At 41.5% G+C, this 53,784-nt stretch overlaps 1 protein-coding gene across 1 annotated transcript; it reads right to left on the bottom strand.

Moving 5' to 3' along the window:
* Positions 1–1,069: 1,069 nt before the first annotated feature.
* On the bottom strand, positions 1,070–46,364 carry ASPG (asparaginase). Its single transcript, XM_064714137.1, has 16 exons — positions 46,081–46,364; positions 41,110–41,239; positions 37,727–37,838; positions 34,947–35,072; positions 33,421–33,504; positions 32,312–32,438; positions 26,076–26,188; positions 24,406–24,591; positions 21,389–21,502; positions 17,996–18,115; positions 16,863–16,958; positions 15,813–15,976; positions 9,421–9,507; positions 3,439–3,538; positions 3,070–3,128; positions 1,070–1,495 (listed from the first exon to the last, which is right to left on the bottom strand). Exons 1-15 carry the CDS (start codon positions 46,241–46,243, stop codon positions 3,075–3,077), a joined length of 1,776 nt encoding a protein of 591 aa, XP_064570207.1. The 5' UTR covers positions 46,244–46,364; the 3' UTR covers positions 1,070–1,495; positions 3,070–3,074.
* Positions 46,365–53,784: the final 7,420 nt, after the last annotated feature.

Consider the following 53,784-nt stretch of genomic DNA (forward strand, 5'->3'; position numbering starts at 1 on the left):
TATTGAAGAGGCAAGAGCATAGTTCTGAACACCACAGGAAGAAGACTCTGTGCATGATTTTACTCCTGATTGTAAACATTTTCACAAACAATACTTTGCTACATACATCATCAACTTCATGTATTTACAAATAAGATACCAAAAAATACTACTAATTTGATGTCTGATTTTTTTATGTTAGATCTCATTTATTTAATTCTGTACTCATTTTATTCAATCTAAAGCATGTTCATTGCTATGTAATATCAATTATTTAATAATGAGACAGTTTAGTTGTGATTTTTGTGACCATGGTGAAGATGTGCACTACTCTTCACATTAATCAAGTATTTTAACCATTTTGTTTTTAACTGGAGTGCATGCAGCATTTTCTCAGACTGCATGCACAGCCCCCTTGTTTTGGTGTGATCTGACATGCAGTACACCTTGGGAATCTTTTAATACCAGCAGGCTCAGCAAGTAATCATTTCTCCATGATAAGAATAGCTGTGGGAAGGTTGAGTGGTATAAAAAGGAAAAAGAAAAAACTATCTGCACTTCAAAGATTCCCTTCAGATGCAGCAGATGGAAAATCCACACAGATTACTGCAGAAGCTGTAGGTGAAATTAAAAGTTGCCATCTCCAATATATGCATTTGCCTGAAGTATTCCCTACATTTACATATTCTAGGGCAGACACAGCTGTACACGTACATATCACCTTCTTTATTGAGTCTGCAAGAGTTGGGACTTTAAACTTGGGGTCTGTTAACAGTGAGATCCCATTTACAGTCCAAAGAATGATGTGTCCAGCATGTAGCAATCTTGATTATATTCCGGTCAGGATGTGGGAAAGATGCTATTAGAAACAAAACAATCAATTCACTCAGGCAGTCCCACAAACATGCTTTATGGCATCTGCCTCCTACTCATTTCAAGTGAGGGTTTACAGTGACACATTGGTGAAGATTAGTACACAACTGCAGGCAGATGCCCATGACTGATTCAATTGTTTGCACTGACACTCACAATTGCTGTAATTGCAGCTGGAGTGATAAAAGTCATTGCAAAAATACAGACCAAGTGAAATCAACATTGTTCCTCAGAGATTTTATTAGCTGAAACCCAGAAATGCACAATCCACTGTTTTTCCTTGGTATGAATTCAGCACAGCATTTCCATTTGCTATGCCTGCAATACTGTCCTCAGTGGTTTAATGTCAGAACGTTCAAAAGGCCTCTTTAAAATCAGAACTTGAAGCAGGAACAGCCATGCATTCCAGCCTCACTCACTTAAAATAATTTATTTCCGAAAAGTGATTAAAAAATAAAGGCAGCAAATGATTTTTAGACAATCAGTGTGATCCTAAATAAAGAATCTTTCTAAGCTGCAGCTTTCCTGCATGTCCCAAGCAGCACCACCATTGTTTCTTTCCTCTCTTCCTCCCCTAGTGGCTTATCACCATGAATGCTTCAAGCTGGCATTCCTGATGAGGAGTGACCATCTTCTCCAGCCCCTGGCGAAAGAGGGAATGGATGTTTAGAGCCAGGCAGTATCCAAAGCCTTCCTGAGAACAGATCCCCTGTAGCCTGCCAAGCCAGTTCTCAAGCAGTGCTGGAGACTTCCTTCAGACCGCCTACACTGCTGGGGGTTCAGTCCAAAGGAACTATGAGATGATCCATGGAGGGGGTGAGGATTTAACACATTCACTCCTCACTTACAAAAGAAAAGTGATTTTTGCAAACTTATTTCAATGAAAAGGGAAATCCCTTTGTAGCATAACTCATATTCTAAAGGTATTTTAGCATTGCCATCCTGACTACTGGAAAACTTCCATTTAAATGCTCAAGACTGTGATTGTATCTAGTCCTCCTATATCAGATAAAACCAAAGAAAACCCCAAAACTTTAATGGAAAGCAAAAAGAAATCTGCCTGATTGCGTCCTTCATTAATTTATACCAGTATAGAGAAAATAAAAAATTCCAGTTGCAGTCTCCACTAACATCTCTCAAATGGGACACACAAGTGGTCAGATAACCATTGATGCAGCAAAACCTTTAACTACATTTTGTGCTAATTTTAAAAAATAAAGAAGATAATCTCCTCCCAATATTTAAATTTGGATTAGACTTGCCAATATATTGGAGATATCTAAATCAACAATGTATTGCATCAGAAAGGAGCTCTGAGAAATGAAAGGCAAATGTTTTAAATGTTTCCAGTTACAGCACAGCACTGGAGAAGGTCAAATGCCCCAACAAGTTCCCTTTAGAGGGACTTGCCAGATCTGATGCTCTGAACACGAGGCACACACACACAGGGCCAGAGACACACACTGAGGATGATGGCAGCACAGAAGGGATTCGTGCCAGGCACAGCCAGGAGCTGCCCCTGGCCTGAGGAAGAGGGAGGGAGGCTGTGGCACTGCAGCCCTGGGCACAGCTCTCTGTGACACAGCTGCCTGCAGGCCTCCTGTGGAGTGCAGCTAACTCTGCTCTGTGACAAACCTGGCACCAATTTCCCATGTGGCTATGATGTTGCACCAGGAGATTGTCCAGCTTAGGGTGCTCCATTGAAAGCCAGGAGAGGGCAGGTGGAGGCGCTGCAGGTGGCACAGTGGCCCCTCCTGAATGGCTGTGGTGGCTGTGCAGCTGTCCTGGGAAGGGGACACTCCTGTGCTGGGACACAGCACCCTGGGAGCCAGGCCTGGCCAGTGGGCCTGATAAAAGGCATTTCCTCTCCAAAGCAGACAAGACAGAGGAGCCTTTTATTGCAACAGGCTGATGAAACATCACATTGTTGCTTTCAGTGGTTTTATTTTAGTAGCTTTTACATTCCCAACCAAGTTCAGAACTTCACAGTGGAATGCACAAAAAAGCATTTCCAGGTTCAGGCAGAAGGAATAATAAACATTAGCCCCACTCTACAAAGAAGGATTTAAGTAGTCAGAGTCACATCAGGAAGCAAGAGAGGAACAGCAGATGAACCCAGATGTCCCAGGGTGTACTAGGGCTTAAATATAAGATCCCTCTTCATGCTTGTGCTGATGATACATTTCAGTGCTCCAGCACTTGAGAACAAAATCTTACCTTTCTTACTGCTTTTGTCTAAGGAAGTCAAGAACCTCCTTCTGTCCTGTAGCCTCTGCCTGTAAGTAGAAACATGAATAAATTCTGTCATCCTGTGCACCAGGACATGCAAATACTCACTTGTGGGAATTAAGACTACGTTACCACAAAATCATTAAAATCCAATTTAAATTTTAATTCCTCCAACATAGATGAGAAAATTCTTGCTCCAACTATTTACTACTTCACAATAGCACCAGATTTGAGTTTGTAACAAATTCTAATCCAATTTATAGTCCAACATATAATTTTCCAAAATAAATATTATCCAAGAGCACGTGTTATTGCTCAGCTAGCACACCAAGGGAGCACAGCTGTATGGACACTTACTATTTGTAGGGGATTCCTGCCATCATAACCAGTTTGCTCCAGGTCTGCACCAGCCAGGTGCCAGGCATACAGCCCATCCAAATCACCTTTAGCTGTAAGACTAGAAAAAGAATAATTAATATTGGTTCTAAATCTTTCAGTGAATTTCAGTGAGCTCCTGGGTCCTGTCAATAAGCTCAGCAGGTGAAGGCTGAACCAGGCTCAACATGGTTGCCAGGGTAGAGAGGTAAGGAACAGTATTACAACAGCTTTGAATAGCTGAGCAAGCAACACAGCTTGATGAATCAGTTCCTTAAATTATTAGGGCTGTGCTATAAGTACTTACAACAGGCTAGTTTCACATAGTGGGTGTGACTATGACCAAAGGGGAAAAAAAAGTCACGCAGTTTCATATTTCACAACACAATATTTATCTCATGAAATGAGTTGGGGAGAGGGCAATGGCTAAATCAAGATGCAGCTGAGTGAGAGCACAAGCAGATATGCCAGCAATCCACAGGACTTATTTAAAACCCCTGAGAAAGCCCCTTCATGGGTTTGCATAACTGTGCTTGCTATTAGTAGTTAGACATTAAGTTCATTTATGTGATATTATTTAGACAGTAACATAGCTATATTTGAGTTTCACAAAACAATTAGTAGGATTTAAATGGGCAGCAAACAGAAAAAAGATCTTTTCAAAGATGACCTCTGTCTGCCACATATAACAAGCAATAGAAAGGATCAGAATGAATCCTATACAAAGAAGTTAGTTAAAGTTTTCAGACGAATGCACACCAGGTAATTTCTTTGCACACCTGCTGGTGGTCGCATCCACAATATTTAAAGTTGATTTTTAACTCTCATTTTGGTAAAAGGGCTAAGAGCATATGCAGAATCATACCAGCCTGTACCAAGCCTGAAGACAGGCTGAACTGAGGGGAAGGCTGGGAGGATGACCTTCAGACTTTTCAGGCTACCAGCATCTCTGAGGCTTCAGACCTAAGCTTGCCATGAGCTTGCAGGTTGTTTCAGCAGAACCCTGCTGATAATCATCAGGTGAGGTTGAATCTCATTAAGAGAGGGGAAGCCTCCCCAACATTATTAAGTTCAGAGTTTTCTGCCTTAACCAGAGCTTGCTGTGGGTGACAAGCACTGTGCTGGCAGCAGGGATGGGGATGGGGATGAACTCCTGGGGGTGATGGCCAAGCCAGGCAGGCCTGGTGAGGGATGGAGAAGGCTCAAGATGCAAGGGGCAGTCATGGAAGAAACCATGAAAGTAGGGCTGCAACCTTCACTTCTCTGCTAGGTCGAAATCACTTCTGTTGTTGATTAAATCACTTAAGTACCTGAAAATATGTTTTCAGGGGAGTGGACACCTCTAATTGCAGCAATCCCAGAGGCTGGGCATGAAAAGGAAAAGCAAATGGTCTCTGTGTTCCTCCATGCAAGCCCCAGGTGACCCACAGCTGAGGCCTTTGGGGACAGGGAAGTGGTAGTGGGGTACTAAGAGGTTTAACAGTGCTTCAGTCTGGCATCATGAAGGAAAGGATCAATAAATCATTAATGAAAACTGCCCTCACAAAAGAAAAGGCCTCTCAGAACCAGTAAGGAAACAGAGGAAGGGAAAGGAGGTCCAACAGGAAGCTCAGTGGGAGGTTGGTAAGGAAACTGCAGGAAAGAGGGGTGAGCATTAGTAAAGAAAAAGTGTAAGCATTAGTAAAGCAAAGAAATTGCTTAGCAGCCACTTCTGGAACATGTGAATTATCTTTATTTACAAAGCCTAGTCTCTTGCTGTTAACACTGTAAGGTCACAGGTTGAAGGAAGAAACAAAAAGCCTACCAAGAGAATTTATATGAGCATCACCAACGCTGGACAGGAGAGCACACTGTATTTGCCAAACAGAATCACATCATTCAGCCATGTGAGAAGTGGAAACCACTTTGGTCAAAGACTTTGAGAAATATTACCAACCCACACACCCAGGGCACCTCAGCCACATCTCTGTAAGCAACAAACAAGGACAGCTGTGCTAACTCGAAAATTAACTGCCTGTTAACAGCACCATTCAGAAAGAGAAAATTAACCCTTGCTGCAGAGGGCAAAACTGTGGTCTCCTTTTGTGACATTAGAGCAATCCAAGTACACAGAAGTGTCTTCAATTTTGCAGCAGCCATTTACTGATCAAGTGAGAACTTTATTCTATGGAGACTGTGATCAGAGAACAAAAGGTGATGTAGCTTGTGAGAAAATGTAGATACCAGTCTAAATAGAAGATACCTACTATTTAGTAGATTGATTATCACCATAAGCACCACAAAACATTTTCTCCAAATCCAGATTTCCTTAGTCAAGCCATAGACATCTGGATTTCCTTTATACACAGTAAGTGTTAAAATACATACAGAGGCCTTCTCAATTTACACTACAGGAACCCTGACTCTGTATTTATCTCACAGATATTTATGCCAGCAATCCCAGCTACAAGTGCAACCTCCAAGCAGCAAGTCCATCACTGGTAACTAATGGAATGGAACAAAGATATCTTCAATATACACTTCCCATGATGTTTAAAACCTGCTTTGTTGATAAAGAACTATCTATCACAGTTTACTAAACTCTGATACCTTTAACAGCTGATAATCCCAGGCATCCTGCCTATCACTACTCTTGCATTCAGAAAAATGATTATGTATCCAGTTCACAGTTTCAGCAGGGCTAATGTACCATGATGATGACAGAGCTAAGATCAAGAACAGTGACAGTGCTGTCTGTGCCTACAGTCACACCAAAAGCTGCATTTTAAGGGGTGCTCTGTTCCTGCCAGGGGACCAGGAGCAAAGCTTGTCAGGGCTCAGAGGGTTTATAAGGACAAGGACTAGTGTAGTTGTACATTTGGGAAGTAATAAGTACAGTGAAATACACCTTGGGTTCCTTCCTGTCCCTTCATGTACTGGGATTTCATCCTTCCCTGGGACACAGAGCTGTGCTTTATCAGCAATTCTCCTTTTCCCATGTCTATATCAAGTAATCAGGACAGACTTTCTTTTTTTCAGGTATGTCATCAACCTGACAGAAGAGAAAAATCTTTTTCTTCTTTTTTTTCCTTTTAAGATGAAGATCCAAAGGGAAAAAAAAAAAAAAAAAAGTCCAGCACAAGGCATGGATTGCTGTGTCCTGAACAGATTTGGGAGTGCTGTTCTTAGCTTGTGTCTCCACACCTCTCTCAGCTCAGACTGACTTCTCTGAAAAACAGCAAGCAGTAGAAGCTTGGTCCTTATCCTGCAGAGGGATATTTACCCTTCCTTCCACAGCCTTACCCCCTCTTTCTGTTAAATTGAAGAGGCCTCTTATTCTGAAAGGTGGTGATTTTGAAAGGCTCTATCTTTATATATATCATAATATACATATCATTTTATGAAATCTAAGAATATGAGAAAGCTGGTTTGGCTTTGTGCCCCTGTTTAATTTTGTGAAATACCTCAATTCTACACAAGCTTTTTTCCCTTTAAAAAACAAACACACATCAACTGTTTACCAACTCCAGAAGTCCAGAAGCTTTCAGAATAAGAGTGTCCCAATTTATCTCATCATGGTTTGGTTTTTCAGACAAATGACAATATTACTGCAATATGAGAAGATATTCTGACATTTTTAACAGATTACTAACATTGAGATCTCATTTCCAAACAAAGCCTTGAACCAGATACCAAACATCAACAAAGTGATTCTAAAACCAGATTAACACCTCTCACTTTAAAAAAGACACCAGCAAATGAAACCATGAAAGATTTAATAACTATGTGCATCTCCACTTCCTACACAAGAGTTCCCACTGATACTCTCAACCCTCAGTTTTGGCTGGTACTCCTTTGCTCTCTCAAACATCACCAGTGCCAAAGGAACACGTTTATTTTCATTTTATCTCCATAGCCTTCCAAGTGAACTATTCTATTCTATTCTATTCTATTCTATTCTATTCTATTCTATTCTATTCTATTCTACTCTACTCTACAATCATGAGTCTAAACAGAAGGAGGCTGAGGAGACTATTCATGGTCTTTCATAACAGTCTGTTTGAGCATTGGTAGGAGCAGAGGGAAAACATGCTTACAGTTTAATTCACAGAGAACTGCATGGGGGAAAAGTTAAGTCAGGTAACTGCAGAAACACTGAGCTTATCAGAAAGCAAGCAGCTTTATCCTTCTAAACCCCAAGAACTTGACATATTGCCTTGGTGACAAATTCAGACTTGTAGAAATTGCAGCTTAAGGCACAAGATAGAAGAAACATAGGAAAATAGTTCAAATTAGACAGAAGGGAGATGTTATAAACAGCTGGCTCTGTAAACAGCTTGACCATGTGGCCATGTTCAAGCTGTGCCATGAAGGTGCCAGTGCCTGCAAAGAGGGGCTTAAAACAAGAGAGAGGACAGAAAAGTGAGCCAGAGCATGCTGGAAAAATGAGTGTATCACTAAGGTCACTTGAGGACACTGTGGAAATATCAGAGACAAACACCAACACCTCAGATTTAGTAACAGCTGAGTAGCACAGTGTAAAAAGTCCACTTTGTTAGAAATGAGTATGCCAGACCCTCTAAACATCAGAGCAAATGAAGAGCTGCAGCTCTGCAGGAGCAGGGTATGAGCAGCCACTTCAGCACTGTCTTGAAGCCTGACCACTGCCTGGCTCTGCTGCTGGTACAGGCCATACAGATCCAGGTGCACAGTGATCCCTAAAAAGCTGTAACAAACTGCATGAGAACCCCATTTTGTTATTTTGTGTGAAGAACCCTTTTCCTCTTCTTGGTTTGTATTTTTTTTTTGTTTGTTTTGGACATATTACTGCCAGGTCAGCTAGCCAAACTGGTTCTGCACGTGCCACCAGAAAGAGGCCAGTTTATTTGCAGAGAAATGTCATTCCCTAAACCTTTTTTGGCAGAGGCAAACTGCACAAACCAAGGGTTTAATTCTGTTCTGTCACTTGCAGTGCCCTGTGAAGTGCATATTTTGACTCTATGGTAAGTCTTTTTTACCCAGTCTCCTCTGAGCATGTTATGACAATGGAAACACCCCAGACAGTGATCCTTAATTCCAGAATTACTCAAAGGACAGAGTCCAGTCTCCACACAGAACACACATAAGCTTCACCTTGACCTTGTTTGGTGGACATTATTACAGCACCGACCAGTCCCTGCAAGTCTCATGATTTCCTGCCAAGTCCTGATATAGAGGCCAGTGCTCAGGGGTTTTATGTTTGTTTTACAAAAGAAGAGAGAAGAGGAAATTAAGTAAAAATTACAAGTAATTTTTGGAAATACATGGAACCTTCTCACAATTTTCAGAGTAATTTGTAATTCAGGACCAGTATTTTTTCAGGAAAAAATGAAATCTAACATCTATTTCATTTTATAACACATATCCACATTGCTATATATTGAAAGTAACTGTATGGAAAGCCAGCTCTAAGAGAATTTTATCCTCTTAAAATTAACTATAGTGATGGTGAACAGCAGTTCACAAGTTTTGGGGTTAAACCTATTTGTCTATTTGATTTGGTTATTTTTAAGAACAATACAATGTACTAACTAGAATAGAAGCCATTCCAAAGTAAGTGAAAACTGGACTTTAGGACAATAAAAATGATGATTTGTGCAGCTTTATTTTTAAAGAGAGATATTAGAAAATCACACCTTGAAGAGCTTCTTTTCACCATTCCTCCTCAATAAGAGACTTTGGGGAAAATGGGATATTTGCTTCCAGTTCACTTATCCCCACAATCCTCTCTCCTTTGGAACTCTCTTGAGTTACTGGTGCTTTGAAACAGAGTTGATTCTTCATTTCATCCCTTCCCTTGTTGCCTTATTATTCATCTATCACAGAAAGAACTCCCTCATGTACCAGGAACCAACTGTTTATTGTAAGTGCTCCATTTTTGAGTCTCCTCTGAAAAACCATCCCACTCCACATCCCTTTTAGGGCCACCTCAAAGATCACATTTACCTGCAGAGAATTGTTCCAACATCCTCCAAGTCATGGCTTGACAGGTGTGCTCCTGTTTCTCGTAACAAGTTAATCACTGAGAAGTGCCTTTATGAGAGGAATAGAAAAAAATGAGAAAGTGACTTGACCTTGAAAGTGACATTTTCCCCCTGAATCCAACATTGTCATATACACAAACAGTCCGGGAAAGTTCTCACATTCTCCTTTCCACAATCACAGAATCAATGAATCTTTTCCAAGGTGACAGATGCAGTAGACAGAGCTTCCTTCCCTCTCAAAAACTCATTCACACACACTGAGCTCAAGGAAGTGTTAAGTTCAGCTCTGAAAAGGAAAGGGATGCACACCCTTCTCTTCCAAGAGTTCTTAGTGTCTTAACCTTAGAGCTAGTTTAATTTAACAGTAGAAATATTAGTAACTGAAATACATGCAAATAGGCAGAATATTTATTACATAGCATCATTCCTGTATTTTAAAGAATACAATGCCCATACATATCAGTCCTAAATAAACATTGTGTCTTGCAGATAAGCAATGAATCTTTATGTTAATGGAGAAGCTAATCAGATTTTTAGGGATTCAAAATAATGGCAAGTATTCTTATGACCCTCTGTAAAAAGCACATATTTTCCTAACTTCCTCCCCCCAATACATTTATTATTGATTTCTACCTGGAGATTTTAGGAGGTCTTCCTTGTCCTTTCCTTTGAGAAAAAGGGACAAATGGCATTGCCAGCCAACACCTACATCTTAGTCAGATGCTTAAGAAACTCTGTGGAAAGGCTGCTCTCTAAAGGTACTATTGTGGGTAGAAAATGACAAGTAAAAAATCTGCAAAATACATTTTTCATAACTAACCTAGTGGAAGGTTTAGAACTAGGTTTGAAAAGGAGATGACAGAATGCTTCTGTGTTGAACAACTGATCTAGTTTACAATTTAAAACACAGGTTTTTTTCCTCCAGAAAGAGCATGATGACCCAGTAGATCTGGAATAGTTTCACAGTTCCTATTTTAAGTAAATTGCTATAATATAACACTTCAAAATAAAGAGGTAGGCTTATCATTTAATAGGAAATACATGAGTTTTTCCAACCAATAAACTAAAAGATCATCTGTAGTAATTAAAAATTAAAAATAAGATCACATACACTTTCTGCTTAATCACTTGGTGGTAGCCATGGGCCTTTCCATTTTTGAATTGGACTAAACTACTTATCTAATCCCTCTGCCTGTTTTTAGGAAACTCCATCTTCAATCAGAAGTTACTTTACAGTTATCCATATAAAGCCTATGTAAGCTTATATGTTCTGTATAAGAGCTTTAGCTTCTAAACTAACCAAAGAACTGTGCATGTGCTATAGGAATCATCTCACCTTTCCAAACACAGGTTATTGACCCTAGGAGACTGATTTTATTTTTTTTAAATTATACTTTGTTCCAGTTGACAGCCAAAAAAAAAATAAAATCTTCCTTTGCTTCATAGCAAAGCATTTCTGGGACAGCCCATGCCTCAAGTGTGCTCAGTTATCCAAAATATTTTCTCAGGTGGGTCCCTTACGACACAGCTCGTCATCCACAAGCATCTCCTTGAGCCAGCAAACAATGGCATCCTCTCCTACTCCTCAATCCATGGTAAGGCATGAATTCTACATGGATGAATTTTTTAGTTTTTAGTCTTAATCCAAACAGTAATTAGCTGAAATGAAATTTGACCTGAAATAGATTAAAGTAGAACATGTCTGTTCACTCAGGCTCTCACTGGGTACTGAACAGAACATGGGGAGTGTCTGTTTACTCTCCAAGGACTGCCCTGGAGTGTTCTTCATTTTCACCTTATACAGGAAATCTCAGCATGAAATGAGCATTTTTTAAAACAAAAGCTTTGCTATGGGACAGCACTAAAAGATAAAAGGCTGCAAAGCATGTAATGTGTGGTATCTTCCCTCAATGTTCTCCACCTGTGAGGACTCTAGATACCAGCAAAAAGACATTTTCTCTTTCTGTTGTAACTATTTACTCCTTACTGGTAGGAAGGATCTCTCCAGACAGCCCTTCACACCCCACAGCCATTCCTGCTCTGAGTGGGGCTCTGTAAAAATCTGGTACAGACAGATTTGGGATCATTTACCCCACTCATTTAATTTAAACAGTAAATTTAAACAAGGAAAAATAAAAGTAGTTTGAAATAAATTAAGTTTGTAAGCATTGTAACTGATAGTGTTTACAATAAATGCTTACAATAAAGCATTTCTAAACAGAAGTACAATGTCCTGATGAATCATTCAAAGTCACATTTCTTGGAAAAATGGGAAGAAGTGCTGTGCATTACTGCTTGTTAGAGACAGGGCAAGGGAAGGAAGACTAGGGACAAATAGCAATGCAAAGTTCCAAAGTGTCAGATTTAGAAGTGAGGCTGTGAAGCCCAAGAAAGCAAACAGACCACTGTGACATTCCCACCACTCAGCATGGAAAGTATGTGGGAGGGAAGGCTCTGCAGCGTGTTCCTGCCTGCACCGAGCGCCATCGACATTCTGAGCAAAGCTCAGCCTCTCCTGAGCACCACTTCTGCTCTCCTGCACCCACCACCAGGGCACTGCTCATATCTCAAGAGCCTGGCTGTGAATTTTCTGATACTGTTATGTCTTAGGCACAGGAGAGGTATTTGTCTTTAGAAATTGTTTCTTTCAGTGCTGCTCTCCTGCGGCTTTACAAAAGCCGCACAAGGGTCACAGGTGAGCTGATCTGAAGTTCAGGTGATGTCATGAGCCATGAACTTCTTGGGAACGGATCAAATGCAATTCCTGTTCTAAGGTGACAGCACAAAACCAAGAACAGAACTGCTGGGCAGTCAAAGCTCAAGGTGCAGAGAGATGGCAACCTCCCCATGTCAGCCCTGGCTTGCACAGCTTCATGCTCATTTTAGCCTCACCTGATAATGCTTAGCAAAAAACAAATGCTTAACATTGTCACCTGTGAGCTGTTCCTGACCCTCCCTTTTCTTACTGTGTTCTGTCACCAAACCATGGCTCTTGGTCAGACATAGGCTGTAGAAACAATGTTATTCTGCATATGTTACTTGAGACAGCTTTTTAGTAGTATCAGTTATTCATCCCTCTCTGAAGGAAAAAACAAGAAGGCAAAAGGTGTTTCTACTGTCTCCTACCTGTTAGGTTCCATTGTTCATAACACTGGACATTAAAACTCAAGTGTATGCTACTATTTTTAATATATTTGTAGCAGAATATCTGATTTGGTGCAGTCTTCAACATTCAGCACTATGAGCAAAGTTTGAGTTCCAGGTAAAGACATCCACACCCTAACCAGTTCTTGAGGGCTCTGGATTCACAGGAATCCAGGTTCTGTGCAGTACCTGTCATGCCAGGCCCTCACCTGGCAGACACTTATTAAAAGTGAATTGACTTCAAAAGGGATGAATCATACATGTGAAATTAACACACATGTAAGAGTTTGCAGGACTGGGGCCTTAGGCTGCACACCTTCCACCAACTCTCCTTAAAGAAATGCAGGTGTAATGTAGATCCAAACTTGACTGGCTTCATTCTTTTTCATGCTTGCTCCCCTAGCAACCAGAATGGTTATGGCAGGATCAGCTTAGTTTCACTTATTTGGTTTTCTGCACGGTATCAGTGGGTATTTTGTGCTCAAACACTGCAAGGACAGGCTGCAGTGTGCTTCTTGGAGTCAATGGTAGATAATTTTCTCTCTGCCTTAGATTTCCTGAAGTAATGTAAATGTAACCTTTCAAAATATCAAGTATTTAAATTCATATTTACGTGGGAGGTAATTTTACTACCTCTAATCTGATGTTCTCACAGCACTATATGAGCAACTCCCCATTTTCAACCTTTTACCACTGCTCTACAAGTAAATGGAAGCACTTTTACTACTTAAAATATACACAATTTTTATTCAAGACATTTTCCTGCTGAGAGAGTTTCTGTTATTAAAAAAATATTATTCTATTGTTTTGAAAATTAATTATCCCTTGAGGGTGCTGTAAGAAATTAAAGGAATGCTACTTATTTTGATATGTCAAACAACTGGCCTAGATTAACAGTGGTCTGTTTAGCCTCATGCATAAAGTGAGAGAGACTACAGGCAAATTGCAGCTACAAATTAAAAAGCGGAAATGCAGTAGTTTATTTCTTATTTAGCAAGAAACAAAGAAAGAGTCACTTAAAGTCAAAAAATGTAAGAGACTATCATTGACATAAATCAAGTCACTGGTCTATCAGCTGACAGTGCTATGTTAAGAAGCTTTTAAGAAGAGACATAACTCCTGGTCATTTTTACAAATTAATAAATGGAAGAGAGAAATCAGTCATCATTATACAGGTTTGCATGCTGGTTAAAAGGCAAGCCACTGAGAAATGTTACATAAAAGACTGGAAGAAAGCTATTTTTAAGATAAGTGGATACTGTATTGCAGTTAAATGCCAATTAAACAAATATTAATTCTCAGAAAATGGGATTAAGCTGATGCAATGTTCAGTAAAATTGAGAAAGTTACAATATTAAACAGTTTAAAGCATTGACTACTCATTATCATCAGTTTCCCCCCCTTCCCTCTCTGCCACTTTCTATCAGGATAATCTCTTCACTTTCAGCTTGCAAGTGTTTAATAAATAGAATTTAAATACTTCTGTAGCAGAAATCTTTTTAGTGGGTATCTAATTACACACATATACAGCTGTCTGCTCTTTAGCATTCTCGTTTATATGCTTACCAGTGTGAAATGCAGTGTGAGTACACAGATCATAAATACACATTTATGAGATTAGTTCTAAGTCAACTCTTCCTCTCATTCCAACAGTAGAAACAAAAAGAGAAACTGAAAACGGTTATGGTGCAGTTTCCTTTTACAATTCCCTGCATCAAAATGGGTGTGCAGTTTTAAAGAGCTTAAGAGTCATAGTAGGAGTCTAATATAGGAGTGGCAATTCTGAGGAATCCAAACAACAAGCTCATGTGAAATTCCTCAGGCGGTAGATGGGTGCGGTAAAAGAAGTAGGTGCCTGATTTGCAGGAACATCTAATAGTATCTAATGCTTTAGCATTTTCTCACATTGGACCAGAGCCACCTCTATTCAACTCCAAGGTTATTTGCTTGATTTGCTGTTGGGCTTGTTTTTGCTTTAAGACTGCAGAGCTTATATATTCATGAGGTAAGGCAGCAGGCACAAAGCAGTTTGGGACCATGCAGGAGGAATGGCAATAGCACAGCGCGGCCACGCCGCCCTCCAGCTCACAGCCAGGGAGCTGCTGGGCTTCTGCAGCTGCTCCTGGAAACAGAAGAAGCCTCCAAGTTATTCCTGCAGCCCATGGTAATCCAGGACTGCCAGACCTCCCAGGGAGCTAACTGCAGCTTGACAGACCAGGTGAACCTGTCAACATTAGAAAGCTGTAGGAATATCTGAGGACATTCACCCAGAAAGACCATGAAAATTCAATCCATCTGAGCTCTTTTACAGAAAAAAATGGCTTTTCTCCTCTTTTCTCCTGCCATGATACAGACTGAATATGAGATAAGGAGCTGAAAGTGGATCAAAGACAAGGAGAGATTATGGTGTGCAGCTTCTAACATGCTGGAAGACCAATGGCTCTATGAATCCCCAGGCTATACAAACTAAATCTTAGAAAATTAAATTCTGATTACTGATAACTTTTATATTCTGTGATATGGCCATTCCTTAGGACTGTACAACATGGAAGAGACCAGTAAAGAGCAAGTCCATGACTACCATTCAAGAACTGCTGACATTCATAACAGCAGGAAGAGGAAATCCACAAAGCAGGCAGAGCCATGCAACCATCCCATATAATTATGAGTGGGTGGAAGGGGAAAATCAAAAAACCAGTCATCCAGCAAGAGACTCAGGAAAGCACTGGTGGAAGGAGAAGATTAAAACATGTCAACCTACCGGTATATTTTGTGCCAACTGAAACAGTCTGGTCTTGATGAGAAAGGGCAGGGCAGAAAGAGAACAGACAGCCCATGGTCCTGCACTCTCACTTCTGACAATCAAAAGGAGTGATCAGTTTGGCTCTGTTTTATAAGGAAGCTTCACAATAAAGAGTGGAGCCCTGAAATTACGGACAAAGTCTTGGCAGGAGGACAGCAATAATTACCTTATGCTAAAATTCTGCATGCGTAACAAGTTGTTTGCTTTCATTCCACATTATTTTAAAAAATCTTTTCATTTAGGCTAGTCACATCCTCTGAAATAAGCTGATATGTGTTATTTAAACTGCTGTCATTTACACATGGCTGCTGAGACCACACAAGACCAGAGCACAGGATGGATAGAGTTGAAATCCAAAATGACAGAAGGTTTATAAACCTTACATGGAGCAGCACATGAATTGTTACCTGAACTTGATGGCATTCATCAGAGGGGTAGATCCATATCTGTCTCTGGCATAAACAGTTGCACCAGACATCAACAAATACTCAACTAAGGGCAGGTGCCCTTCAGAGGCTGCAATGTGCAGGGGAGTTCGGCCATCGTAGTCTCCACAGCTCAGGTTTCCACCCTACAAAAGGACAAATCCTTCACATGCCAAAAAGAGAATGGCTGCACATCAAGCTGCTCTAAATGGCACACAGTAGCATGTATACATCACATTTTCATTCTGCCACCAAATTGTTAAGCCTGTCCATTAAGTATCCAAATAAGCCTGTCAAACATAAAGTTTATCTTGCAGCATTGTTTTAGTGCCAATAAAGATATTTATTCCACCTCCTGCATGTTTCCCACTGAAATATATTCTTTATTACAGCACACCATACAGCAGTTTTGTGCCTGTAGACTGCTAATTGTTCTTGTCTTAGTTAATTCCTACTTTCAAGATATATTTATCGTTTCTTGAGGCCCATTACCAAAATCTCAATAGTAGGGTAAACCAAGGCAAAGAGGGGGAAAAAAGAAAAGAGATGACAGGGAAATGCCTGTTTTTTCTTTGGGTATAACCCAAGTCAGAGCTCTAGGGAGAAACAGAAATTCTGAATTAGCACTGCACTATGTTTTGCTTAAATATAATTTTCAAGTTCTTTTTTTATTCCTGACAGATTTACATCCAAAAGGTGGATACTATGAATATGCATAAAGAAAGTTAAGTGAAAAGAAAGCAGCACAAATCATTTTAAAATGTTCCAAAGTTAGCAGATAAGAACTTGCATTTTAATCTACCTGTATTTTCACAGTTCAAAAGAAAATGTAAACAGCTAAAAAGCAGAGAGGGACAAGAACATACCAGTTCTGAAAGGCAAAGACCAAGAAGTCCAGAAACCATTTGTAACTGTCATAGCACCTTGACTCTAAAACTTAGGCTGTCACTTCCCATGAGTATGGCTTCCTATCATCAACTACAGTTTTATTTTAAAATTAATGTTTTGTACACACTGTTCATTCTACATTACCATTTCTGCTATGGCTCTTATTGCATCTATGTCACCCAGTTTAGCTGCAGCACAAGCCAAAGGTGGAATTAATGCATCTCGTACGGCTTCCAACTCCTGCAAAACAAATAAAATTAAACATTTAATATCAGCCTCGCCTCTAATGCGATTGACACCCAAGTCATAAAAACACTGCCCTTGCTTTCATGTAAAGTTCCAAATTAGTCATTTGTATGTTTAGAAATGGTAGCATTTAGTTCTTGGAAGGAAAGAAGTCTTGTGCATTTTGTCAGTCACACATCCATAAGATTTATACTCCTCTCTGGCAACACTACAAGTACCTGATATCTTTATAAACCATTTAAGGTGCACAAACTAATTGCCATCTCTGTACTGCCATAGCTACACATCAGTACAGTAGGAGAAACAGTGCTGGGGGGAGTTGGAAAAGACCATATCTTCAAGACTGGATCAATTTTATTCATGTTATTCCTCAGATATTTGTGTAACCTGTACTTTCAAACCTACACTGACAAGCCTCCTAGGCCCCTAAATATTCTCCCCATTCCTCATGCTTACTAAAGAAGAATTAAAGAATACATTCAGTATTCATTAGTTAATAAAAATCCCATCCTCCCTGAACCCAAGTCAAGAGAAAAGTGAGTATTTGTATAACCAGTACTTTATTATCTAATGTATATTTATATTATATTTTCTAATTGGGCGGGACTACACACCACAAATTACACTTGTGTAATGCTTCCTTAGTATCAGCTTTCTATGACTGCATGTACAATTAAGCTGTTTTACCCATTATTATTTGGATTGCTCCAAACTGTCAATACATTTGACCACAAAAATATAAAGCAATTCTTCATATCATTGATACCCTGAATTAGAGCATCTGTCTGAGGCTTGTTATTGCAACCAGCCAGCCAAGAAAGTAATCCCAAGAGGGGGCTACAAAGGAGGGGGGAAAAACATTAATATGTTTTTAATTAAAAACATTTTAGTTATAGAATTGTCATTGTGTCCTTTCTCCCTAACTCCATATTCCAATTTTCTTTCAGCTTTGCTGTTCATCTTTTATCCAGGCTTATTTAACTCAGTTTACAGCTTTACATTATACCAATTTTAAATATTTAAGTATATACCTCCTTGCTGCTGATACTTAGAGATTTGGCAATCACTTGAATAAACTTGCTATCTCTCAAAGAGATCTTGGCTCCTGTGGGTACAACAGTCATTTCTCCTCTTAGATTCTCACTCAGCATCTGAAAAGCAAGCAATCAAACCCTTTGTTAGCAGAGGAAAAAAATGGTGGTAGCCTAATAAAAAAACCTTATAATCAAGTTAGAAAACTGTTTGGAGGAATTATGGAAACTAATTGAATGCAGACAAAGGATTAAAGAAATAGTTACTGTCCCATGCAGACTGCACGTTTTAAAAGACAAAGGAGGGAGAGAGACAGGCAAACAAAACTTTCTTCCAAAGCAAAGAAAACCAAAATAAGCACATAACAAAACACCCCAAATTTTAGAATATGCGGACAAAAGTTCCCTAGTGGGGTAAGCTGCAGCCTGCTTAAAACACAAAGATAATGAGTAATGAGCAGAGTGAGGCTTAAGACCAGAATATTCTGAAATGCTGCTGCCTCTTGCCAGCATTCACAAACCTCAGGACTCCTACACAGACTGTGTACATAGACCTCAAAACAAAGCCCAGTGCTGCCTGTAGACAGTCATGTATTTCCATGGGTTTCCAAACAGCTCCATTAGCCCTGATTTTGTTACAATTTGGACATAGATCCAGCTTTGAATCAGAAAATCTACAGCAGTAGCACTCATTCAGTATCCAAACAGGCATGTAACAGTTTGCAGGATGGGTGCCTCCAATATAACTGGGAAAAAAACCCAAATCAAAATGTAAAAAGGTCAGCCAATTCATGTGTAGAAAGTACTTGAATAGGGCAATAAAGAAATGAAAATACTCTAAATGACAGACTCTGGGAAACTTGGAGAACACAGATAGAAGCCAGTCATCAAGAAAAATCAACTAGTTTCTTCAATTCTGACCATTTTACACACTGGCATTCATTCAGGAAAGGTTGCTGATGCAGCTATAAAGCACATAGTTATTTCAATTAGAATTTTAAAAAGCAGGATTGTGAAAGTTTGCAAGAAACAGATGTGATGTTGGCAGGAGGAATGCCCCAGGTTTACTTATGTCTAGGCATGCCCTTTATTAAAAAAAAAACCCTCCAAGAGCTGACAACACCACAGCTGTCTGCTGGAAGAGTCCCATATACATGTAACTCAGAGGATACCAATGCTTTGGCACACTTTTAGAATTTGACAGGTTGAGATCATTGCTTTACACAGGTAACCTTAGCAATTGGCACCTGTGCTAAATGCACCCAGTGCAAAACCCTGTGTGCTTATTCAGTCCTACCAGCTCTTCAGACATTTGTATGTGTCTGGGGGCACATTCCTTGCTCTTCATGTTGAAAAAGAATCCCAAAATAACCACGCCAGCTTCAGGAGAGCTTCTGTCTCTTGGGAGACTATTGTTTGGTGATATGTTTAGCTGAAGATATTGCCACAGACAACATATTTCCAGGCTTTCTTCTTCTCCTGGTCTCTATAACTCATTCCTGCCCAGGCAATGTAGCGTGCTGTTCCCTTAGTTGTGCCAGCACAATTGTTTGTGGGTCTGTACTATGATTCAAATGAGGAAACCAATCCTGCATACTCAAAGAAATTGCAAAAGTTATTTTGTTTTTCATCCCATATAAAGGAGGTCCAGCACACCACCACACAAAAACTGTGTAGCACAACCCCAAGGGCAGCACATGAAAATGCAGAATTATCTTGTGACCTGGTACCTAAAACACCTTATCATCAAATCCTCACCTGAGTTAGTCAGCTATCTCACCTCAGCAAACTGGATCTCGAATTAAGTTTTAACTCACACACCCAGACAAGACTGGGAAGGTTTCTCCTGTCCCAGGTCAAATAATCTGCTGTGCAAGATTAAAGTGAGCATTAAAAGAAACCAAGTTAGTGTGTGTGTTCCAGGGTCAGTGAGTTACCAAAGGGGTCTCAGTGAAGAGTTGGGGTTTCTGAAGTGCAAATGTGGGTACACAGTTTGTGGTAACTGGGAGTGGGGCTGGGCCCAGCCTCACCCCCAGTGGGTACAGCTGTGAAAGCAGGTGAGCAGCACTGACAGCAATGAGCCCTGGAGTGCCCAGGGGCACTGACCAACCACCAAAGGGAGCAGAGGGCACACAGGTGCAGTGCATGAACATGAGGGGGATAAAAGGCTGGGCTAAAGAACAAGAAGAGTGGCTGCTTTAAGCTTTCTGAAATTGTATGGTGATACTCTGTGTGTTATGGCCCTCTCAGCTCCATCACAAATGCACAAACACATCTAACACCCCTGCTCCTCACAGCACTGTGTCACCTGCCAGGCACATCCTTGCACAGAGCATGTTCTGGGCATCCTCACCAAAGACACAGTTCCTCCTTATTTCTCAGCTTAAGCAAACAACTGCAAGCTCAGAGGCTGTAACTGTGTCTAAGCACAGTGAGTGGTACTTTCAGCCACTACACTTAGCTTCACAGGTATCCAAATATGTTTGTCTCAAGTGCTGCTACTGGTTGGAAGATGTGGAGCATGAAATAATGATCAGGTTATTATGGTTTTAATAAAAACAAAGCACCATCATGAAATACACATGTGCCTGCGGTGTTAAGTGTGGAGAGTGACTCATCATGATGTCATCTCCCAAAGTGTCAGGATTAAGATTTCACTACATCCAAGCACAGAAATTCATGCATTCCTGCAGAATGCTGCTCCCTTATCTAATTCATAGCTATATGCTCCTTGTATTAAAGGAACACAATAAACAGCTATTTAACCTGCAGGAAAAAAAGCCTTGATTAAGCAACCAAAGAACAGTAAGAACATTTTTAAAGGGACTCTGATTTTAAAAAGAGTTACAATTGATTCTAGAATAATCCTCTACTTTTTATGTATTATAAAGTGCATCTCCTCTTAGAGAAATAAAATCTAATACTGTTATGAGTAATGCTGTAAAGGAAGAGGCTGTAGGCAATATTTATTTTCAGAATAAGCTTTGTGTGAATGAGTCTGGGATGAAATCTTCACCACACTAAGATCAGTGACAAGATCTTTGCTGACTTCAGTAGGGTTGGGATTTTGTCTCTCATAAGAACTTCCACATAGAGTTTTCAGTACAAAGTGTCCAAGTTAGACTCCTAACACTTAAACATGGCATTTTTATGGCTCAGTTATGATCTTCACCTGACTTATGCAGAAAATTCTCTTCTCTCCCTATCTTCATACATTTGTTTGCTTAATGCTCCCTTCCATAAGATAAAAACCAAAAACATGGGCTGTTCACATTACAGTTCTGGAACCAACTGCTTTTAAATGCAAGAGAAGCTCAAGGCATGAAGCTAAGCAGAAGTTAGCACAGTAGATGTGAAACTTAAAGTCTTTCAAGGTCACACTGAAATATTTACCTGCTTCTTCTCCTCCCAGCTAAGGTTTCCCTTGCTGAGTGTGTATGACAGTTTAGTTAGGGCTGCCTCTGGTGTCATATCACCTCCAGGAATTACTCCAGCATCAGCAAGAATCTGAATAAAAGGGAACAATGATTCTAATTAGCATTCAGAAATACCTGCACATGCAGAAAAGGTGTTTGGAAGATGAGTGGCTACACAGAATGCAGTGTGCAGCCAAGCCTCCACTCTCTTGCTCCTCCTACTGCCACTGTAATTTTTGTACTTTTAGTTATCAAATACCAAGCAAATACTAGAGCAACCTGAATAAAGATGACTTTTACTTTAAATTCCTTTTCCTGCAATAGCACTGAAGAATTCCACCAAATGCTTGCCACGGTCGCTTACCATGCTAAAAGGGAAAGGTTACAGGTCTGTATCAGCTATCTGCAGAGTTGTCAGATTCCCTTTATTGAAAAGCTGCAGTTACTCTGTTTTAACCCAGTGGCATTTTGAACACTGCCAAGTAGGCTGTTCTCACACAGACATATTTACCATTCTTTTATGGGGCATTGCTTTGGATGAATTCCAGCACTACAACGTGCTCACAGCGGGAGTGCTTTCAGATTCTTGCAGGCTGTGCTAGCAGTGTATGATTTAGAAGATACAACTAAAATATGTAATTTACACAGTTCTGACAAGAACAACTGAAAAAGATGACCTTTTAACTTATCTTTCTGGTAGTTAAAAAATAAAATGTCTGAACAAAAGCAAAAATAAGAAGGATCTTTGCTATGATCAGCAAGCCTTGTAAGTGTACAAGACAGCAAAGACAAAGGAGATTTCAGATCTCTTGTCATTAAACTGTACCTGGGCAAATCACAGATCCCCTTCTTTGCCATAATGTGATGCCTCACAGTAAAGCATCATGAACTAGGTTCTTTGCACAGCATTTTCCTTTTAAATACCTTGTATACAAGCTTCAGATTCAAAACATGTTGTGGCTTAACTAATATTTTCAGCAAGATACAGAGCCTTAATTAGCTCATTAACCACCTCTGGGAGACCCAGAGTAACATTTTTTTAAAGTCCCATGGGAAACCATATACAGAGAAGGTGAGAAATACTTTCTGTCCTGCAGAGCTAACCAAAGAACAGTTAGGGCTTTTTCAGTGGGTTTGTGAAAGAGCAGGAGGAAGGGATTTCCCAGCTTCCTTCCTATACCTAAAGCCCCCTCAGTTACAAGTTTCTACTGTGTAGATGGATCAGAGGCCAGACATTCAGTTAATTAAAACAAACACTTCAAGGGAAGCCAGGGACTCAGCTGACCTACCTGACTAGCTCAAATGAGTCAAAACTGGCACAGCCATATGCAGACCTTTGAAATACTTCATTTAAAGAAAAATCAAAGTAAAATTAACATTACAGCGACTTTACAGCATTCACTCATGATACTGAGCAGTTCCTCATGAAAAGGAGAAGGCAGTGAAAGAACAAGTGTGGAGTAATTTTGTAGGACTTGCCTTGGTCAGTGATCTAAAAAGATGCCAAGAAAACAGGGCAGCCTCTAACAACTGATGCTGAAGCAACATAGAACAAACTCCATATAAAAAATGGAAGGCAGAAGGGAACACAGTCTTAAAGTGGTTCAGTAAGATCTGAGCAGAATCTTTAAGCATATCCAGAGTCCAGATCAGAGTGCAAAAAGCCATTTTAGGTGTCTACTTGGAGAATCTTATAACCAAAGCATAGGAAAGAGGTTTCCTTCTTTTTTCCATAAATTTTAGCAGTTCATTTCAAGCAGAAGAGCACATAAAACCTAGGGTTCATTTTCATGAATATAAATTTCAAATATAAATTTGGTGTCTTTTATTGACTTAACTGCTTTTTCCCTTCCAAGTGAGCTGTTCTATATAATCTGCAAATTCCTACAGTATTTGCTACAAAGCACAAGATCTTTGCAAAATTCACTAATTCTCAAAACATCTCCATAAAGTTATGCAAAAGTTTTACCAACATCCAAATCATTGCCCAAATCAGAAAATAGCAAGTTTAGGTACTAATATAAAGAAAGTCTTAGAATATCCATTTGTATTGGATACTCAAAACAGTCCTTGTGCAAATATTATCTAAAGCTGTGTGAAAACCAAAGCTAAAAGAGGCAGGTTTCAGCACCAGCCCAGGGTATTTAGGTTTGCCAGGCAGTCAAAGGAGAGGCTGGCTCTGCCAGACGGGTGGTTGCTCCCAACAAAACCAGGTGTCCAAGGCAGAGGCATGAGTCACCCTCTGCTAGTGCTTCTTGGCTATTTAATATCTGGTCCTTTTCTAAAGGCCAGTTAAACCAGCTTCCCTCACACTAATATATGCAGCACATATTCTTATACAGCTCTTATTAGTCCCAGTGATGTCGTGTTTTGGAACACAACTTGTGGTAGAAACACACTACAAAATTCCCTGAATATTAACAGTATGTACACAAAACCTACTTTAAGCCAGCCCTTGTGGGTTAAACTAAACTGATTTCCATTCTTCAATACAGACAATTCCTTAGATACTGTTCTCCAATCTCACCCTGAATTCAGTTGTACTACCAGTCAAATAAAGAACTGGGATTTGGAATATTGCTTGCATCTACAGGCTTTCTTCATGCTCCTACATTGTAGCTAAGCAACTGTTATCCTATCAAATACTACTCTATTTGATCATCTGACCCCTAAGCTAGCTTTTAGCTCAATAGAATCCCTCTGAGAGAGATACTACAGATCTAATGCAAAGTATCCTGGAGTGCTGCACATGACAGGAGTGAGCAATCACTAATTTGGGATTTGAGCTGCCTGTTTTGACTATTCAGAACAGGAGTAACAGGATATTGTTTATAGATATGTGTTTAAATGCTTCCAGCTTAAGATATTTCAGATGTAGTTATTTTATGAGCAACAACTTTATAGTTAATAAACCTGGTTTTATAGGCTGGGACTAGTGGAAGTTTAAAGGCAGTGTCAGTGGGATGTTTGCTTTGCACAGCAGTGGGGAATGACCTGGCCTGTAGCATAGACTGTTTTCACAGCCCCACGCAAGCACTGTGTGCAGTTCAGGATCACCACTTTGCGTTCAGCCGCTTTCCTCAGCTCCTCCAGCAGATCTTCCCTCTTGTCTGGGGCATTGCCACTGCCATAAGTTTCCAGTACTATGCCCTCAATGGGAGGCTGAAGAAATGCTCTGACCTGGTTAAAAACAAGACAGGGAACAGAGAAAAACAGGTATGTTTAGGTTATCCTTAAAATTTTCACATATGGCACAGCATTTTTAAAAGTGGTCTATTCCTGCTATAGTCTTACACACTCTCATGCCTTACAGTCTTCTTACACCCTTCTGTGCTTCCTTTTGCAAAAACTGAGACTGTAAAAAAAGCTTTTTAAAAATTAGACTTTTCCTCTCTGGCTTCCTTTAAAATTTCTGGAGGGTTAGATTTTAAAAGAAACTGTTTTGTACAGTCATTAGCTGATGTGAAAAAAGATGCTATTGATCAAGTGCTGTACTGTTGCACCACTGTTTGGTGCAACAAAAAGGTACAGTTACACTTATGAAATAAATGTTGAATTATTAACTGAGATTAGAACTCCACACCCCTCCCCAGATTTTTTTTGCTTTAGCAAAGAGTTCAGTTAACCAATGTCTGCCTAAGAGACAGAGCATTCCACCTTTCAGCAAAGAACATTCTAACAAAGCATGAAGTTTTTTTAACCCCAAACCAAATTGATTTAACTCAGAGACACTTATATACCCCAGGCCAGTTGACACTGAAGTAGATATTGTGCCTCACTGTAAGAGAATGCTGTCAGAGAATGCCTAGCAAAGTCCCCTTCCTAGAAAGATGTATTTTCAACAACCTAGATATTTCCTTGCTGATCACATATGCTAAATGCTATACACTGTAAACCCCCATGAGGATAACTATGCAGTTGGTGTTTTATTGCAAATATACCACCCCTCTGTCTTTCCATCTGTTCATATTCACCTAAAAAGAATAGTGATATAATTGGGGAGTGCTGCTTAAACTACTGGATTCAATTTAAGAAGGCAAGAGCCACAAAAGACCTGTCAATTTAATGGAATTAATATTAGACAAAAACTTAAAGACCAATTTACCTAAAATCACAGTCTGCAAAATAATTTCTAAAGGCAAAAAAATTGCACTTCTCATTTTCAGCAGCAAAATCCCACTTTTCATTTTCAGCTCTGTATGAATGCTGAGGGTCATGTGAACCATCAGTGTGAGACAAAATGAACCTTGGAAAAAAAAAAAAAGCTGTAGAAATAATCACACTCCACCCACCATATTGTCTATTCTTTGACAAGATATATATTAATAGGCCTCAATATGCACCAGGATAATATTTTCCTAGTCACTGTAGCTTGCAGCTGTCTAGAAAACCACACTTGACCTATTTATGAGTCCTGATAAGAAATTAATTTTAAGTTCCAGAACCCAAGCAGTTTATAAAAAAGATATTTGAAAACCTTTTATCATTTATGGCATAAGGAAATAGTCTTTGAATGCCCTGATATTTCAAAAAAATGCTTATCAGAAGAAGACAGATTCTTTCCCTTTCCTCCAAACCCCAACCACTGCTCCAAACAATGCAGCTTTCCTACAAGTATTTGAGCATCACTTCAGCCATTCCCAAAGTGAAGTGGGGACACTTACAGCAGCAGCTGTGATTCCTGGGAAGATCCTCAGAAGACCAACATTCCTGTTCATATTGGTGTGAACTCGGAATTTCTTTGTGGTGTTGGCTCTCCAAACCGTTTCCCAGTTTACTGTTAAGAGAAGAGGCCTTTTTAATTTAATATTAAGACATGCTATTAAGTACACTTGTAGTACTTGATTCTCTTAAAACTCTGTTTTTAAAACTGTTCTTAGGCAGGGAATTCATGAAAGACAACACACTTTTTAAAGAGGAAATGAAGGCTCATTTAAGACAGAAGAATTAGCAGCTGGTCTGGCATAGGTGAAATATTTACTTGTCATACACTGACCTGAACTTCACTGTTATGGAGTTGGCCTGATACAAGCCTGGATTCATGTTTGAAAACCAGACCTTGATCTTCTCAGATGTGAGAGATGACAAATGCAGTTACTGTTGCTGCTAATCACCTCCAGAGTTTATTAGGTAGTTATTAATGATTAAATAAAATAGCAAGGATTCAATTAACTCTGATTATACATTTAGAGCCAGAAGCCAGCTGTTTAACTAATAGTTTGTTTGTGTTGCATTATTAGAAGCCAAGTCATGCATTATTGATTTCAAAATTTTACTACTTCAGTGTAGGAGTGCAGCATTGGTAACGCTGACGGCTCCTACAAGGTAGGGGAAGAGCTTCAACAAACAGCAGCCAACAGCTCAGAACATTGTGCCTCCATGAAGACAGATCATGCTGTAAAGCTGCCTGTTTTCCCTTCATGAGCTAAGCTTTTGAGATTTTGGAGAAACTCCCAAACAGCAAGACAGATAAAAGATCTGCGTGCATAATACCGACTTGCTCTCAGCCATGCAGAGAGTTACTCACACCAATTACGGTTGCAATTTCTTGCAATCAGCAGACAGCCACTTCCAAAAAAAAACCAAAAAAACCAAGAATAAATTTAAAAGCCTCAATTGAAGCCTGCTTTATTGCCACACTACCAGAGATACTAAAAACTACACAATCCATTAAGTCAGGACAAAAAATAGCATTCTCCTATAAGACTCTATGAACTTTTCTTCCCTGCCAGCAGCTAGAGTCTCTTCTTTCTAAAAACTGCCATAATCCATTAACCAGGTCACAAGCAGTTGGCCTGGCATTTTTTTTTTTATCCATCCAGTCACACTTCAGCACATGGATTCCTACTGCCCCGGGAGTGGGAGAACAGAAATATAAACCATTTCTGCAGCTTCCTTCTTTCTGATAAGCTGTCCAGCATGATTCTGAAACCACCTGGCTTAGTAGCTATCCAAGTAGCTCTCAAAGGCCTCCAAGAGCTTTCCAGAACCATTTAGAGACCTGCAGGAGGAACCAGAGAAGTGCAGAGCCTGTGCACTTGTTCTGCATGAGGTTCATGGGCCTGGCTAAGCACATTCAACATGAGCACTGTGCTTTAAGAAGCAGCACGGTTTAGCAATAAATCCATTCCTTAAGCCTTCTAAAAATAGGTTAACTCTTTAAAAGCAGCCTCCATTATAAGAAGGGGTGGCAATAAAATTGTACCACAGCTTGCTTTTCTTTCATCCTCCATAAGGTAGGAGTCCCTGCCAAAACTTCACAAATGCATTCTACTACGTTTGGCAACTGTGAGCATCCCTGATGCCTGCAACCAACTTGAAGAATGAGCTGAGGAAACCTGCCTTGGCATGGAGCACTAACACACTGCCAAAAACAGAAGACCAAGGAAAGAGATCAGAGGACAGGTTCAGAAGTCAGACCTACACCAGGCCTATACCTGTACTCTTGGAGTACGCTCTACCAAATAACATCTCCAAGATAAATTTAATGCATGCAGACATAGTATAGTGATGTAATTCCAAATTATATTAAAAAGAAGATAAAGATTGCCCTTCCCCTGAGTTAGCATTCGCTTGGTCATGAACCTCGTCAGCCTACATAACGTGTTTGCTGCTGCAGACTCCACAGATGTCAGTTTTTCATTTGCCAAACAAGTCTAAAAGGCAGAACAAAAGGCAAATGTGATGCAAAAGCCAAAGAAAAACAAATATACATAGAATTAATCTCAGATTTACTCAGAACTGCTGTGAGTGAAGCAGAACACCATGCAGGGGAAAAAAGAAATTAGAACACACCCTTTGCATCCTCTATCCCAAAAGGAACATTATTTATTTCACATAGGTAAGTTCAAGCATCTTCATTGTACTGAATAAACCAGCTGTCTTGCTGTGTCATGTCACACAGCAATCTTTTTTTGTTAAGTCAAAGAGCCCAAGAACATAAGAACAACTAACAGTTCTTAAGTAAGAAACTCATATACAAGCAAGTGAAGTGCAAAAAACTGCATCTCTTGGTGTTCACAACTTTTTTTTATCTTATGGATAAGAGTGATTAATTAGGGATACTCAGTTTTGGCACAGCACAGAAAACTGTAACCTGCTCTGACTTGGGTGGCCTGTGCTTGTGAAGAGTTTAACTGATACAGCACAGTGCATCATGTAGATGTGGATGAAAAAGTGAGGAACAAACACAAGCTAGCTACTGGTGTGGCACAGCAGAAAGAACATTTCTAAAGCAGTGTACATAACATAAAGAAGTAATGGCTATTTACAAACTAAACTCATAATGGCTTGGGATAGGTTGCTCTATTCAGGGAGACTGCATTCAAGATATAAAGGCCTTCTGTTTACTCTTCCAAATCAAACCATCACATAAACAATAGTCTGATATTTCCAATCTCCCTCTCCATACCAAACACTAAAGCCTCTTATCCTGGGGTGACTTTATGATGGTTGTATCATACTGCCAAATTACTGCCAAAAAATTGCATCCTTATCTTATGCAGCTTTATTCACACACAAACACAAAATATGGTGATTGGGTTAGTGCAAGAAAAAAAAACAGCCTGACTTAAAATAAAAGTAACTCTACACAGATCAGAAAGCAGAAAATCCCCCTGCTGTTAACACAGCGCAGGTTTCAACTTATAACAGGAGAGCAGCAACTCAGAGTGACACCTCCCTTAGGAGTGGTGACTGAATTCCAGGTTATGAAATCAAACAAGAAATACAGCTTTTCTTGATTGCAGAGCTGCAGACAAACAGCAGTGCCCTCCTCTCATCTCTCTCTGCAGGGCTATGGGTGAGCCCTGCCATTATATAAACTGCCCCAGAGTTCCCTGTGATTCACAGCAGCAGCAGTGAGGGGTGGGGAGCACAGGCCAACCCATGGCTGCAAACTCCTGCAGGAGGCAAACGAGCACAGACCCAATTTCTTGGCAGTCTGTGATAAAACAGTCAACATACATCTTTGGGAATTAGTATTTCAACTGACTGGTGTCATTGCAACAGCCAAGATGCCTGCTTAGAAGGGAGCAGGGATGGGGACCAGAAGCACTCCAGTGAAGAGAGCTGGGATATGCCTTCACACACAAATGACCTGGGCTTTCTATATAAATAACCAACCAAGATGCACACTGTGCCAGTGCCTAACAGCTTCTCTCTAATGAGATCTGTGGGTAGATGAGCCCAAAAGGGCCTTCTGACTGTGTGCTGCTGTGCCACATCTGCTCACACAATCCCACAGGCTCTGTCCCCTGCACAGGTTGTCTTTCATTGCATGGTCCCACACATGTGCACCACTCCAGAAGTTACATGCATGTGGGATGAAATAATTCCAGCCACAGAAACAAAGCAAATTTCATGTGTGCTTCATTAGAACAATCAAGAATAAAGCAATCAATTACAAAATATACTGAGAATCTTTACAGATCTCAAGAGAAATAGTCTTCCTTGTTTCTCCTGTTTTCAAAATATAGGAGAAATCAGGTAATGTATTTTACCTGATAAGCTTTGAGATTTTAGAAATATTTCTTATCATTTCCATACTGTCCATTTCATACAGAGATTTCTAATTCTGTTGCCAAAGTATTTCCCATCAGCACTGTGTTTCTTACTCAGGAGAGGGCTAGAATTTTTTCATTTCTTACAGGATTTTCTTGTGCTAAGTTGAAAGGCCCAAGGAGGTCGATGCACTTTCTTATCTAGAACTGGGTAACACAACTCCTAGGCATTGCTAACACAGCTAAGGATCTGGCTGAGAACACAGCCAGTTACAGGATTAAAAATCCACTGGGAGCCTCATCTAAAAAGGGAACAGGATAAGAAATGGATATCATAAATGAAGCAGAGAACTGGAAGGGTAAGGGAGGGAAGAGGACTAAGCTTCTCCCTCTCCTCTCTAGCTCTGAAGCAGACTGTTGCCTTTATATGCTTTGGTGAGCCATGAACAGAATGTCTTATTCCTGTGCACCAGCCCATGATCCCACTTTGCTCCCCACTTCCTCACCCTCTCCCCTTCTGCTTCCCTGGAATTTTCATTCCCAGCTTTGTTAGAACCAGGGAGCCTGAGGAAGAGTTTCTGCACATGGCCTGCTCCTCCTGGCATCCTTAGGCTGCTCTCTAGAATGCTGAATCAGCCAGAGTCAGCCCTGTCTACAGGAGGATTAAGATATATTATATAAAGTAATTTGGGAAAAAAAAAAGTTAAAAGATGCTAGATTTGTTTGGTTTGTTTTTAAAAACCCAAGTGGTTCCTTGTCTACATGAAAGCTTCATGCAAGGACTGTACAAGCAAACTCAAGGGAGACAGAGATGTTTCAAACAATTACTTTGGACAAAATAAAGCAGCACCAGTAGATTGCCCTTACTATAAACTATGTTCTTTCAAAATGAAACAATCCTTCAATAGTGACACCGTCATCTTGGATAAATGATGCTACTCTAACTGGGTAATCAACTGAGGCAAATAAAAATAGAGCCTATCACACCATCAGTTTTTAAATCAGAAATCCCCACTGATCCCAATGAGGCATTTACTGAAAAGATAATGGGTCCCAATATGGGCCAAGGGAAGTGCTTAATAACATTCTCATTTTTCTACTCTAGACAAGGAATCACAAAACAATTCATTCAAATCCAAGAGAGGAATAGCCTGCAATTTGCAGCTTGATTTCATTATTGATCAGTCAGTAAACGGAATTTATTCATACCCTGTTTGATGCAGTTCATAAAAACCTAAGAAAGAAGATTCTCCCCGGTTTACTGCAACAATCAACTGACAGCACTTCTGCTGATTTCAGAGACATCCTATTTGACACAGCACAACAGTGGCACACTCTCTGCCTGAGAGATGTCTTACAGGCAACTACAGTACTTCACAGGCTTCCTCAGTTTGTGTCTGGCTGTGGCAAACTTTGATCCTGAAACTTTGTTAAGTGACTCCCAGTCATTAGGTGGAAGGGAGATGTTTATTTTTCCAGATTGCAGAGTGCCTTTCTCTAGAAGCAGAATCCATTCAGAATGGCACGTTGCATGGTACAGGGCTAGGTCTCCTACTGCCACTAATGGCACTTGGTTGAAGAATTCAGAAACTGTTCCCATTTTTTTTTCTAATAATGGAGACTGTCACCAAGTCTACTCCTTTTTAATACCTATTCTATACAAAAGCAGCTCACATGTTTTTTAAAACTGTACTTTAGTATGTTTGCTGGCAGCTCCTCATTTGGCTAGATTCCAAATGTGCCTCTCTTCTCCAAAGAAAGAGTGTCATTTATCCAAGAACATTTAAAAACTTTGCAAATGGTACTGAAACCCTCAGGTAGTTTTTCCCCTTCTTAGGAATCAGACACATAAAAATTACAAGGAGCCTGAGTAAGTTTGGGGGAAAAAAACCCTTTTTAGGTCTGTGGCTATCAGTGTGTTTGCAGTTCAGGCAGGTCCTAAATATCCAGTAAAACATCTTACACAATGACATGCAACAGAGAATCTGTTTAAGCTGGAAGCACTCTGCAATGACTTTTTTCCCCGATTTCAGAGCACAGCATGGTCATTAATGAGATGAAACTCTTTGTTCTTTCAGTCCAAACTCCCTCATTTTATCTTTGGAGCAAGCTTTTTTCTGACACAGGGGCAAACTTCCCTCAGGTTAATCTGGATCTTTACTCAAAGTCAGCCTAGCTCACATCTATATTCAACAGATAAATGCAGTTGAGTCACAAAGTCTCAGCCTTACTAATATTTAAACAGGTTCAGAGCAGATGAAGTGAAGTCAAGCTAGAGGACTTTCAAAGATATTTGACTTTAAAAAAGACGTTTCAACTACACAAGCACAGGTTCTTTTCAGCTACAGTTCTATTGCATGCAGCATAAATTACATGGCTTAAGAGATGATGTTGCTTACTTGTAATATCAACCTCAGCATTTGCAAGTGGAGGCAGGTTAGGTGAGGAAAAGGCATTGAAACTCCCAGCATCCACCTTAGTCACCCTATTTCCCCTGTACAGTTTATTATAAAAATACAGGCACACCTGCAAGACAAGTAAAGAAACAGGTCTATGAATAAGCCAGTAATTAAAAGATGCAGTAGATAAATACTGTAGTCCGTCCTTTATGAAGTGTTTTCTAAATCTTTAAAGCAACTCAGAGGCTAGTAGATGTTTACAAGTCTAACCCTTTCAAAAAGTGTTGGCACTTCTGTCACACATTGGTTTAAGAATTTAAGAACAAAATTAGGTTCAAGTTAAGAGCTAACTAGTTTCATAATCCTCTCATGAGGCTTACTCTAGGAGACAGCAAATTTGCCTGAGTCCACTTCAGAGATGGAGAAAAGAAACAGTGTGAGCTTTTTAATAAATTCATCAGTTATATATAAATTCAGTGTCCAAAACATAACAAAAGGCCTGGTGAAAATGAGGATAACTTCCAAAAGTTACCATGCATTATGTTCCTTCTCAAGTCTATTAAAGTTTGTCAATTTGAAGGAAGAGAGATACCTCAGAGCTGTTATCAGTTATGAAGATCTTGGCCAGTCAGCTGTTGCTGTTGTCTTCAAGAACTGGCTTTGGAAGCATGGCAGATGTAAAATAAGGTGTAACCTGCCCCATTTTCTCCCTGAGTTTTGAGCTGCACAGCACAAACAGCATGGTACTGAGACTATGGAGGTACCTCCAGGTGTACCACTCTCGACACTTCCATCTTCAGGAACACAGCTAGAAGACACTCCTACCAGTTCTATAGTGACTGGAGAAGTTCAAGGTAACATTCAATTAAAAAACATACTTCCAGGTACATTTCAGACTTGAGAGTCTTTCTGGATTGTGTATGGGCAAACGGAATATGACCAATGTGAGAACAGCACATGCTTTGCCATGCAAGCACTGTTACCTCAGTTGGAATCCATTCATCTTCCTGATTAAGTACAATTCCTGACTGCCTACCAGATATTTAGTGAGTGTTTGTGCCCTAGAGGGAGAAATGCAGGTTCTGAGATGGTCATCCCAGCAAACAGACCTCAGGAATCACGAACTGGCCAGCCATCAGCAGTGCCCCCAGAAGGTTGTCTCGGCCGTCATTCTGCAGCTCATAAATGGGCACCTGAAGAGCAGAGACTGGAATTACACCCTGGCCCTTATGTAAAGCCCACACAGCAGAAAAAATGAGTCCAACTTATGCAATACAAATACATGAATAATTTATGTAACAATGATTTATGGCAAAAAAAAGTTTTCCTTCTTCGCCCAAACTATTTTAGACTGCAGCAGATGGCGAGACTTCTCTCTCTGCTTAACAGAATTTTGTAATTTAAGTGCTTAAAAACCAACACAGAGATTTTTCTAATGTGATTAACAATACTAACAGCGGTTCAAAAAAAATATAAAAACTAGCAAGTAGGCATAGTTTAAAGTGACTGAGCATAGGAGAAGTGATGATAGAGAGAACATACAGAACTGTCACTACGGGCTTCACAACAGCTCTCTTGCACCATCTTTCCTCATAGCATAGCAAAACTGAGCCAGCAGGTTATTACTGACAGAAAAGGGCAAGATTAAAAACAGAAATTTAGTCTGCTGAGTGATGATTTCCATGCCTTTTCAGACTGCCTCTTTATTAAAAGAGAGTGCTTCTTTCAGCAATTATTAAAAAAGAAAATCACATGCTCCCTTGCTGGATCATATGTCAGATAGATCTCCAAGCAATAAAACCAAAAAGAAAGCAAAACCTTGACTGATGTATCAGACTAGGCTGCTCCATGTCAAGACAGCAAGTGGGAGCCTACTCCTTCCTAGACTTTTGTATTTTGACTTCAAATAGACCACATGTGAAAGGGAAGTTATGAGATTGGGGAGGGGAATTTTACAATGTGATGTTTCATCTTTCCTTTGTGATTAGAGCAGTATTTTACACTCAAGCAAGCTATTCTAGTAAGACAACCCCTCCCCCTCAGACAATATGCAAAGGGCTGATCTCCAGCTAAGAGAATGAAAATTAATAAATGTAGTCTTTAGAGAAAAGGAAACAGACCATATTAGATGCTTTGTGGCACAGAAATGATCAAAAATGCATCTAATGATTTAAGTTTATTTTTTTAAATTATAAAGAATGCAACAATGAGTAATGTAAGGAGAGATAACAACTGATGAAGTAAAAAATACTAAGCTTCAGGGCTTTTAAAGAAAAGAAGACAGCTGACAACCAGTGGCCACCTGAGGCTGGAAAAATGCTTCTCATATAAACCGATTAATACACAATGGCCAATGACAGGCTCTTATGTTTTTCTCTGAAGCATCTGGCCCCAGCCATAATGAACTCCTGCTCTGATTTGGTACAGAGTTGTGAAGTCATTAATGATAAAATTATGGGGCAGATCCTCAGCTGGTGAACAATCATTTCTCACTCATTTCTGTCAGCACTGTGACCATCCTCCCTGGCCAGGGGCCTGGCCTGAACTGCTAAGCTGTACAGTGATAATCAGGATACAGCCAAGTTCTGCATATAAAAACCAAAAATGAGGATTCTTGCTTCATTAATTCCATTACCTGAGATCCTGTCAGAACAATAGTTTTGCCCAGGTTCTCACACATGAAGGACAGGGCTGAAGCTGTGTACGCCATGGTATCAGTACCGTGCAGGATCACAAAGCCATCGTACTTCTCGTAGTGCTCCTGCAGGTGGAGAGACAATTTTCACACTGTTAAAGAAATGCCCTGGCACCAGCAGCTGAGGTACACAGGGCATGACTTTCACTGATGCAGGCAACAGCACAATGCCTTTACTGCACACACAACTCCTCCTAAACTTACCCTGTTTCAGTTTAAATACGATTAAGGGTTAATCGGACACTGAGCACTAGAGCCAGTAATTCTGATTATGGAACAGTCAAAGAGATTCTTCTGTGTATACATATTAATGCAGCCTTTTTAAACCAGAAGACTCCTAATTAAGAAAAGCTTAGCAATGGCTTTAAACAGGAATGTTAACATATGCAAATGAGGCGTATAGTCTGATGTCTTGTTGCCGCTTTTACTTTAGGGATTACACCATTTACAGGAACAGATTAGGCAAACCAGGGCTATCATAATGTAGGGGAAAACCCAATCCGTTTAATCCATGGCAGGCAGGCAAACCAACAGTGTCAGAGTGCCCTCTTCTGATGGAAAGCCATCCTTTCCACAGCAGAACCTAGGGGAGAGGCTTCTTGTTCATTAATGGACATTCACATGCTGGTTTTTGAGAATGCCCTTACACTATCAGGCACATGCACCATCAAAATCAATTTCATAAAAATTTTAATCCACATACAATTTCACAAATGCAAAGCCATGAATCACACTGCTCATCCTGTGACAATAGTTATCTGCTATCTGCTAAGTTATCTACTTTAAAAATGATGGACACAGCAAACACTGCAGGGAGAGACACTGATGTCTCTGATGTAACTTAGTAACATGGAAGGGATCACACAGAACTCTAAGCAGATATATGAAGTGCCAGCATGGGAAGGAAAAAAGAAGTTTAAACATGATTTCTTTTTAATTTCACTCCTCATGTTACACTAGGCACACACACTTGGCACCTCCTGATAATAAGGTCATGTCCAAACTAATTTGTAAGTTCCTACTTTCCTTTTGCTATTTCTTACTAATTTGTAGGTTCCTACATTCCTTTTGCTATTTCTTCATTGATACTCATGTCTGTCTACCTGTTGCTACCTACTGGAAGTTTCAGGGGGTTTCTGTTTATCTCTAACAACTGAGCCAACACAACTGCCAGTGCTGCAAGGTCTTTCTACAGGCCAAACTACAATGTGATGCAAAAACCATGCTGCAGCAACAAGGTAAGGAGGCTTCAAGAATGGCCAAGAAATAGCCACCTGTACTCTCTAAATCAAGTAGTTTCAGTCTTATGAACCTTATTAGATGTAAAAGAACATAGTTTAGTTTAAGGTTCATAATAGAAAAGATCAGGTTTTCAATTAAGGAGATATCCCACAGAAACATCTTGGAATGTTTTAGTCTGGAAAATCATCATCATGTTAGAGCTGTGGCAGGCAAGTGTCCAAGATGAACACAAAGTGGCAGTGTCTGTACACAACCTGGAGAGCTGAAAAGGGTTCCTTGTTGTTGCCTTCTCAGCAATTTTCATTTGGATTACACAAACTGGGCATCCAGAGAACCTGTGTACAAGTAAAAAAAAACCACTTTTTTGTGATAAAAACTAATATGCCAGTAAGGGAAAAAGGTAAATTCTCTCCTGATCAGCATGGGATTGCTGCCTTCTCTTGGCCCTGGGCTTTTCCCAGCTGCATCCCTGCATCCCTAGAGACTTTCCATGTACACACCAGCTCCATCTGTTCTTTGCCTGGGCAAGATGCATTTGATAGGACAAGCAGCCTCCCAAGTTTGGTGGTTTCAGGATGCTGAACCTTCAGCAGCATTTCCTGCATTATTGAACAGTTCAATGCATTACTAAGCGTGGTGGAAGAAGAGAATTTACACTATAAAGCTCATTATCACAGAGTGGGAGAGCAGTATCTTCCTAGCCCCACAGTTATTTATTTCTGTCAGCTATGTATGAATTCCTGGTGTGAAGCATTTAAAGTGTTTTGCAGTTTTGCTTTTTTTAAAAGCACACAGCTAAGTTCAGACAAGGGACAGGAGCACAGAAATGCTGATTTTTTTTTTTTTTTTTATTCTAGAGAAGGATGTAATGAGTTTATCTATTTATGCAGAAATATCTAGGACTTTACACATTTCCTCTGTGGGAAACCCAACCATGGCAGCAATTTTTTCTACTGGTTGTAAAGTTGAAGCTAGTCCATGTGTGCCCAGAGTAAGAAATGCATAAAGACATCAAATTATTTTCTATGTCAATAGCCAGCTATTAAGCTCTTTGAACACTCAAATGATGTGTAACTAACTAAGCAACCTTCAGCTAAGTTACCCACACCTAAGGATTTTATTCAACATTTTTGGACAGTGAATTTCAGTCAATGTTTTAGGACACATCAACCTACATATTCCACACCTTACTCAATCACAGCTGCAAATTTATTTTATTGTATGGAATTATGGCATGGCTCATCCTTGGAAGAACAATGCAACTTTAATGAATTTACAACATTTTCAAATGAAATAAAAATTCTGCAAACTTTGCAAGCACAGTACTTCTAACTTTGCAAGTCACTAATTAAGGTACTTTACACTTAAACAAATACATATTTATAGGGCTACTGAATTGTTTTATCTTCCTAAGTATACTAGATATACTGCTGGTTTTGTCTAAGTGAAAAATTAATTCTTATCCCACATCACTGTACCTCAAGTTTCTTTGCAATTTTGGCCCAGTCATCTGGTGTCATGTTGGAAGAATCAAGCAGTGGCGAGAGCTCAAGGATTGTGTAAAAAATTCTCTTGTTTTGCTTGGAGAGACTATGAAGAAAGAGAAGAAGAAAGAGAATTGGAAAAAAAACCCTTAACATTAATATCAACTCATCACTTTCGATTTTTTCTTTAAATCAGTAGTTTTTACACTTTTCCTCCCCCAAAATCTAGGTGGAAAATGTCTTAAATCTGGAAATAAAATTCCAAGTTTAGAAGCTCATGAGTTGATGTAGTTTGAAGCATAAATACCTACATTTAATGTAATAATAAATACAACTTGGGAGGCAGACATGGCTGGTTTCTGGGCTGAGAGTGCACACTGCTGGGCATGTCCAGCCTCTCATCCACCAGCACCCCTGAGTCCCTCTGGGCAGGGCTGCTCTCCATCTGTTCATCCCAGCCTGGATGGACACCAGGGCTGCCCTGACCCAGGTGCAGCACCAGCACCTGGTCTGGTTAAACCTCATGGGATTCACATGGGCCCAGTTCCTGAGCTTGCCCAGGTCCCTCTGGATGGAATCCCACCCTTCAGGGGTGTCAACAGCACCACTCAGCTTGGTGTCATCTACAAGTTTGCTGAGGCTGCTCCTGATCCCTCTATCCCTGTCATTAATGGAGATATTAAATAACACTGGTCCCAGTACAGACCCCTGAGAAATACCACTTGTCTCTGATGTCCATCATGACTCTGAGCCATTGAGCACCATCTTCTGCCTGTAACTATCCAATCAATTCCTCATCCACTGAACAATCCACCCATCAAACCCATCTCTCTACAATTTAGAGAAGGATGTTGTTGGGGACCACATTAAAAGTTTCACAGGAAGTCCCAGTAAGCTGTGCTAGCTGAAATCACCTTCCTGTCCTCCATGTTCCTTAGCAGAGCTTCTAGAAAGATCTGTTTTGTGACTTTCCCTTCCCCTCCCAGAGGGGAGGTTGACAGATCAGTGGGTCCCATGAGCTTATTTTCTATCCTTTTTGAAGTTGGGTGTAGTGTTTCCCTTTTTCAAGTCACCTGAGACTTCTAATAACATCTTAGACTCATTCCCCCATGAAGCCTCTAAGCCTGGTGCATACAGCAGAGAGAGCATTTAAACAACGTGTTTAAACTGACATCCTGTACCTATGAAGTCAGACTTCACATGGAAAACTGCCTTGCTGGATATCACATTTACACATGCTAAGAGTAGCTGTGGAAGTCAGCCGAAAATCTGTGACACAAAAGCTCTCCTGAGAATGTGCTGTTTGAATAAAACATGACATCCTGATACCAGAAACCAGCCCTGGCTTCAGCTTCTGATGCCTCTCTCTAAAAAGAGATCATGTCATTCCTCTTCCATTGACGTTACACACCGATATACAAAGTTCACAAAAATTTCTCCCCTCAGGAAGTCACAATATTTCCCAACCACCTAGTTAAAATATCACTTGGCTAGCACAAAAGACAAGATGGCAAACTGCCACAACTAACCTCCAGAAAGAGCACTCAGCAGTGCCAGAAAAACAAGACAAGTTTAGTTTTTAAACCTCAGGTTTTTTTATGTGAAGGATTGTTTTAAGCTTTTCTGGTTTTCAGGGAAAGATGTGCCAAGAGAAGTATATTCAGGACTCATACAGGCATATTAGTCTAGTTTTGTTATGTTTCTAATCCCTTAAGTATTTCAAAGTTATTCAAGCACCATGTCACAATAGAGCTCAATTTTTCTTAGGGTAGGCATCATATTTAACACAAACTGTATATTCACATAAATACTACTGCACCCAGGTGTCCATTAGTTTCTTCCTTTACTCCTTTTCCTGCTATCTGCCTTTTAAGGGGTTACTTTTAAAAGTTTTATAGAGACCTCAACACAAAGTAGAAAAAAATTCATAAACCTTTAATTTTTTTTGAATATTCCTGGTTTTCTCCATAAAGATTAATGAGTATCCATTTTTACTCATATAGAAAATGAGCTATGGCCCCATTTATTTTTTGAACAACTGTGTAAAGTAATCCTTTGTGCAAAGTTAGCATGTTTACAGGGGTGCAGTAATTCATCACAGTTAGGGAATATTTAATATTATCACACTGCCCTCTAAATAAAACCTATAAGCTTATTAACCATTGCCCAACAGTTAAGAAGCAGTGCAGATTAATTATAAGCCCATTGCTTATTATCATAATGTTGCATAAATTTGGGAAAAACAATCAGTTTTTAGGGCTTTTAAAAACAGAAGGGCCTGCAGAACTAAAGCACGAGGCCTATTCACAGATGCATTATTTACATGCTACTTTTTCAGACATATGCTGAAGATGATTCACATGGAGGTATATATAGTTTTCATAGTTTCTGTAGAATACTTGCATGTTTGCACAGCAGCAAATTAACATTAAAAAAATCCAGGAATAGACTGCCCAGAATGGTTACTTGTTGCCTAATTGTTGTGGTGTGTTTTTAGCTTCCGGGTCCCTTTCTCAGGTGTGCCAATATTCCCTTCTCCCTTCCCCCTCGCCCCTTGCTGAGTGTGCCCTGTCAATCAGGCTAACATACCAGCAAGGCGTCGTGTGGTTGGTCGATTTCAAAGGATGCTCCTCAGGCCTGGGGGACATTGGCCCGTATAGGTGTCCCTAGTCCCTTGAGACCCTGCCCCTTTCACCTGGTTGGTAGCTCACCTGTCCCCTCCCCTTCCCCTGTCCCCGAGCTTAAAAGGTTAATGAGACCATGCGGCCTCCATTCTGTTGGAGCAGTTGCCCCGGTTCAGACCTCTGTAACCATGGAATAAACATCTGGATATAACCCTCCAGCAGAATCCTCTCCTTTCTCTCTTCACCATCGCCAGAAGCTCTCTCTCCTGAGGTAAATGGAGTTCCTGACAAGCCTGGACTTGTTCAGTGCCCTGCTGCAAACTCCAGCAGCCAAGGTATCTCTGGGGTGAATTACACCACAGTGCTGCCTTTGGCCCAGCAGCGAGGGTCAGAACTGGCCCAGGCACCATCTAACTGGTCATATTGGGATTCATATTCCAATACCTAATGAAAGTTACTTCTCAAGCAGTTCTAAGGAATTTCATTGCAAATATACCCAAAAACATATTTTCTAGGATTAGACTGCCCAGAATGGTTACTAGTTTGCTAATTTATTTCTCAAGCAGTTCTAAGGAATTTCATTGCAAACATATCCAAACACCTATTTCCCATCACATCAAACATGGTGGACTTTTTTCTTTTAAACTAATACAAGCATTTTTGCTAATCTCATTACAGAACCTTCATGCCACATGTCTAGAGATGTAATGACCTGCAAGAGCAGCAGACTCTTGCTGCCCCCTCAGTACTTACGGGAGCACCAGGGTGTTCTCGGGGAGCCCGTGGCCGTTGCTCAGCCCCGTTTCCCGCGCGTACCCCTCGTCGTGCAGCATCGGCATCGTCTTCAAACTGCTCACTAATTTATTGGCCTCAGGAGCAAGCCCTTCAAAACAGGCAATGAAGGAAGTGAATAAAGGAGCGGGGATGGAAGGAAGTGAGTGGCACAGTAAGGAGGGAAGAAGACAAGTTACACAGCAGATTGCCCATCTTTCCAAATTAAACAGTCTATTGCCAGTTTAAAGCTGTGAAAAATGAACATAACTAATAAATATTCATGCAGCTATTCTTCTCTTGACTTGAAATAGATAAATCCATTATTTAAGAGAAATAGTGTTTCAAATCTCCTCCACATCAAACATTTGTACTTTTGCCTATTTTTCATTGTTGCTTGTCTGCAAATACCTCTCAGAAGCAGGGACAGGAAGCCAATTTGCAACTGTAGCAGAAAGCTACCATTCTCTTTCACATCTGCCATAGCTATTATTACTTAGTAATAGTAGTAAAAGACTTAAAAAGCACCCAGTTGTGATATATACTAGGTACTTTCCACTAGCAGGTTTAAGACTGAACATCTGAACTGACAAAAAGTAAAAAGGTGCCTAAGCCTCTGAATAGAAAAAGTTGAAAGCATGGATGCATCTCCAACTCTGCTCTCCCTCTCCTTGCCTGTGATGGGGTCGATCTGTGGCAGGGACCCTAAAACAGATGCTGTTTAAACTAACCTAAGAACTGCTCAGTGTTTGGTGGGCCTGCAGGTGTCCTGGTTGCAAGCAGGTATTTCAAAGGGAATCTGCATGTTGTTCTCTGTTAGCTAGTAAGGCACTAATGTTGTGATGTTACAGTCCTGTAACTCAGCACCACAGAACTGAGTTCACCTGTGAACCCAACCTGCAACTCCTCTCCCAATACCCTGGGAATGACAGTGACAGTCCTGGCATCCAGAATCAGAAGCCACCCTGGTTTTCTGAAGTCTGACTTCTTGAGACAGTTTTCTTACAGGGAACATCCAACAGAGGTACTTCCTTCTGGACTTCAAGATTTTACCATCAAATTCAATTTAATCTCAGTGTTTCATATCATCACATATGGCAAACAAACCATTAAAACTCATTATTCTATTAGTTCTAGTTATTTCTAATTTGAGGCCAGGGAATTCTCTCCTATTTCCTAGTTCTGATTATTTAAACATGATTCTCATCCAAGCTAGCACCTCTAATTATTTTTGGTTCACCTTCAAACAGCACGGTTTACTTCAAATGCTCAAACCCCAGAGAATATTTTCAATAGTATTTCTCCATTTACTTTCCAAGATGATGGAAAAATCCTTAAGAACTCCCTGATCTCCCTCCTGGCTTGCCTTAAATTAAGAAGGGGGCCTCTTCATAGCCAACTTCCTCACAGGACAGCAACAGCATTTGAGTGGATTTCTTTGGATTACTGCCAGAATACTTTGTTTTACAAATTATACTTAAAACACTTTCAAGCCTTGGATGTTTCATTCATTCAGCTATAATCCCTGCTTTTCCTATTAAGGATGTTCCTAGCTTAGTCACAAATGGCCACTTCTGCTCTGCCTGGGCATTGAGTCATTTTGGCTCAGAAATGCAGCCCAGTTTCAAGTGTTTCCTGGGTGTTTTCTGATTATTCTTCTCTTTGTCCAGTGTTCATCTTGCTCTGAATATTGACAGTGGATTAGACTGTTTATTTTTTGTATTTGCCACAGGAACTGGAGAGCTGATGTAAGCTAATGTTCTTTAATCCCTTCTCTATAAACAGCAGCTCCTCATCTCTTAATCACAAATCTGTCAGGATTTTTCTGTAATTGCTTGCACTGAATGTAAACTTTTTTTAAGGCATTCTGCAGATGTACCCAAGATGACCCACTTGCAACCCAGACAGCCCCTCACATGCATCCACATCTAGCAGTGATTTCTGCTTTATTACAGCTTCAAGAAGCAAACACAGGGGAACTCAAGTGCAATGGTTTTAAGAACACTTCACTACACATGGAAAACAGCTTTTGTGAGCCAAGCTTGTTGACAAAGTATTTGAAGCAACTTCACCCCTGCAGAGAAAAGGCAGGCTGGGTGACTTGTCCAAATAGCTGTCACCACCTTCTGTCCTGTCCCTTGTCAGCTGGCCAGCCCTGGCATCACAGAGCAGGGGGACAAAGGCACAATGGCAAACAGGCACCTGTGGCCAAGGAGCACAATCAGGGTTTTGTCTCACCTACAGTCCAGGACTCTGCTTTTCACTCTGGTGCTATAGATAGCACAGTTATAGCTACCTGCCAAACAAGATATCCTGCAACCTGTGCTGCTGCAGAGAACAGGGAGCAAAAATATTGAAAATATTAATTGCAGCAGTTATGTTACTTGGAGCTTTCACAAGTGAGGTACAAAGATTTCATACACGGAAAGGTGTGGACTACAGCAGCCAGTCTTTTGGCAATCTAGTATGTCTAAAAAAGATACAAAAATAACTAAGCTACCTAAGCAGACTATTCCAAGATAGGTAATCTTTCTAAGGGTGTTTATCTTAGTTCTACTTGGATTTTTTGGAGTTTTTTTTCTTCATTACAGGTAAAATTTAGGAAAGAGACCTAGGCCACATGCCCAAGGAAAAGATCTTCCTGAAGGCACCAGCACAAACTTGATGGAAAGATCACTATCACAGTAACCTCACTCTGGAGTGCAGTAAGGTTCTCTTCCTGAAATGAGCTACTGATAAGCCAAAAGAAACTAATGTAGGAGGAAATAAGTAGGAGTAAGAAGCTTTAAAAATGCACTGAAGTGGCTTGAGAGCAAAAACATGAATGCTGAGAGAGTCTGCACCTGAGTCTGGTTGTCATCCAAGTCACATAAACTGAAACAGACTATTCCTCCTCTGAAAATAACTCCTGCACAGGTAATGTAGGTGTGCAGAAATTCCAACAGGAATTTCCAAGATGTGCTGGAGTTGAACTACTTCTCTTCACCATGCTTGAAGTAAAACACTTGTAGTTCTAGGAAGGGTTGTAAACAGGCACTTTCCATCCACTGATAAATAAAAGAAATGAGCATCTATTGTATCTTCCCTTGAAGCATGCTGCCTTTCCCATGCCCTTTCACTAGCTTCTCTCTGAACACTAAAGACTGCCAAATATTCTGAAAGAGGTACTCTGGCTGCTCTGCAGCTAGATGTGGGTATGAAAAGCAGGTCAGAACCCCCCACAGGATGCAGCAAGTCAGCATCATTGGATCACAACTGTTAGATTGTTTGCACATGCTGTAATGATTGACACTTGTTAAGCAAAAGGAGAAAAAACAAGATGAGAAGAGGTTATAAAGTTCATTCATAAAAGAACATGACACGTGATTACAGTTTATTCACTTAAAAGAGGAATTTAGAAAGCTGAGGCAATAAAAGTAGGAAATGGTTTCAGTATAAACAATGCAAACTGAGAAAGCAAGTCAGCACATGGCTTTGAAATATGGACTTTTTTTTTACAACTTTGACAGATTAAAAACAAAGATGACAGCCATAAAAAACAAAGAACACCTTATAGCATCTTTACTACAATAATAAGGATCAGCCAATCACCCTCTTCTGAGAAGAAAGGACATGTATTTGAAAAAAATCAAGTCTAGGAAGCTCCAAGGTGAAGCCCCAAGTGTTTTAAGAACACAATAAAAAGCAGAGACAGTATTTCAGGCAGGAGCACAAAACTCCGTCGTAGGGATCACAAGTATCCATGTTTGTGAGTCTAGACAGACACAAGTTGTGGAAGCCCTGGGATGCTCCATTGCCTTCCAAGAAAAGGAGGAAAGAAATTAAGCAGGTATTCACCAAAATGGGACTGTTTCCCTCTCACTCCCACTCCGTATGTTACCTTGTTTCCCTTTAATCCAACGCTGGCATGCACACAGCCCTACAGCAAGTCAGACCTGACTGAAATCCATTTTCTCCCCAAACACACTAATGGGTTGATGTTTCTTTATCCCTTGGGATCTGTGCCTACGGAGTGATGATCGAGGGATGCTTAGGTGCTACTCCAACCAGCTGCTAAACTGGGGGCCTGTGCAGGTGTCAGCTGAGTTTGGGCACCTATCTGCTGACATTTAGGGGCACCTAAAAACACACAGCATATACCTGTAGGTACCTAAGAAGCCTTCAGATAAAATGCAGGTGTTATACTGACACATCTCAGTGTTCAGTTTTGGATGTAAACATTTTCCAGCTGCAGGGAGAGAGTTTGGCATATCTAGTTAGGCATATCAAATTTGGCATATCTATCAAGTCTCCTCCTCCCTCAGTGAGGTAAGCCAAAGCAGAACTCTTCAGTGATTTCATGAAAGAAGCCAAGAGCTGGTGGGAGAGCAGCAGAAACCCGTCCCAAGACTGGCACTGCATCCGATCTCGCCCATCCTGACACCGGGCAGCTGCCACACTCGCATCCGCTGCGCCTGCCAGGTCACCACTGGAAAATCCTCGTCACGGCCGCCAGCTCCAGCGGCCCACGCTCTTCCCAGCAGGAATGCCAGGCACACGCTCTCTGGGCGGCCGGTGACAGTGGCTCATTTAGGGCTAAAAACAGCCTGCATGACTGGCGCGACGAAGTCGGTTTCATTTTTAGTGCGCAAGGTAGGGCAGAAAAGACTCACGCTGCAGGAAACACGTTGTGCTCTGCCAAAAGCCGCTGCCGCTCGCTGTGACGCTCACAAGGATGCCCATCAGCTGAGCGACCGGGTGATCCAGCGGATGGGAGCCGGGGATTACAGGGAGCCGCTCACAGCAGCGATGCTGCACCGCAAACCGCGCCGGGTCCCCGCGGTCGCATCCCCACAGCCAGCCCCGCTCCCCACGGCCAGCCCCGGCCGCATCCCCACAGCCAGCCCCGCTCCCCACGGCCAGCCCCGGCCGCGTCCCCACGGCCAGCCCGACACCCCCGCCGCCGGCCCTCACCCTTGACGTCCTGCACCATGCCGATGGTGCCGCCCGTGTTGATGACCAGCACTCGCGCCTCGGCCTTGGGGGTGGGGTCCGGGGAGCAGCCGCGCAGCTCCTGGGGTGGGGGCCCGGCCAGGGCTCTGCGTAGGGAGCGCGGCTGTCCCGCTGCCCCCTCCATCCCGCGTCGCAGGATCCGCTACCTCCCGACCGCCAGGACAACGGGGAGTTTTAAGGGGCGGGAGGGCAGGGGCGGGGCCGCCCCTTCCCGCTGCCCCGGGGGCGGGCAGAGCCGCCGTGCCGGCTCGCCCGAGCGCGGGGAGCGCCCGTGAGGGGCCGCGGCCGTGAGGGGCAGCCCCGGCACCGCCCCCTGCACTTTGCGCTGCGGGCAGCGCCGGCCCGGGCGGACGGCAAAGCCCTTCATGCTTGAAGGAGAAGCCAAGAGCAGCCGCGCGTTCTGGGCCGGGGGAGGAGAGAGGGGACACAGGGCTCAGGGTCAGCTCGGCGAGAGCACCTGCGTCGTCCTCTTTTTTCCTCATTTCCTCTTTTTCCTTCATGGGGAAGAAGGTGGGAACTGCTCCTGCTTACCTGGGCTTAGACGCGACTCCTGCCCACCCAGCGTCTCCCACACCAGGCAGCGAGGCAGCGGCAGCACCCCTGTCCCTCTATTCCAGCGTTCTAATCTGCACCCTCAGCTTCCTTCCAGATGGATTCCTTTGAGGATCGGGTAGGAAATCAGCTGTGAGGAGGCTGAAGTTATTTTCGAGGAAATCTGATAAATCTGTTGTCATGAGATTTGTTATTACTGTATTTATAACTGTAAAGCATAATCAGCAAAGCAACTGGTTAAAACGCAACGAGCCAGTTCCTGGGGACAGCAGCTGCTGGGAAGCTGCCTGAGCTGAGAAGTCGCTGCTGCACAAGTACCTGAGGCTGAACGTGTGACTCAAGTGCCTGAGTTACCCAGTACGTCAAAGGAAGAACGTACTTCCTGCAGGAACGTGGTACAGTTGTTTTGGCTCCTGGTCACATGAACTTAGTTTGTATCCTGCACTGCACCTCCTAAATGAAATGAAGGTAAAAATAGGGATTGTGGGATAGTCCAAGCAATTTCTTCTACTTCCAATTCCTGTGACTCCAACAGGAATAAATTTTATGTGCTCTCCTGATGTTGTCAATCTCTCTCTTGGTCTGAGTGGACCAAAACGTGGCACAGAATCCCAGATGTGGTCCCACAAGTGCAGAGTGGAGGGCAGTAATCATGCCCCTGTTGTTTGCTGGCTCTAATTGTCCTAGTGCAGCCCAGCCTTCACTTTCATCACTGCAAGGACCCTTTGCTGCCTCATATATGACTTGTCCATAGGACCCCCAAACCCTTTTTGCACAGCTGCTACTTACATTTTTTTATTTATACAGTAGGCTATTGAACAAAACCCAGCAGTGTCTGAAGGCAGAAACAGTGTAGTAACTCCAGCTGCTGGAATACACTGTGTGTATTGACATATCCACAACGACATTTTCTAAGTAAACAAACACACACTGTGGAAACACTTTTTTCAAAAGAATGAGAAATTACATCTAATTCCTGTTACGTATCAAAGAAGCACATTCCACTTCCTTCATACATTTCTGGCACAGATCTCAAAGCATCTTCATTCACCATACTCTTTTTCCCTGTGCTACTCAGAGTAAAAAAAGTAATCAAGATCACATGAAAAGAATGTGATGAAGAGGTTTTAAATTCTACAGAAAGGTCATTTTAGGTTCTGCGGGACTCCCTCCAGAAAGAACAAAACTGAAGTTCCATTTGAGTAGGATTACTAGAGTGGTTCAGAAATTTAACACTTTCTTTCACAGAATAATCAGCTTTTGAAAACGCTTCTGGCAAAAAAAAAAAAAAAAAGTTATTTTCCTTTTGTTTTTTAACACTGCACAGTCTTGATTTATTTTATTTTTTCAATTAAAATATTTTTTCATTTAAAAAAATCAAAACCGTATGCTATTAACTGCATATACCTGATAATCACTTTGTATGTTAGAATACAGAATTCTGAATGGCATCCTTGGATTAGAGAAGTGATCCCAAGTAAATTACACAATGATGTGCAGAAATTACTCATTGCACAAACAGAAGGGTGAAGGACAAAAGACCAAGTGGCACCACTTCAAGAGAAACCAGTAAGAGAATTCATGAGAATAACAACTGAATAAGAGATGTTGAAAATAGAAAAAGAAACCCGGTGGAGATGCTCAGAGAGCTGCAACACGTGCACATCCCTGTAATGATGCAACAGGCAGCAGATTGCCTGAGGGCAGAGAACTCAAGCTTAGAATTAATTTCCAGGGAAGAACTGATTGCAGCATTTCTAACAGCTCAACTATAGACCCAGGCAGTGCATCTCACAAAATTAGCTTGGAAGGAACAGAAGTACCTTTGAAAACATAACTGGCAAAGCTACATCCAAAAAGTAATTTCCTTGCAAGCAGAGAAAAATGATGGCCTTGGATGACTTAATGCACAAGAGTTCTGGGCTTGCAGCAATTTTAAAGCAGGGAGTTGTGGAAGCAGAGGAGCAAAGTGGCATTTAACAGAGGTGGTATTTAACCTTCTGTACCTCACAGCATCCCATACCTGAGAAGGAACATTGATGGCACTTGTTGGAAGGAATTTCTGCCCTCACAGCCTGGTAAGGTCTCCAAGAGCTGGTTAGCAGTCCTGCAGCCTGTCAGCATGACTTTTCTGATGTATTAACTGGTGTTCATGAAGGCAATGGACTCTCCATATCTGCTGAATGAGCTTAGGCCTCCCTTAGAGAATTCAGTGTCAATTTCTACACCAGGTGAAACAGCAGCAAGAAAGGAAAGGAGCAAGCCAGAAGAAAACCTGTTCCCTCTTTTCCCCTGCCTGCTGCAGGTAGAATAATTCTGCTCTAAGCAAGATAAGTCATGCACATACATCAAGATGGGAGGGGAAATCATCTACCTGGGAGGGCATCTGGGAGCTGGAATGGGTTTTGGTTGTGCTGTGGGTAGATGGTGGCAGAAGATAATGTTTGAATACAGAGCAGTGTTGGAGACCAGGAAGATGATGAAAAACAAAGAAAGCTGCAAGAAAGTATCACTTTGTTCCTGAGCTGGTGCTTGAAAGAAGGGGGAAGGAAGGTCAGGATTGGGCAGAGACTGACCATGTAGCAGAGATTCAAGGCTCTGCTTAGGGCCTTCATCATTAAGGGTCACCCATAAATCATCCTGGATAAGGCTGGAAAAGGAGCTGGGCAACAGAAAGGAAATTGCTGGGGGTCTCAGGAGAGGGAGACTTCCAAGGCAGGTGATGCTTGGAGTGCCCAGACTCCTTTGGAGCTTCAGCCTCTGTCTTTCCTTCTTTTCAAAGTGTCAGTGACCTAGACCCTGTGTCTGTGAGCTGTGCCAGCTGATACCCCTGGGCACAGAGGTTCCCAAAAGATGAGGGGAATGTCACCCCCAGTTCCTCAACTGATTCTTGGCAGGGCTGCAGAGCACTTACTCTGTTCTTCCAGGACAATCACACTGTCAGGATGAAGAGCAAAAGGGAAAAGGATATAACACAGTGGGGAATTTCACAGTTCCTTCCCCAAAGAGGGTCTGTGTAGGGATTAGGGTGCTTTGAATGAACCCAGCTGAGCCCTGCTGAGCCTGTGGCCCCTTGCACTGTGGCCGCTGTGCTCTCTGCAGGGAGTGCAAGTGGGGAAATGTCAGTGTGAAGGGATCCATTTCCAGAGAGAACAGGACTGTCCTCCTTTAGCTGGGTGGAGTTTTAGGAGGTACAGATGAGTGCATGTAGACCCTGCTTTGACCCTTCCTAGCAGTGTTGTGTTGCTGTTGGCATCTATTCCAAAAGCTTGCCCGTAGATTTTACAAGAGCTTTTGTTTACAGTGCAAAGACAGAACTGAATGGCCAGGATAAGGAAGGCCAGAGATGGAATTTGAGTAATGGTGACTTGATGGGCCACAGTGAGTGCAGTCCCAACAGGCTCTGCCTTGCTTGACCTCTGGTCAGGTGTCCCAGGCTCATTTACAGTGACCACCTCCTGCTGCAGAACTCTGACATGCCCAGAGTGAGACCTGGGTGAGACAAAGGGCTGTGAAAGAGTCACACAGACAATGGCCTGAGTGAACAGAATTGTCTTGGAGAAACTAAAGCAAAGCTGCAGCCTGCTAACCAGAGGTGGGACCCTCTTCTCTAAACCCAGGATTTGTGGAGTTTGCTTGATCTTGAGAAAGGAAAACACTGTTGTGTGTGACAGCTGTCTCAAAATCAAGTCCAACACAGAGAGTCTTCTTGCAGGCATTCTGGAAGCTCTGGTGAGCCTTTATTTATGTTGTTACACAACAGCTGAGGTGACTGCCTAGCTAGATCATCCATCAAAAATAATGAACCTCTTAAGAAACCTCCATATATTTTTGACCCATTTTTGAGGATCACCTTCTCTGATCTCAAGAATTGTCCCTTCCAACAAGGAAGAGATCAAGCAGAGGTAATAGGCCTGCATGGATAAATAAGTAAGAATTATGCATAAGAATTGTTCAAGAGGTGGAAGAAGGGACAGGTGTCCCAGAGGAATTTAGAGGTACTGTCAGAATATGCAGGTGTGTTGTTATGAAAGGCAAGGCACACCGGAAATTGGATTTACAGAGGGATATGAAGGTTCAACAACAAAGGTTTCTAAGGTAACTAAGCAGCCAAAGGGTGACTAGGGAAAAGGTGTGGCCAAGGCAGGATACTTGGTGACAAAGGACATGGGAAAGCTGACAATGCCACCTTGGTCTCAGCCTTCACTGGTTGTATTTGCCTTTAGGAACCCCAGGCACTTGAGGTCATTGTAAAATGCAGGGCAAGGAAGACTTCCTGTCACTGGAGAAGGATCAGGTTAGGGAATATTTAAATAAACCAAACCCTGACAAGTCCCTGGAACCTGATGGGTGGCACTCACAAGAGCTGAGGGAACTGCTTGATGGAGTTTGAGGACACCTGATAACCTTCAAAAGGTTGTGGCAATGAAGAGGAAGGTTCTCAAGGAGAGGAAAAAAGCCAATGTCACTTCTGACTTCAAGAATGGGAAGAAGAGGAGATGGAAAACTAGAGGCTGGTCAGCCTCACCTGAGTCCCTGGAAGTGGTGGAGCAAATAGATCTGGAAGCTATTTCCAGAATATGAAGGTCAAACAGGCAGTCAGGAGCAGCCACCACAGATTTATCACACTTGATCAACCTGGCAGCCTTCTCTCACTATGCAACTGGCTTAGTGAGGTGAGGAGAGAGCAGTGTTAATATCTAATCAAGATATTAGGTCTTTGGACTGGAAAAATACCCAAGCAACATTCTACTTTATATTCTCAACTAAATCACTAATTTGTCTTTTTTTTTTTTTTGGTAGTCACATGTCAATTAATATACCTGAAAGATTAATCTTTTTTACTGAATTCAGCTACCTAGAAGACAGTCATCTAGTTGCAAAAAATTACTTTAGTTATTAGTGGTTAATAATAATATAGTAACAATCAGAGTTTCCTGAGAGGCATGGAGCACATCCAGCATTCACAACTGTTCACCATGAGCTAAAAAACTACTTAGGTTTTTGTTGGATTTTAGGGGATTTTTTAGTTCTTCTGGTTTGATCTGCTGACAGAGAATACCCAGGTCAGAGTTCATGCTGTGCCATAAATTCTCAGCCTGCAGCCCCACAAGTCACAGATTACAGTGAGAAGGGACACAAGGATGGGAAGCAGATGCTGTGAACTTCTACACTGGGCTGCACAAGTTTAAATCCCCTTTCTTTGAGGGGTGGAGGGACCAAAACCTTTCTGCCCAGCCAAGGGCCCACTGAGATGGCAATGGCATGGAGGTATTAAAAGGTGGTGAATCCACAGGAATTCCATTTCTGACCTAGGTGTGAAGTCTCATAGAAACACTCAAGTCGCTGAAACACCAGTGCAAATGCTGAGACAAATCCTAACAGGACATTAAGTGGTAGCAGAATTCGGAGATGCACCACTTCACAAGAGAGGCTGGCCACCCCTGCTCTTCTTCAGGCTTCAGATTGTTAATTCTTGCCATTTTTTAGTTCTGCCAGAAAAGTGAGGGTTGGGCTCTGTGCAGCCCTGGTGACCATTCTGGAACAGGGAAATCACATCTCAAAGCTGGCTGTGGTGGCTGGGGAGGGACTGGGAAGGCCTTGTGACCATGTGACCAAAAAATGATCCCATCTCAGCCTTGGAATTGTAGCTCTAGAGAAACCACCCATGACAACAAAACATGCCACTGAGATGACACAGAACGTGCCACTCCACAGCAGGCAAGCCAAGGGCAGCAATGAAGTGACTCAGCAAGGAGAAATTTCCTCAGTTACCTCTCCTTCACCTCTGGGCTGTGAGCTGGCAACAGATGCTGCAGCTGGTGCTCGGGAGCACAGCCTGGCACCAGGCTGCAGGCACTGGCAAGGGCAGGCTGAGAATGGCCTTAGGCAAAGTAAGAAAACAGATCTGGCATCAGGAGGGAAAACAGCACTGGAGGAAGGCATGAGCACTGAAGTGCAGCATGAGCCTCAGGCCACACAGAGACTGCAGGCAAGATAAACTTGGAATGCTGTTTAAGGCTTTAGGAAACAGAACAAAACTAATAAAACCCACCCTGACACACAAGTAGGAAACAGCAACAAGTGCCAGGAGTTTGAGTTAATAAAGCACGTGCTGGGATCAGCCTCAGGGAGGACACGAGATTGTGGTGTGACCCACACAGCAGCTCATCAGCAGGGAATGAGGGTGGGGGACAGAAACCTGCAGACTGATGAGGTCAAAACAGTCCACCTGCAGCACTTCTGGCCCAAGAAGGTCTGGATGTGTGAAACTTGTAATAGATTTTGAACAGCAGGTCAGAAATATCTTTCTTAGAGTTTTCCTAGCAGTCTGATAGCCAAGCTGCACCAGCAAACCTGCACTGAGGTGGTTTGGAGAAGACACTGCTCTCCACAGGAGAGTTTCCATCCACTGAGGTCTACATCACTGGTCCAACTCTGCTGACTCCACCTGGGTGATTTTTGGGATTATCTTTTATTCAACACCACTCCCCCAAAACAATAAGAATGCTGTAGCTCTGGCCTGTTTCCTTGGTTCTGCAGCCTGCTTAGCTCACTCCTCACTCACCAACTCCACAAACCTGGCTGCTGTGCCCTTGGGCACAGTGATCTCACCTTGCTGATGTTCTCCCTCCCTGCTCTGGGGAAATCACACCCAAGAACAGACTGGGAGGCAGTGTTCCTTTTCTTCTATTCATAGCTGTCTTAATCACACTTTTTATTTTTCCCTGTGTGGTGCTCATTATGCTGGTTCATGAGTTTCTTAGCTCATCAATCCTGCACACTGTTCAAACTCAGTCAAAATACCAACCTAAATAACTCAGTGTACTGGCTGAGCTTAAGTTACACTAACAATTATCAGAACAATATGACAGCCATCACACCAAGCTGTTAAGAACTGGGAGTGAGCAGGGAGCCAGAAAATTGCTTTGCTGCTCTAAGATGTCTTCACTTGTTTAGCAAGTAATTTTTCAACTATCTTGTATCTCACAAATTCTGTGAAACGGAAGGGGTGCATTGTCAAATGCAGCTTCTTTGCTATAGCCAAGAGAATAAGAGCCTTCCTGTGAACTGCAATAAAAGCAGAATTCCTAATTTCAGGTTCTCTCCTAC

Source organism: Zonotrichia leucophrys, chromosome 5, assembly GCF_028769735.1.
Source record: "Zonotrichia leucophrys gambelii isolate GWCS_2022_RI chromosome 5, RI_Zleu_2.0, whole genome shotgun sequence".
Classification (NCBI taxonomy): domain Eukaryota; kingdom Metazoa; phylum Chordata; class Aves; order Passeriformes; family Passerellidae; genus Zonotrichia; species Zonotrichia leucophrys.

Bases quoted from the DNA above. Each gene is read 5' to 3' on its own strand.
- ASPG (XM_064714137.1), bottom strand. From the start codon at position 46,243: ATGGAGGGGGCAGCGGGACAGCCGCGCTCCCTACGCAGAGCCCTGGCC. The intron at 32,439-33,420 runs GTCTGTTTGCTG...CTTGTCTTGCAG, and splicing joins GCCAGTTCGTGATTCCTGAG to GTGTGCCTGTATTTTTATAA. The intron at 9,508-15,812 runs GTAACAATTCAT...CCTCTCATAAAG, and splicing joins ATGAATGCCATCAAGTTCAG to GCACTTCTCAGTGATTAACT.